The sequence below is a fragment of the Amblyomma mixtum genome, chromosome 10, assembly GCF_055824585.1.
Source record: "Amblyomma mixtum isolate Tamu chromosome 10, ASM5582458v1, whole genome shotgun sequence".
NCBI classification, from domain to species: Eukaryota; Metazoa; Arthropoda; class Arachnida; order Ixodida; family Ixodidae; genus Amblyomma; species Amblyomma mixtum.
This window is the reverse complement of record NC_143021.1, coordinates 163,861,521-163,933,170: the sequence shown is the minus strand read 5'-3', so window position 1 is coordinate 163,933,170 and position 71,650 is coordinate 163,861,521. Positions and strand designations below refer to the sequence as shown.

General features: G+C 50.0%; 1 protein-coding gene, 1 long non-coding RNA gene and 1 pseudogene across 2 annotated transcripts; 1 reads left to right on the top strand and 2 right to left on the bottom strand.

Annotated features, from left to right (window-relative positions):
* The first annotated feature begins 38,121 nt into the window (after positions 1–38,121).
* LOC149327585 (uncharacterized) lies at positions 38,122–39,269 on the top strand. The gene has a single exon (XM_089562615.1). The coding sequence runs from the start codon at positions 38,207–38,209 to the stop codon at positions 38,435–38,437; it is 231 nt and encodes a 76-aa protein (XP_089418741.1). The 5' UTR covers positions 38,122–38,206; the 3' UTR covers positions 38,438–39,269.
* An 8,910-nt stretch (positions 39,270–48,179) lies between these two features.
* On the bottom strand, positions 48,180–49,941 carry LOC149327584 (uncharacterized). Its single transcript, XR_016286118.1, has 2 exons — positions 48,777–49,941; positions 48,180–48,687 (listed from the first exon to the last, which is right to left on the bottom strand). It is a non-coding gene; the product is annotated as an uncharacterized LOC149327584 (long non-coding RNA).
* Positions 49,942–52,914: 2,973 nt separating this feature from the next.
* LOC149327583 (uncharacterized) lies at positions 52,915–58,437 on the bottom strand (annotated as a pseudogene).
* Positions 58,438–71,650: the final 13,213 nt, after the last annotated feature.

The following is a 71,650-nucleotide window of genomic DNA, read 5'->3' as shown; positions in this document are numbered from 1 at the left end:
TAGAGAAAGACCAATGCCGTAGGTGTGGGCACTCATTGACCAATTATGCTATCGCGTCATACTCTTAAGACGATGCTGAGGTGTCCCTTAAGCTTAAGTTTTTTTACGCTATGAGCGCATAAGTTAGATAGCAAAAGGACATTCTAAGCATGGTATTTTCGATCATAAGCATACGTTTTAGTATATTTATTTACTACGGATGTAATGACAGCAGTTAGCTAATACAAAGCAAGGTCAGAATCTAAAACGTGAAACTGAATGTTATAATATGCGTTAGATATACTGTGGATGTATTTATCTGTGTCGAACAGTGACTGAAATCGAGTTAAATGAAGGCTGAAGTGTGCATCACGCGAGCTTAAAAAGACAGGAAAATGATCAGCGTAATTGTAATCAATATCAATGATTATTTCCCCTGCTTCTGACGTGAACTGCTCTGTACAAACTGTGTGTACAAAAGTGTGTGCAGTTATTACATTTTCTCTTTCCTGCCACGGAGATACAGCACTAACCCTAGGCGCAATGCGTACGTAAAACAAAAACACCAACAGTTGGGGCACGATGGCCTTTGACCTTGCATGATGAAAGTTCAACCAGTCTGAGGCAAACATCACATCGTAGTTTATTTGTATGCAAACAAGCCGCGATATGAAACGGCATTTTTTTGTAGAATTACTTCGGTAATCTCAAAATTGGTGTGTTGGTCGGATGGCCACACGAAAGAAACAAATCAGGTAGGTCAAGGAACCCTGCAGTGGTTCTACTTGCAATCATGGAGAGTGCTTTTTTGCTAAGGGCAACGGCGAGGGCGCAGGCTTTCTGGCTCTCAAAGCCACTGCTGCGTCTATTGCACTTTGTTGCAATTTGTTTCCCTTGGTGCCGGCGGTTTATCCCGCTTTATTAACCGCCGTTCGTGGTGGCGAGACCTAACACAAATCGGTGTACGTGTACGATGACGGGTTAGGTTTGTTCATCGCACGTCGGGACCTGCTCGATAGTTTCTACTCGCCTAAGTACGGTTGCGTGCTTGGAGTTCTGTAAGTTGCTTCTTGAAAACAAAGTTCTGTCATTCATTACTACTTTTTCTTTCCTCTCGCATCTCTCTTCACAGCTGTCATTACAGAATAGAACTTTACCTATGAACTAAAGTACAAGAGTACACTTACAATGCATCCAAAGGGAAAGAACGTATATATATATATGTGTGTATATATATATATATATATATATATATATATATATATATATATATATATATATATATATATATATATATATATATATATATATATATATATATATACATATATATATATATATATATGCGAAATTGAGAAAAACTTCATTTAGGTAAGCATTTATTGCTAGTCGACGTTTCGGACATAGCCTGTCCTTTTTCAAGACTGAAGATACACGGTTCTTGCTTCTCTTCTTAAGGGGTTGGCATCGGACACATGAACCAAAACAACAAGCAAACGATGAGGAAGAGAACAACGGCTCAAAAGAAAAAAATAATAATAACAAAATAAAAAGTGAAAATCAAAAACGGAACTGGAAGCGGGGAGAATAAGTGTCGTGGCCGGCACCCACGCGGTGAGAAAAGAAAGACAAAAAAAAGGAAGAAAAAAAAGCGGGAGGGGAGAATGGACGGCGGCCTGAGTAGCAACACAACGGCAGCGAGTAAAGTGTATGGAAACAGACAGTGGCCGAAGCACAGAATATATATTGGAGATGAACTCATGTGTTGCGGACCTAAACGAGTAAATAAAATACAGCGAAACAAATGCGGAAAGGGCGGGGACTTCGGCCATGTGGAACTCCTTCGGCACGATGAGTCAAGACGGGCACAGTGGAATTTACTTAAAACAAACGTGGACTGTAGATGCGCACACATGCACACACCCTCAAGAAGAGAAAAAGCGGAAAGGTACGCGACTTTGGGGAAGAAAAGTCGAAAGGAAAAACTGGTAATGGCGCAAGAAACAAAGACACGGAAGGCACACAAACGACAGGACTGACGCCGGTCCTTTGTGTGCCTTCCGTGTCCTCATTTCTTGCGACATTACCAGATTTTTCTTTCAACATGAACCAACTCGCCCAAACTAAAGTTTTACTTGAAGAAAAGTCGCGTGGACCCACTATGAAAAGCGGGAGTGCATAGGCGAGGGTTCTTTGGTTGCGCCGTGCTCGTCAATATGGTCGAACTGGGGAGGGGAAAAGTGCGGTCTGGGGTGAGGACATCTGCGTAAGTGTTGTGAGGGAAGCTTTAAAAGTATTCGAAAGGGGAGGGACGACCGAGGCACGCCAAGCCGGGACTCAGGAGCTTAGCACTGGCTTTGCAAGGGGCGAATTGAAGACGAAACTCCCAGGCTTTCGTTAATGCCATGGGCAATTGTTCCAAACTTTATTTATAAATACAGTATGAAGCAAGAACCGTGTATCTTCAGTCTTGAAAAAGGACAGGCTCTGTCCGAAACGTCGACTAGGAATAAATGTTTACCTAAGTGAAGTGTCTCTCAATTTCGCATTTTACCTCTAGCAACCAGGTACAGAGGGCAAAACACATGCCTAAAACAACCAAACTGTGTGTCCGCCGCTCCCAAAGCCGCTGGGACAAAGAAAGCAAAAATTGACGATTAAATTCTATGAGTTTAACTGCACATGTTTACATCCAAACCATTTTTAACAAAATCTTATCGCTAGTTATCGCGTGTACAGCCCGAAACAGGCTCATAACGTGTTCTAGACATGCGTTTTGCCCTCGGTACGTTTATCTTCTTGTGCCATCCCTCCATATATGTATATATATATATATATATATATATATATATATATATATATATATATATATATATATATATATATATATATATATATATATATATATATATATATATATATTACTCTTGACGAAAACAGACGTAGTGCAAAAACACTACACTTTTCTTGATGTTTCGGCAGCAAGGGACCGGCCTTCGTCTTAAACTGAGCTGCGGGCAGTCTCTTAAATTTTTATGCCGACGTTATCACTATCTGCACCAATGGCGATGAATGTAAAACAGCTAAAATTGAGCGAAATGACGCAGTAGCCAAAGCCTTAAAGTTATCCATCAGGGATCATTTAAATACCCAGAAACATAAACACGGGTCGAAATTACAAGGTGCAGAATAATGCGGAGGGCACAGGTGCGAAAACAGTGCGGTGAAAAAAAAAGGGGACACGATGCGAAGCACATTCAGGACGATATGCGCATTGCCCGATATATATGCGATATGCCCGATATATACGCATTCAATAAAATGAATAAAACCACACGAAAGGGCAACATTTGAGAGTGGTATGCAATCAAAATAAAAAAAAAACTTCTACTTGAGCTTAACAATTCTCACTTTAACGGAACCTCCTATGTTCAGATTAGAGAAACTTCAATGGGCACCAAAATACTACCTAATTATGATAATATCTTCATGGCTTGCCAAGAAACAAAATTTGTAGAGATCCATTCCTTAAACCCGTTCTTTTATTGATGATATTTTTATACTACCGCTATACGGGGGAAAATAACTCCTTAAGTTTATTGCAACATTTAATAATTCTCATCCATGAAATGGATTTTTGCGCGCATACTCAGCTTCAGCTATTAACTTTCGTGATGTTACAGTGTCTATTAACGAAAACAAACTAAGAACCTGTCTTTATCGGAAATCTACGGACTGGTAACAGTGCCTTCAATTAAACTGCTGCTATGTATAACATTGCAAAGCTAGCATTGCCTACACCGCGCCCGTCCGCTTTAAAGCAATGTGCTAAGAGACATCGGCGTTTTACAGGAACTGCGCAGAAATTCGCAATGTTCTTATGGTTTGGTTTGGTTTATGGGGTTTAACGTCCCAAAGCGACGTTAAACCCCATAAACCAAACCAAACCATAAGAACATTGCGAATTTCTTATGAAATCGAAGGGTAACATGTGACCGCAAGTTGTTACTGTGCGATCCGAAAGAACCTGCCTAGAAAAAGCAAGCTGTTAGCTTACTCGGCCTTTCCTCCCAACTAACAGGTATTCTAAGAAGACACCACATTTTCATGATGCAGAGTGACCGATTGAAGGGTATCTTTAAAGGACCACCGCGAGCTGTTATCCGATGTGCTAAAGATTTGCATGACCTTTTAACTTCTTCCAAAGTCATCCGTCCAGTGTTGTCCGGCTGTGCACCATGCAACATATCTCGCTGTAAAATTTGCCTGTAGGCTACGACGTCACATATAGCTGGAAGCACTATTTCCAGCTACAGTGTAAGAATTAAAGGCAACTTCACCTGCGATAGTGAAAACGTAATTCACCTTCTAGAATGTTCCCTCCGGCAGCGGCAATGTATAGGTCAAACTGCGAAGTCTTTCAGATTGCGCTTTAACAGCTATAAGGCTCACAGTGAAAGTCTACCCAAGCTACCCTTATCTGGTTTGGTTTGGTTTATGGGGTTTAACGTCCCAAAGCGACTAAGGCTATGAGAGACGCCGTAGTGGAGGGCTCCGGAAATTTCGACCACCTGGGGTTCTTTAACGTGCACTGACATCGCACAGTACACGGGCCTCAAGAATTTCTCCTCCAAAGAAATTCTAGCCGCCGCGGCCGGAATCGAACCCCTTATCTAAGCATGTAAATGCTTCAGGTAACCTATTTCGTAAATTAAAATCCAATATTTTGGAATCTGGGTTTCGATCGCACTACGAGCGGGAAGTCAGAAAATCATTTTTAATTCACAAGTTTAAAGCCGTCTCGCCAGGTGTAAACATAAGTGTAGGTAAGCGAACTTGCCTTTCTTAATCGCCCCATTTTTCTGGCCAACTTCTTGAGAACAGCGGGGATGTGAATGGTATATTTATTTCGTTTATAAAATACGTTGCACGCGACTGGACAGTGTACCTGTATTGTGATTGCTTGCCACTCTGAATCATTGACCTTTCGTGTGGTTTTATTCGTTTTATTTAAGGTGTACATATCGGAAGCTACGCATATCATCCACAATGTAGCTTCGCATCATGTCCCTCCCTCCCTTTCTTTTTTTGCACGCACACTTTTCGCACGTGCGCTCTCCGCATTATTCTGCACCTTGTACGTTCGACACTACTCTGTTTTCTTGGGTAATTTAGATGACCCCTGACACGCAACTTTATCGCCTTGTGGTTGCTTGATTTCGCTCAATTTTGGCTCTTTTATGATCATTGTCTTTGGTGCAGATAGTGATAACATCGTCATATAAATTTAAAAGACTGCCCATGCACAGCTCAGTTTCTTCAGACAGTGTTTCTTCCCACGTCTGTTATCATCAAGTGTGTGTGTGTGTGTGCGTGTGTGTGTGTGTGTGTGTGTGTGTGTGTGTGTGTGTGTGTGTGTGTGTGTGTGTGTGCGTGCGTGCGTGCGTGCGTGCGTGCGCGCGCATGCGCATATCTTGGCATGCATAAGCGGCGCAAAAGAAGTTCTTTTAGCGAACTCTTCCATTTCCAAGAACAGATGACAGAACGTCCGAACGACACGAGTTTATCCACGTGCGTTAGCAGCAAGCGTTCAAGGACTCCACATCGCGCCGATATTGATTTGTCCTCTGTGTCTACTGTTCCTTCCTTTCCAATATACTAATGGAGTCAAACTCGGGGGTTAGCTTAGCATCGATCATCGAAATGCGCAAAACGTGTTCAGCGCCTCTCTGCAAGTGAGCACGCCACTTTAGTCATTTTGATTTGAAAGCATCGCCGTCAAAGCGTACAGTCAGCACGCTGCATGAACAAAAGGCAAATGATAACGCAACGTTTCGTTTCTTGTCGTCCCTTGAAATGCACAGGTGGGGATATTCACACTTGATAAAAAAGTAGCGAGTGTACTGATCTGCGGGCCAGTGCTTCGCCGACAATTGCAGAACACAGAACAGTTCTTGAACCGCGAAGCGCGCACTGCAGCCGCTTATTCGACGTGCGACGATGTCAAGCGCACGTCTGAATTGACGGACAGGCTTGTGGATTGTGAAGTACGTTACTGGCGAAACATCGACGCCCACTAGTTGGGATTCGGTGTTTATACCAGCACATTTTCTTGAAGGATTTCCAGCAATCTACTGAGTTCACGCGGCTGCTCTTCAGAACGATGGCGAGTTGCATTCTGCTGTTGCTGACCGCCACCGCTATCTTTGCAAAGCACTGCAACTGCTGCGCGAAACCTGAAGAGGCAGTGCGCTTTCTGATTCCGAAAAGAGATGTCGTACTTGTGTCTTTTAAGGACTACTGGGATGACCGAGATGATTTCTGGTCCCGGCAGTTAGAGACGAAAACATCTTGGTTCTTCAAAAACTTCACTAGCAGCCGTTACCTGCACGACAGTCTCAAGACCGGAAGACGAATACTTGCTGTCGTCCCAAGCCTTCGGATACCAATGCATACCTTCAGTAGTCTCGTAGAACACCACGATTTTGTCCTCAGGGACGTGCACTGGTTGCTAATGCAAGATGATGAAGCTATTTCAAATGGCAGTAAAGCTTACGAACTCACCGCGACCTCTCCCACGGTTTCATTAGTAAAGCTGTGCAAGTCGGGCTGGCGAAAAGTTCTCATTACTCCTGTAAGCTCCCCAAAGGACACAGTCTCCTTGAAGGCGAGCAGGGGGAAAGCTACTATTTCTATGCTGGCGAAAACGAAAACCAGATTGGGAGGAGAGTCCTTGAAGTTAGGCTGCCTGCTCGTTGATAGCGAGGAGAAGTTGCCCAATTACTGTGAAAGGCGCCAGTACAAGTATCTCATCAGGCTGCTCCAGTGGAAGAACGTTTCCATTACATTTGAAAACTCGTCTTCTCTTCATGGTGTGTGCGTAAATTTGATATACGGTCGCGTCGACGTGTTCCTTTTGAATACGGCTTTTACGGGTGAGTCTGACTGCTCAGTTGTATTCGCAAATGCTGAAGTTCTGTCGGAAACTTTTTATGCGATTGCCAATGGCACGCGGGTGATATCCTTTCTCGAGATCTTGTCCTGTTCTTTGCCTGGCGTTGCGCTCACGGTTTCCTGTTTCATCGTGTGTGTCATCCTGCTCGCCTACGCCAACAGCGGGCTCCTCACCCTGCGTATTTTCTTGGGACACGTGGCGGCGGAAGCCACATTCCTCCTGGCCACCCTGTTCGCGCAGTCTTCTCCTCTCCCGCGACATCGCAGGCGGAGAAACACTCGCCGAGTCCTGTATCTCCTCCTGCTTCTGGGCATATTTCCGCTGTCGGTGTACATTCGGGGCCAGTTGACCTCGTGGATAACGGTGACCCGGCCTGCCGACCACTTGGACACCCTGGACGAGCTGGAACGAGCCCTGGACGCCGGTGCCGTGGCGGCCTGCACGGCTCGGGACACGCCTCAGGCCGCCGCCATGGTCCTTCCAGACGCGGCCTCCAGTTCCATCATGGCCAAACTGCGGGACGCGTTCAGACGCCACGGGGGTTCGTCTCTGGTGATGCCGACGGCGAGCTCGTGCCTGCGTTGTACGCGTCGCAGTGACCGCGTGTGCTTCACGCCTCTGCAGCCGGCGTGCGTCGTGAACGAGGAGAGCCCGGCAGCGAGACCCTTCCGGGAGCACCTGGGCACCCGACTGACCGGCGTGCCTCTGCGCCATGGTCTCCCCCTGCAGCCGGCACTGAGGAACCTCCTGCTGCGTGCCACCGAAGGGGCTCTGGACACAGAAGCAGCGCCCGACTGCAAATACAAGCAACCGCCGGCGCCGGCCAAGCAGGAGATTGAGCTCCTCGCCTTTTTCCAGCAGTACTATGCGCTACTGGCGTTTGCAGGGCTGGTTTTCTTCGCCGAATGCGTGGTTGGCTGGTACTTTAAGGTTCGTTGAAGGAGTCTACATTAACGAGAAGGAAACAGACTTTAATGATCACTAGGGACGGTAGCTTGATAGCCTACACGGAACCCTACTCTATACTTGGTGCGTTACATTCACAGGGTTTTCACAGGGCGCGAATCATAACGATGTCGTTAAGAAACTTTAGCATAGCTTTCGCCGCATGCAACGCCTTGGCTACGTTACACCAGGGTCCCAGTCCATTCGCCAGCGGAAGGGTGGAGTCCCGACACTTCCGCAATTTAGTTTTTAATGCTTCGCGTGATGTAAACGGCATCAGCTATTAATTAAATGTTCAGGGTTGCTTCGGACATCGCATGGTGAACGCAGTGGGTTGCTGGAATGGCCAAGTGTGAGGGAATTCAGCTGGAAAGAATGGTCCACTGGTGGGTCCACTCATCACGTGATTTGTGAGGACAAGACATGTTTTTTCGGAGTGAAGCAGCGAGATGACTTTCACGAGCTGCTTCGAAGACCGCTTGTACCCCGTTGAGACCGCCTGCCGTCGGAAACTGTCACGATCGTGAGTAACCAGTGTGCACCGTTGGACGAGAGAAAACCTGTAGCGGGTAGCAGCTCTTATCCATATACCGCTGCTGCTTGTCATTTGTAGTTTGTTTTTCTCATTAATGCGCTGCTGTGTTTGTTGCTCAGGACCACATATTCAAGTTTTGGATTGACCTAAACACACTCTTTTGCTGTACTAATAAAGCTCGACTTGCATTAGCGATTTTCACCAAGATTTCTGATGTTGTGCGTCGTCTGGTGTCAACAGTGAAGTACCAAGTGAAACTTCGAAAAAAAAAACGAACTTTTAAGGCTAACAAACTTTCGCATTATCTCCGGCTGAAACACCAGTGTATCCAATCCATGTTAGTATCACCTGGATGAACTTCATCATCATCAGCCTGACTACGCCCACTGCAGGGCAAAGGCCTCTCCCATGTCTCTCCAATTAACCCTGCCCTTTGACAGCTGCGGCCACTGCGTTCCCGCAAACTTTTTGATCTCATCCGCCCACCTAACTTTCTGCCGCCCCCTGCTACACTTGCCTTCTCTTGGAATCCACTCCGTTACCCTTAAGGACCAGCGGTTATCTTGCCTCCTTTGCATTACATACCCTTCCCAAGCCCATTTCTTCTTGAATTCGACTAGTATATCATTAATCCACATTTGTTCTCCCACCTACTGTGGCCGCTTCCGGTCTCTTAACGTTACACCTATCATTTTTTTTCCGTAGCTGGCTGCGTTGTCCTTAACTTGAGCTGGACCCTGTGGAAAACCTGTTCTCCCCTCCGTTTTTGAGGCGGCTGACCATCATCTTCATCGTGCGTCAGGACATCACCGGCTGGGCGAGGAGGAAATATTCCTCATGGGGGAAGCACAAGCAGCGACAGGAGTGGCACCTCGAAGTTTACACGGAATTCCGCTGAGCCGGTGACAGTCTCTTCGGGATCCGGCCAGCGTTGCGAGCGGTTGCAGCCGCACGCTCTCGTCACTTTCCGCGGGAGGCTCGCGGAGGACCCGTCGTCTCTTGTCGCTGGACTTAAGGTTACAGGCAGCGAAGCGAGCGCAGAAAACGCGCGCTCCCGTCAGCTGTCCCATTAAATGCTCGGGCATGGCTTTGCCCCAAGAATGCGGCGCGCACAGAAAACCCGGCCGCCACTGACGGCGGATACAAACATTCGCCGTCTGTACCTCCGAAGTTGCTCCCCCTGCTCCAGCCGGTATGTCAAAAGCCCTTCTTACGAAGCCTTTTGTTTCCGAGGAATGCCTCATTGATATTCTGTAGCTAGCTGTTCCGCTCTGTGTATTATTTGCAAGTTCAATAAATAGCATATTAGTGTTCACGCTTTGTCGTCTCTCCCTTTGTTCCCTCGAGAACGAACCCCTCCGCGGTTACCGAGCGGAAACGCTGCATCCGTGGAGTGGGAGTGCGGGGGCGGAAGGCTGACAGCCATATTTCCATAACCCTTTGCGTTATCCTCCAAGGTTTTGCCCATAGGTGAGCACCGGTAAGATGCAGCTGTGATATACTTTACTCTTGAAGGATATATTGGTAAACTGCCATTCATGATCAGAGAGAACCTGCCATATGCGCTCCACCCCATTCATATCATTCTAATTATTTCTCTCTCAAGATCACGATCAGCAGCCACTACTTGCCCTAAGTAGACGTATTCCCTGACCACTTCCACTTCCAGCATATCGCTATCAATTGTGAACGGCTGTTCCCTTGAGATACCGTTGAGCATTACTTTGCTTTTCTGCATGTTAATTTTAAGACCCACCGTTCTGTTCTCTCTGTCTAACTCACTGATCATGCTTTGCTGATCATCCCCTGAGTGACTTAGCAACCAGCGAATCGTAAAGTACTTAGGTGATACCATTTACTCTTATCTGTTGCCAATTCAGCCTCTGAACACCCCCTGCAAACATGCTGTGGATAGCATTCGCGAGATCGTGTCTCCCGGCCTGACGCCCTTCCTTATCAATGCGGAAGCATTTCTAGGCTATGTCGGCGGATTCGTGTCACCAAAACGTGGCCACAAAACATGTCCGCAGCAGTTGTGAGGTTCTCGTTAGCGACAGCATCAAACGAGTGGTTATAATCGAAAGAGGATGATGCGAGGATGCTGAGCAAAAAAAATTCTCCATAGGATGGTTAGATAATTAATTAGAACCAAAAATTTGAAAAAAACGTTGAAATAGTGTCGACATCTATGTAGTCAGTGGACGGGAAAATAGCTGCGGACGGCAGAATAGTGCAAAAAGAGGCAAAGGAGTCAAAATAAAGCTTTAAATGAATTGATATGTATTTGATGAGTGATAATTAACGAAAGAAAGTTTCTTTTACATAGAATAATTTGTTAATTTAATATCAGCAAAAACCATTGGACGGTTGAATAGGCTGGAGGGGATACAGTAAGTGCATGGGAAAGCAACCACGGCGCCAAATTTGAAAAACCAAAATGGTTGATTGAGATTAAAGAAGGTGTAATTGGTGTAAATAAATTGATCTTTAATTAAAGCATACGATAATTACGCTAATTAAGTAGTTAAATTAAAACACAAAAAGAAAACGACAAAGACATGCGACGAGTGCCGAGGAAGCGTCAATACTTTCGCATTCTCTCAATGCGGGTCGCCGCAGTATCTCTAGCTTTTTTAATTTTATTGCTGACTTTATGAAGGACTAGGGTAGCTGAGCAGTCGTTATATATACCGTCCAGTATTTTCACATAAAGCTCTTCTACACCCTCATTCCTCAGTGGCTGCATGACTGCTGAGGTTTCCACTGAGTTGGACGCTTTCTCGTAATCAATCAATGCTGTGCAGGGTGTTTCATCTCAGAATTTAAAAAATAGGCTTTTTCAGTCAGAAGAGCGTTTTCAAGGCATAGTGCTGTCAGTGGTGCTGCACATCGGAATGCAGCTAAGACTTGCTAACTTGCAGGCTGGTCAACTAAAACTGAATAGTTAACTTGTAAACTATTACTTTGATGCTCCTTAAATATTGTGAGGCGTGTAGGCCACCGCAAGTAATATTAATATAAGCTTTTAGAACCTCGAGAACGCGGTTACCCTCGGCGTTGTGGCCCAACAAATTCTGCCTACATCGCACCAAAATGCATGCGCTTTCAGAAGCTTGAAAGCAAAGCAACCTCTACAGGGCACGTAACTCGTTGAAACAGCATTAATTTGTTGGGCCACAGGGCCGAGGATAACCGTGTTTCAGAAATTCTAAAAGCTGATATGCATATTACTTACGGCGTGCTACACGCCTGTAAATAATTAAGGCGCCTAACAGTAATAGTCAAAAAGTCAAATATTCAATATTATCTAACCAACCTGCTTATTAGCAAGTTTTAGCTGTGGTCTGATGTACTACACAACTCACAATGCTATGCTGAAAACAGCGCGCTTCTAACTCAAGAAGCCTATTTTTAAAAATTCTACAAAACCTTAGGTGAAACACCCTGCATATAGGGTTCGGTTATATTCTGCGCATTTATCACTTGATTGATAGCGTGAATATGGTCTATTGTCGAGTATCTTTTGCTAAAGCGCCACCGCGGTGGCTCAATGGTTGTGGCGCTCGGCTGCTGACCCTAAAGCGCGGGTTCGATCCAAGTCGCGGCGGTCGATTTTCGATGGAGGCGAAGGTCTACAGGCCCTTGTAGTGTACTATGTCAGTGCATGTGGTCAAAATTTCCAGACCCCTCCACTAAGGCGTCCCTCATAGCCTGAGTTGCTTTGGGCCGTTAAACCCCAATAAACCAAACTAACCTTTACGAAAGCCTGTCTGATCATTAGGGTTATTGAAGTCTAAGGTTGCCTTGATTCTATTTGCTGGTTTGGTTTATTGGGGTTTAACGTCCCAAAGCGACTCAGGCTGAGGGACGCCGTAGTGAAGGGCTCCGGAAATTTCGACCAGCTGGGGATCTTTAACGTGCACTGACATCGCACAGCTCACGGGCCTCCAGAATTTCGCCTCCATCGAAATTCAGCCACCGCGGCCGGGATCGAACCCGCGTCTTTCGAGTCAGCAGCCGAGCGCCGTAACCACTGAGCCACCGTGGCGGGGCGATTCTATTTGCGATTGCCTTAGTATACCTTGTAGGCAACGGACAGTAACTTGATCGGTCTGTCATTTTTTAAGTCCCTGATAAATGTGCAGCAGCTGCAAGCTGGACCGCAGTGGCGGTCTTGTGGGTGAAGTATCCGCCTCCCAAGCGAAGGTGCGGGACTCGATCCCCGGTGCCGCCGGGATCCCACCGGTGATACAGTAGGTACAAGTCTTCCCCTGACTTGGTGCTCGGCTCCTTCGGGGTGAAATTCTCGGAAAATGGGTCATCAACACCACCTTTAGCAGGCTGAAAATGCGTTGTGCCATGGGGCTCTTGATGCACTTGCACCCCTGATGCACCTCTGATGCACTTGCGTCCTAAAAGTTCATCATCATCTTCATATGAGGAAGCCCAGTTCCCGCCCTTACAAAAACGGTCTATAGACAGTCTGTAGACTTCTTATTCACTCTGTTGACATCCTATAGATATTGCTTTTTGTCTATTCATAGTCTATAGACTGTCTATAGACAAAAGTCTGATAAAAGTGTATGGCCATAAATCTATAGATTGTCTATAGACTGTCTATGCATTTCATTTGTATAGCCTATAGACTGTTTTCCAGGAGTTGTCTATAGACAGCGTATTGACTTTATAGACACAAGTCTACAGACACTCTATAGACTGTCTAAAACTTTTTTTTGTAAGAGTGGTGTGAGAGACGCTGTTGCATGGTTGTATGAACGAAGATAAAATGCAGCCATGAAATGGGTACTAAGGATGCAACGGCGAGTATTGATGTAATCTTTTCCACACTGCTCTCCTGTCTTTATCTCCCAAATTCCCCTCCCTACGCACAGTAGCATACCAGCGATTTTTAAACGCTGGCTAAATTCTCTGTATTTCATTAAAGAGTTTCTCTCTCTCTGGTAGTATGAACAGAAAATATCACTTCTAAATCAGACGGCTATGCAAAAGCGAAGAGTACCAGTAAAAAAGCACTGTCTCTAAGCGATGAACATGCACGTCAGGTCTTCTCACTCTCGTTGCTTCAGCGGCGGCTGAAACGGCGATGTTGGAACCTCGGGGCTTTTGCTTCACAAGCTTTGCTAAGCACTGACAAAGAGACGCGGAAAAGTGTGCTGTGCGATGTCACTGCGTGTTAAAGAACCCCCGGTGGTCGAAACTTCCGGAGCCCTTCACTACGGCGTCTCTCATAGCCTGAGTCGCTTTGGGACGTTAAACCCTAATAAACCAAACCAAACCAGAGGCGGGAAAACAAGCGCCTCACACTGTTATAGCGCGTGGTCGCGTTATCAGTCGCGGAAGCATTGCCCGCCTTTTCAGTGCATGACGTCACTGTCGGCGATATATATATCTGTACTGCGTCGTGAATAAACGTGCAGTTGTTTCCAGGATGCTCTTGTGATACGTTATATCATTTGGCGACGAGGGTGTCTACGTCCGGCGTAGGCATGCAGCAACAGGCGCCGGGTAGGCAGTGCAGGAACGGAAACGAACAGCAAGAGCAGCTTTCGTCTGGCACTCGGAGCCGTTAGCGAAGTACGTACTCCGGGACATCGTTCCTGACCACTGACCGACGCCTGGGATTACCGACGGGTGGCAGCGTCAAACGACCACTGAAAAAGGACGGAGAAGCGCCGACCAAAGCGGACTACGCGAAGGAAGGAGCCAAGCTGATGAGTACTGCGTTTTCTTTTCGGCTACGGAACGTCACGCGGAGGAAGGATAGCAGAGTTCGACCCCAAAATACAGAACATTGAATCATACCTCGAAAGATTTGAACAGTTCATATTGGCGAGCGACATAACCGACGAAAAGAAGTTACCAGTATTTTTAACATTAATCGGCCCGGAAGCGTACGAAGTCTTGAAGAGCTTGGTTGTGCCGGCGTCGCCAAGCGAGAAGCCTTACGCCGAGGTTTCGAAGTTTTTGAAAGACCATTACAGCCCCAAGAGCTCAGTGATAGCAGAGCGCTGTAAATTTAACCGGCGTGTTCAGAATGAGCATGAAAGCGTGGAAGACTTCATAGTCGAGTTGAAGCATTTGGCGAGGAAGTGTGAATACGGCGAATTTTTGCAAGATGCCCTGCGCGACCGGCTAGTTGCAGGCATACGCAATGAAGAGAGTCAGCGTGCCTTATTCGCCGTGGAAAACCTGACGTTTGAAGGCGCCTGCAAGGTCGCACTCGACAGAGAACTAGCGGAACGGAACACGGCGCTAATGCAAGCGAAAGACCAAAAGGCGTCGCTAAACATGGTCAGCAGACGTTCGCTAGGTCTAAAGAAGTGAAACGCGACCAAGGTAAGAAGAGAGAGAAATGCGGAAGGTGTGGCAAAGGACAATCGTCTGACGCGTGTTGGTACAAAAACTTTGTTTGCCGGAAATGCTCAAGAGAAGAACATCTGAAAAAAATGTGTCCGAACGGGGAAAGTCGTTACCGGAGAACAAATGCCCTAGAGTGTTCTGACGAAGACGATGAGCAGGAAGTCTATCATTTCATAAGCTGCAACCATTTAGGTTACGAAGTGAATGTGCAAGTTGAAGGGAAAGACTTAAGCATGCAGATTGACACCGGGGCGGCTGTCACAATTATCCCTGAGAGTGTATACGAGTCTCTTTTTCCGCATGTAAAGTGCCAACCCTCTAAAATGTCTCTCCGCACGTACACTGGAGAACAAATGCGTCTTAAGGGGCAGTGTGAAGTATCTGTTCGGTACAAGAACCAAAGAGCCAATTTACCTTTGATAATTGTCAAGAACAACGGAAGGAAACTTCCAGCGCTCCTGGGGCGAAATTGGTTGGAATACCTAAAGCTCGACTGGCCTGAAATTGGTCCAATTACGTCTGAAGATAGGGTGCGAGCACTGGAGAAGTATCATTCCGTTTTTACCGACGCCCTAGGCACCATACCGAAGTTTGAGGTGCAGGTAGTGTTGCGAACTGGCTGCGCTCCAGTTTTCTGCCGCGCAAGACCCGTTCCTTTCGCTCTTCGAGAGAAGGTAACAGACCAGCTGAACAGCATGATGGAAAAAGGAATGCTTCGCCAAGTCGCGCACAGTGACTGGGCAACGCCGTTAGTTATTGTTCCGAAACAAGACGGCAGTCTCAGATTGTGTGGCGATTACAAAATGACCGTGAACCCGGTCATGAAAACCGATCATTATCCCTTACCCAGGCCAGAGGATCTGTATTCGCAAATCGCAGGAGGCGAGGTGTTTTATGTCCTTGACCTATCTACCGTGTATCAGCAGGTTCCTCTTAAACCGGAGTCACGACCACTTTTGACCATTAATACCGGCTTGGGACTTTTCTAGTTTCAGCGCCTTCCCTATGGTGTGGCCAGTGCACCAGCGATTTTTCAATCCATGATGGACGTGGTTTTGAAAGACATTCCGCACGTCGGATGCTACATTGATGATGTAATCGTGGCGGGGTCCGACACGGCGGACTGCCAAACGACCCTTGAACGTGTCCTGGATAGGTTGCAAGAGCACGGTATCACGCTGAAAATAGCGAAGTGCCGTTTCTTTCAAAATGCCCTGACATACTTGGGCCACACGGTAAACTCAGAGGGAATTTATCCCACAGACGCAAAGAAGACGGCAATTTTGGAGGCACCGGAACCCACCACAGTGACAGAACTAAGGGCTTACTTAGGCATGCTGAACTTCTATTCTAAATTCCTAAAGAATGGTTCCACCGTCGTAGAGCTGCTGTATCGGCTATTAAGGAAAGGTCAAAAATGGTCATGGACAGAGGAATGCCGTCAGGCTTTTACCGCAACAAAAGAGCTGCTCGTTAGCAGCCAGGTACTGACGTTCTACGATGTAGATGAGCTGATAGCGATGCTTTGTGACGCATCAGCGTATGGCTTGGGGGCGGTTGTCTTCCATAAAACGGCTGCCGGCGATGAAAGGCCGATAGCATTCGCGTCCAGAACGCTCACACAGGCGAGCTAAAGTACGCGCAGTGCGAGCGCGAAGCATTAGCTTTGATCTTTGGGCTTAAAAGATTTCATCGCTACCTGTACGGTAGGATTTTCACGATCTACACAGACCACCAACCACTACTAGACATTTTAGGGCAGGAGAAGCCAACGCCTACGTCAGCCGCAGCGCGAATGCAGCGATGGGTTATGGTACTGGTAGCATACAAGTACCGCCTCCGGTACCGCCGGGGGAAATATGTACAAGTGGCCGACGCACTTTCCAGATTACCACTGTCAGTCAAAGCTGAGGAAGTTCCAAGGGAGTGTCTCGCAGTGTTCCAATGCCTGCCGATAACGGCCGCTGACATTGCTAAAGCGACAAGGCGAAACTGGGCTTTGTCTCGTGTAACAGAGTTCACCCTGAACGGTTGGCCTAGGCAGTATGCAGAACAACTTGTAGCCTATTACAGGCGTCGCGATGAACTTTCACTGGAACAGGGTTGTGTAACCTGGGGTGCTAGAGTGGCGATTCTGGGAGAAATGAGGGATCACGTGATGAACTTGCTGCATGAGGAGCATCCAGGCGCCAGTCGCATGAAGGTGCTGGCTAGGAGTTTCGTTTGGTGGCCTGGCATTGATCTGGCCATCGAGCAGCACGTAGCAAGGTGTAAAATCTGCCAGGCGGTTCAACCCGCCGCTCAGACTGTACCACTGCAGCCGTGGAACTATCCGGCAAAGTGTTGGGGCCGCGTGCATGTAGATTTTGCCTCCAAAGGCTCTCACGTGTTTCTTGTCTTAGTGGATGCATTTTCCAAGTGGGTCGAAGCGTGCCTGATGTCCTCAACATCCACCTCGAAAGCTATTGACAAACTCCGCAGTATCTTTGCAGCGTACGGCTTGCCTTACGTCCTAGTCAGCGATGACGGTCTCCAGTTTATGTCCTAGGAGTTTGCCGAATTCTTGTCTCGAAATAGAATCAAACACATCCATTCTCCTCCTTACCATGCTGCGTCAAACGGCACTGCGGAACGCACAGTGCAAACGCTAAAGAAAGCATTTCTCAAGCAGCTGCTCGAATGTGTGGTTTCTGGTGTGTCCTGTTCGCTTCAGGAGGGACTTGACAGTTTCCTAATGAGCTACCGCAACACTCCAAGCAGCGTGACTGGCCGCACACCCGCCGAGCTGTTCTTGAAGCGCCATCCCCGCACAACGCAGTCGCTACTCAAACCAGACTTTCACAATGCTATGCAAAATAAGCAGGCACATTTGAAGGAACAGCGTGATGTGACGCGAGGGGCTGAGCTAGTGTTTGATGTGGGGGACCCTGTGTTCGTAAAATCAGTGCGTGGTGAGCGTGTATCGTGGGAAGAAGGCATCGTGTGTCAAGTGGTGAGTGCGGTGACCTACATGGTGAAAGTGTGGAACCAGCTTCGCTTTGTGCACGCCGACCACTTGCGTCCTCGGCATGCAGATCCCATCTCGAGTCCTGCGCGCCCAGTGCTGCCGGAGCAACGACCATCGCCATGCACTGACGTCCCCGCGGAAGTGCACTTAACCGCGACTGTCCCGGAAGAGCTTGTGACTACACCGCCAAACACAGAGCCAGTACAAGACGCGACGGGTGCAACGCCTGACATAGAATCGGCGGTTCCTGCGGCAGACCTGAGTTTCAAGTCTCCACGAGCTGCCGAGACGGCACTTCCGCCACCCACAACTGCGGAAAAACAACCACTTCGGCGAAGCTCTCGTGCGCGAAAACCTCCAGATCGTTTCAAGCATGAGGACTTCCTGAAATAAACTTTTCTGGTTGTGGGAAGGAGGGAAATGTTATAGCGCGTGATCGCCTTATCAGTCGCGGAAGCATTGCCCGCCTTTTGAGTGCATGACGTCACTGTCGGCGATATATATATATGTACTGCGTCGTGAATAAACTTTCAGTTGTTTCCAGGATGCCCTTGTGATAAAGTTATATCACACACAAAACTACAACGACAAAACTGTATACTACAAAAGCGCTGCCGTCCAGCCATGCCATTTTCGCAAATGCTTTCGCGCTACCGCAGAATACCGGAGATGGCGAAGCGAAAACTATCGGAAACAGTGGCGTGGCACTAAACACAATTCTTATCTTGCAAAAGTACGCTGCCACAAAAAATACGCACTCTGATGGAAACGAAATATTTGCGCAGTCAGCCGTTGAAATATTGAGGTGATAATAAAGAGCATTCGAGCTTCATTGCTCAGAGAGTATTTTTGGCTGGACTAGCTGGGTTTTCTTTGCGTAGCAACAAATCGCACCGTAATTGGCCAAACACGAGTCGACATTGTATACTACTCAACGCTTGTTAGATTTAAGATTGAAAAATGCGTTGAAATAGCTTAAAATGGGAGTTTAATAACCTTCTGGTAGACTATCATCGGGAATTATCAAAATATGACTAAAGTGATTGAAAGAAAGTGTTTTATTTTGGGTGAGATTTGAAATGTTACTGAAATAACCCAACAGCGCTTTCAGTGACAAACTGTGCACGAGCATTACTTTTTGCTCTACCGAAAAGCAATGCAATACCGAATACGTCGCAGCACGGCAGGTTCCCAGGCGCGGGTCGACTTTAGGCGGCCAACTACTAAAAGCGACCAACGTCATCATCATCATATCTGTCCTAACTACACCCACTGCTGGAGAAAGACCACTCCCATATCTCTCCTATTAAGCCTGTCTTTTGCCAGCCGTGGCTACCTTATCGTCGTAAACATCTTGATCTCAACCTCCTACCTAACTTTCTCTCGGCCCGCGCTACGAGCGCCTTTTCTTACAACCCAGTCCTTTAAAGCGATCGTACCGTTTCGCAGCAGCATTTGTACTGGAACGATCACGCACAGCTTAGGTCGACTGCATTTGCAAATGCATCGCCCTTGTTACCTCGCGGTTATGATACTGGGTTTTAAAGAGTTTCACAAGTGCAGAATAATTATCATATCATTATCTGCTGCGCAAACGCAACGAAGTAATCGCTGAGGCAGCCGCTGCTATCTTCTGAAGTCCCACGCAGCCGCATTATACGAAGGCAGTTTGAAATCGCAGTGTACAAAATAGGGAAAGCGTTCGCTGGTTCGGAGCGCTAAACAAGGAAACGAACGCGTTAAGTTAATTTTTACACAGCGCACAGCGGAAGTAGAGAACTGCTGCTCTGATCTCTCATTTATGGCATGCTGTCACTCCATGCTTAGTCATGGTGATATGAAATCGTACCTCAGCAGGCACGTGCGGGTATTAACAAACCATGGTTACCAAAAATAGAAGCACATGGCCCAGCCACCCACTGTTATGACTCAGCTTGCGACCCGCCGTTTGACCAGCCGACGACCACAAAGAAGGATGCCGCGCTGAGAAAGCGCCTGCGGGATTTTCTCACGCTTCGCGTGGTGGGTATGGCCTTCCCGGAGAAGAACGCCTGGGGACAGCGACAAAAGACGGATGGAGCCAAGGCCGCCCGTTCGGGGGATTAAAGGACGGAGCCATCAAGCAATTACGGGCGCCGACCCGAGCCACCCCACCGTAGAAAGCTCGCCGCAGTAAAGGGACGCGGTGACCCAAGGAACACGTGTGTTTTCGGTGACATGGAGTCGCTTGCACCACTGTGTCTTCACTACAGGAATTAGCAGCGGGCCAGCAGTTTCTCCTCTCCCGTTCCCACGGGTTAATAATAATAATTGCGATTATCTTTGGTGGAAGAGCGCTGGGGTATGGGGAAAGGAAGGGGGGAAAAGCTCAGCCTGGTAATTGCCTCCACCGAGGGACTCTGCAACGAGTGACTCCGCCTGCTACCGTGCTGTGCAACTTTGACTGTGCCCATCTTGGGGAAATGTGACTCATGTTGCACTGGCTCCGCCTGATGGAGGGGCGGAACGATAGGGAATTGAAGGACGGTGCTGAGTGCGAAAGGACGCTCTGGGCCTTGTCAAAAAGGCTCATCCAGTCGCTCGACGCTATGAACAAATACTTACTCTTATTGGGTAGGTAGCTCTGTTTTATCGAAATCTGCTTGTGTCCCCCTGATGTAAAGGTGTTGGCCCCCACTAAATCGTCATTAGCATAACCAGAGAAGCTACCTTTGTGTGAAAAGGATCGTGCGGCTTTGATTCGAGACTTTCGCTAATGCTTTGTCAGACTTAGGGGTCAGACTCCTAGGAGTCTGACAACACATTAGCGGAAGTCTCGAATCAAAGCCGCACGATCCTTTTCACACAAAGGTAGCCTCACTGGTCAGACTCCTAGGAGTCAGACTCCTAGGAGTCAAATAAATCAAATGAATCAAATAAATATCCAAGGCTGGGGTTCGAACCCGCGGCAGAGCGAACAGATTAGGTTCGCTGGCCACTGCACCAGAGCACTAGGCTATCGCCGCAGTCGAACACGCTTCGTATTAAACTGCGACACACCCTCGCGCTGTGCATTGCACATTTTGTTCTTCATCAACTAATACTGGTTTCAGACTAATATTCGCGCTTTGAGCTGTGTGGTGGTAGTGAAAGAGGGATGTTCTCTGCATGCGCTGGCGTAGACAATGTTGTCGCAGAAACACGTCACTAGAGCAATACGCGTTGCCGTTGACAGCATAGCTGCAGAAACGCGGTCGCCAGTGTACATTGGGCAAATTGGCATTGGCGATGAAAAAGTTTAGGACGCGCATAACAAGCTTTACACACAAGTATTATTTTTGCTGTGTTCAAGTTGTGTTCTCCATTTATTCAGATCTGCAAGTTGCAGGGGATAATAAACATCCCTAATTCATGAACTCTAGCAATCAGTTTTTATGCTCAAGAGCAAGTTCTTTTGCGGCTGGTTGTCTACATGCTAGTGACTAAAAACTCATATGGTCGCATTGGTTCGAACAGCCGTTTGGCATATAACCTTTTTTTTTGTTCTGCGTCGTTTGTTGCATCAGCGTTGATAGACTTCCTAATGAGAATGGAAAATGTGCATCTCAGTGTGACTGCTGAAATCCGAGGTCGGCTTAATTTGCTGCCTGAATAACATCTAATAGTTTGTCAAAAATTATTATACTAGGCTCTTAGATTAGTTAATTTTAGCATCACGTGACAGCAGTAGTGATTGCTCGCAAAAAAGCACTGGCCGAGGGTAAGCTGTCTTTACTCCACCGCTCAGGATGGCACGTGCTCGGTCAAGGCGCCGGTCCGATATCCCTGGCCGAGCGCCTGCCTTTCATTGACCTATGAATGACCCCGCACAAAAACCAAGCAAGACGTACAGCCGCCGGCAAAGGCCGGCCAGTCATTTCCTGCTTGGCATCCGACGCGGGGCCAGTTTTCTGCCAGGTACGTTCTATGAATTTGGTTTATTTTTGGTTTTTTGGGGTTTAACGTCCCAACGCGACTAAGGCTATGAGAGACGCCGTAGTGGAGGGCTCCGGAAATTTCGACCACCTGGGGTTCTTTAACGTGCACTGACATCGCACAGTACACGGGCCTCAAATTTCTTCTCCAAAGAAATTCAACCGCCGCGGCCGGGATCGAACCCGCGTCTTTCGGGCCAGCAGCCGAGCACCATAGCCACTGAGCCACCGCGGCGGCTTGAATTTGGTTTATACTGACCTGTTTGATTTGGAGGGAGGCTTAATTAGTGCGACAGAAACAAGGGTATAAAAAGGACTCACGACAAGCGTTAGCTTGCATCTGAAATAATTGGAAGCGGAATGACGTGCTCTCGGAATGAAACGCTTATGCCCAGCTATCCACTAATTTGAGGAGGCGGATAGATATTAGGGTCATCTGAGCTAAATAATTTAGAAATTATCTTTGGTCACTTTACCTTGATGTTTAGCCACCTCCTCAAATTAGTGCATAGCTGGGAATGAGCGTTTCATTCCTAGAACACGTCATTCCGCTTTTATTATTTCAGATGCAAGCTAGCGCTTGTCCTGGGTCCCTCTTATGTCCTCGTTTCTCTTACGCTAAGCCTCCCTCGAAATCATGGCTTAACACCTAACCAAAACTTTCACTTTGCTCAGGCTCATTACCAACTGGAGCGCCCCCGATACATTTTAGTGGCGTCGGTGAGGCACTTTTTCTCATTCATTTAAAGCAGCTCAAACTCTGTCTTGTGCAGTTATAGCAACTATATTCCAATTGGAAGCGACATTTGTCCAATGGCTACCTTTTGGACTTTCTATTGCAACACCATTCCAACTGAAACCAGTTGAAAACCCAATTTTTTCTACTCGAACACTATTGAAATTGAAAATAAATGTATACACGATTTGTGGTCAGTTGGAACCATATAGAAACCAGATTCTTACGGCTTGTGCGTTCTTTTACTAGGACACCACCCCGACACACCTTCCCTCCGTGCACCACCCTACAACCAAACTCTACCTTTCATAAGCGTGCCCCACCGCCAACACAACCACCTGCAACTTCCAGAATACATCCTCCCGCTAGAAGCCCACGCAGGAGCGGAAGGAAAACGCTACGACGAAATCGAATCTAAAGATGCTGTGGAAAGCCGGCTGCCCTCCAGAAGCACCACCCTCCAGTACCCTCTCCACCCCCCTTAAAGTGCTGCCCACTCACCTCCGCCGCCTCCACTGTCCAGAAAAATTGTCTCGTTTGTGAAGTCTCGGCTTAGAGTAAAAGCATCAAAGTAATAATCATCATCATCATACTGACTACGCCCACTGCAAGGCAAAGGCCTCTCCCAATGTCTCTCCTATTAAACCTGTCCTCTACCATCGCATCCGTACACCTAACTTTCTGCCGCCCCATGCTACGCTTGCCTTCTCTTGGAATATATTCCGTTACTCTTAAGTGCCATCGGTTATCATGCCTTCTTATTACATGCCCAAGCTCATTTATTCCTCTTGATTTCGACTAGGATGTCATTAACCCGCGTTTGCTCCCTTACCTACTCTGCGCGCTTCCGGTCTCTTAACGTTACACCTATCATTTTCTTTTCCATAGCTTGCTGTGTCTTTAACTTTAGCTGAACCCTCTTTGTTAACCCCCACGTTTCTGCCCCATAGGTGAGTACCGGTAAGATCCAGCTGTTGTATACTTTCCTCTTGAGGGACATTGGTAAATTGCCATTCATGATCTGAGAGAACCTGCGCGCTTCACCAAGTAGTGATAGAGAGTAAAATCAACTGCTTTCGCAAAGCTATCGAATCAGGTGTCTGATGGTTTGTAATTTTTTGTTTGGCGCTCCCTCTCCCATTGGGGCACAATAGGAGGAAGTTAAAGAGAGCCACGCGCCGCCATCGTCAGGCTGCAGCGCCTCCACGTCCTTCACTGAATTCTTCTGTGAACGCGGTTGTGGATTTTGGCGAGCCACTGAGAGCCCTCGTGACTGTCACGCAAGCCTCATGACGTCGCAAGGCAAGATTCCCGTGAGGGACTGGCAGAAGACGTCGCCGCGAAGCCCAAATGGGAGTTTTGAAGAATTATCTGCAATTTGCGGCGCGCTTTTGAGGCCTTGTACAGGGCATGACCGCTAAATAGAGTTTAGGCAATATAACGCGTAAATTTTACAGCAACTTTCACAACCGTATCATGGGCCCTTCAAAAGGGTCATGACAAGCTCATCCGACATATTGTAGTTTTGTACTGAAATATACAATAGTGGCGCTTATTGCATAATTTCCAAAGTTTGAGCACCCCGGACGCATTCTTAATTTTGAAATAAGCGACTAAAACTGAGAACGCAAACTGGTTCCACCAACAGCGACCACCATGTTGAAATGCTTCTTGCGAAATCATGAACCGATGCCTGCCGCTGCGTCGTCTGATTGCCGGCTCCAATAGAGTGCGCACATTGCAAGAGCACTGCTTGCAGTCTCTCCAGTATATGTGGCCTTGCCTGAAAGCCATCATGGCTCCTAATGGCAATGCGCAGATTCCTCAAAAGAGCTCACAGACTGCCGTGCAACAGAGGTCTAGTAATTGCCCCACATCCACTTTCGGCCGGACCGCCGGAATCTTCAACGACGATGACTGGAGCACGGGCGGAACATAGTCGAGCTCGCAACGACGGTGGCCCACTGGAAATATTCTGAGGAACGGTCACCCGGCCGACAAGACTGCATATGACGGCCTTCTACTCATCGGTCTTTCACTCATCGCTCAGCTGGCGCTGCTTTTGTTGTTCTTAGCTCAACACAAAATAGTGTATACGTTCGTCTCTCTTTAGAACCACTATCTAGTGCCTTTGCCGCAGAGCTTGTAGCCTTTCATTTTGCTGTTGCTACGCTATTCATAACCATCCCACTACGCCCGCTCATTTTGCCCTGATTCTCTAACTCTGCTTTCCGCCCTGTCATCACTTACGTCTTACAACCCGACAATTATTCAAGCGAAAGCTTCACTACGGGACCTCGTACTTCGATCGCCGGGTGCCTAGTTCTCACACTCAACTGAGTTCGAGGTGAAAGCATGAAAGGAGAAAAAGAAATTCGAAGAAAAGAATTGAAGTCCTTCTTAATTGTTCTTTGTAATATGTCCCGGAAGAACACAGCATCAATGCACAGAATAAAACGATGGTCAATTGCCTCAGGTGTACTGCACAAGCGGCAATTCACCGTCCATGGCGCAAGCGTCTCCTTAGCATGAAGCCATGCCTTCAAAGGCAGCGTAGATGTTTGCAGTTTAAAGAAGAACGTCTTTGCAGCAGAAGAAATGCACATTCACCTAACATGTTTTAAAACACTTCCATTCCTCATGCAGGAATTTTCGCAGCTGTGATCCAAAGGATATACGAGATCGGTGCCGTCAGCTTTCAGAATGCAACCGGAATAAGTCAAGACAGGTTCATTAGCCTACTTGAGTTTTACCTGCAGTCCACAGTAGTGTCCTACATTGACCAGCTCTTGATACAAATATCGGGATTTTGTATTGGTTCGTCCGTTGCCCCAGTGCTCTCAGACATTTTCTTGTCCACCATGGACAGGGCAGTTCAAGAACATCTACAGGATAAGCACATCGCCAAGATATATCGTTACGTGGACGATTTCCTCATCGTGTTAGACAGTGCAGCGGCCGTTGACAGCCTCGAGCCGTCAAGCCGTCAAGGACATCGTCGGAGTGTTCAAGGCCTCTTCTGGTGGAATGAACTTCACGTGGGAAGTGCCAAAAAAGAACAGGATCCAATTTCAAGATGTACTGCGGGTTCTAGTGGTGAGCGAGTGTGTTGGTCCTATAACGTTAGATTGAAGAAAGGTTTGTTCCCCTTCGACAGTGCGCATTCTAAACTTGCCAAGCGAGCAGTCGCAACTAGTGCACTTCATGCGTCACTAACAAAAAGTTGCGAACACATGCATGGCTGATTAGAGCTTCGATTACCAGGTTCATAGCCTTCTTTTGGCTCGCTACTCACCTTTCCTCATAGCAGGCCTGGGCGAAGCCTTGCTCCAGAAAGTGGAGCTAAGCAAAGGAGGGAAAGAGTTAAGGGAAAAGAAACGTTTGGCGGTAATTCCATACATGCACAAACTGTCGCACAGTGTCAGAAAGGTTACGATGTGAACGTTGTGTGTTTCTGCCCCATGTAAGTTGGCTAAAATATGCCCCATGGCAATCTTGTAGAAACGGCCGACCTGCACAGTAAAATATTCAAGTCAGTACACAGAATGTCGGGCAGCAGTTGTCTACCAGATTCCCCTCACGTGCGGTAAAGTATACATCGGCCAGACCGGACGCTGTTTCGATGAAACAGCAACCAACACTTCCTCAACGCAAAAAAACAAGTCTGGGAGCCACATAGCACTACATTGCAACCAACCCCGCCACGATTGTCGGCCTATGTTATCGGACACTTAGTTTCTGGCGCCCTCAAAGAGTAAAACAGAAAGGGAAGGGATTGAAGTTTTTTTATTGAAAAGGCTGAAGACGCGTGCATCACCAGCCATTCTGTCTGCCTAGAGGAGAAAGAAAGATCCTTCCTAAAACGGGCTCGATTCTTGCGTTTTATAGCCATGTCTAGGTGGTGGTGTAAAACATTTATTTATACTATGTACAAGAGAGGTATTGCTTGGACCGTGCCTGAAGGGCCCGGCCCTCACAATCACAAGGTGGGATCTCTAGTCCGGGACCCCTGTGGCCTCCGCGGCGGCCCGGGCTCTTGTCGCCAGGGCTCGTTGGTCCTGGAGAGTTGAGCAGCCGAGCAGGGCAGCCTCCCAGTTCTCTCGGGTGGGGTGGGGGTGGGGTGGGAAAGCAGGATTGGCAGGGCATGCCCACACCATGTGATACGTGTCCGCAAACACTTCCCCACAGTGTGGACACTCGCCCGAAAAGGCCGAATTGAAATGGTTGAGCACTGCCGGGCACAGTACCGTGTTAGTGTAGAGGCGAAGAAGCCAACGCTCCTCTGCCTTCTTGAGGCCTTTACAGGGGGGTGGGTATCGGCCGTGAGCGTTTTGATACAGGAGAGAGATCTTCCGAAAAGTAATAGCCGGAATAAAATCAGCAGCCGGATCAGGCGGCGAGAGAGGCGATGCCCGGTGGTTAAGCGCGCGGGCGGTAGTGTCCGCTACCTTATTTCCCTCTATCCCCGCATGTGCTGGGGCTCAGATGATGGTGCGCCGGATAGGGAAATCCCGTCTAGGCTTGCTAAGAAGCGGTTCATCCTCGCACCTCACCTCATTGTCTTTTATTTGTTTTTTAGTCGCTTTGCCTCGTTGTTTGTTGGCCTTGTGAGGATCGTTCTCCTCCGTCTTTTAAAGGTATCTAATGGTTTTTAGCCTCTTAACTGTTCGGGCGGTGATGGTTCTTGTTTTTTTCTTTATTCTCTCTTTTATACGGTTTCAGCTTTTTGCCGTGTTATTTGCTGGTGTCAGTTTTTTTTGTTTTCCCTTTTAGACTACTGACTGTGCCTATTACCTAGCAAGTTTTATTTTTTTTTTCCTACTCTATTTTACACCCCTGTCATGGTCGCGTTTCATCCACTCGATACTGTCCCTGACACCTCCGGTGATACAGGTAGATGCACATGCGCGATTCTCATGCACTTGCTCCTTCTCGCCTTCTTAAGTGATTTATATAGCTCTAAGAATTCGTTTGCTTTCCTGCGCTCTTTTGTTGCGGAAGCAACACCACGCCAGGCGTGATAGATTTCACGGAGCCCCGGAGAGCCCAACTGCGCATGCGCGAGGAGTGAGTGACGAAAGAGCAGCGCGCAGCCGCCGCCGACTCCTCCGCTGCGCACGTGACTCAGAGGTGCCGTCGCCGCTGCGCCAGCAGTGCATTCTCCAGGAGGAGTGACGTCACATGGCACACAGCTGCGGCGCTGGGGCCACCGCCATTTCCTCCGCTACACGGGTGACTCGGAGGTGGCGCCGCCGCTGCGATTGCCGCGCCGTTGCTTCCGCAATTCTACTCGGGATGGCCATTGGCCAAACCACAGCCAATTTTTATGCGTAGCATATTGCAATCACTCAGTTCAGCCCTTGGGCGCGGCCTGGCAGCCACCAAACCACGTGACGTGACGTCACGTGGTTCGGTGACGTCCCGTCACGTGGTGGCGTGACGTCACCAAACGACATGAAAAGAAAAAACAAAGAACAAAAAAGAAGAAATAAAGGAAAAACAAAAAAAACACAAAAAAAAGAAAAAAAAGGACGGCTGAGCATGGTGGCGGTTGCCACCGCCCCGTTTCAAAGGGGGCGCTCCTATCCATCCATCCATCCATCCATCCATCCATCCATCCATCCATCCATCCATCCATCCATCCATCCATCCATCCATCCATCCATCCATCCATCCATCCATCCACCCGTCCGTCCGTCCGTCCGTCCGTCCGTCCGTCCGTCCGTCCGTCCATCCATCCATCCATCCATCCATCCATCCATCCATCCATCCATCCATCCGTCCATCCGTCCATCCATCCATCCGTCCATCCGTCCATCCGTCACGGAGGAACAGCTGCTGAGAAAATCGAGTGCCGCCAAGCAATACCTCGCGCAAAAAGACCGCGCAATATGCAACGCATTCTTGGCTTAACCAAGCTAAGCCTGGGCATCATTTCTTTCTCGTTTTTCAGAGCTGTAGTTCTCGAAGGCTGTAGATGTATCAAGCACACCTTTTATGTGTGGTCCATTTATCATTATTTTAGTAATGCTATCGCATGTTAGTTCATGCACTTCTCATGAGTTCTTTTGAGCTGTGTAGGGATCGCCAAGCGTGTGAGACGTTCCTTCGCTAAGTCCACTGGCTGACAGTGCATCACGTGCTCCAGGAAAAATGGTATAAATTGTGCTGGTTTTTATGACGCGATGAAGAGTTGGTAGTCGGCGCCCGTTCTGTGTTTCGTGTTCCTTCTTGCCCTCGTTCCGTCGCGCTGTGCTAATCTGTTTCTTAAAGTATGAACCAACAAGCCAACACCAGAATCCTCTTAAAACAGTCGTGTGAAGGAACCCAGCAAAGGTTGCCGTTACAACGGTACAGGAAACAAATACTCCGCAAGTGCCTGAGTGATCTGCATTCTGGAAAGGCTATACAGGTAGTCTAAAGAAAAGCGCACAGTGTGGAAATTGAAGGTGTCTGCAACTTCCTTCACGAATCTCTATAAAAGCCCCTCAACAGTGTGTCCAGTAGGTGCGAACAGGAAAGGCAAATGAGCCCTGAGTCGCCTGATAAGCACAGCTACTAAAGAAGGGTCTTTTACCAATTTGAGCAAGAAAAAACGCGAAACAAGCTGATGCACGAATAAGTGAACACAGCCTATTCCACCATACTCTAGGGAAAGAAATAGGTTATCGCGACGCATGGATTCCCATTGGGAACGCCATACGAAGATAGCAAATATTATGTGCATCAACTGCACTTTCTTCCCCGCACAGTGGAGAACCTGCAGCACATAGGCTTGTTTTGAAAATAAAAAAAAAATGTTGCAGATCTGAGCCCCAGCAAACACTGACAGTTCCCTACCCATCAAAGCCTGGGTTTTTCGCCTCATGGAGAGGATCTGTAAACCCAGTAGGCTCCACTGTTGCGGATTTGGTGAAGAGGAACCCCTAGGTAGTGAAAGGTCCCGCAGTCCCAGCTTATGCCGCCATAATGACTTGGCGTTGTACCCCAATGGCGCAACCTAAAAACCCCTTGGATCTATCTAAAATATGAGGCGTATTTGATACGTCGCAAAACAGTTCAGGTAAATGTAATGCCTCAATCACACTCGTTTTTTCAGAACAAAACAGGGCGACATCCCCTGCATAGGCTGAAATGTTAATTTCATATTGCGCCAGGGACAAAGCATGGATAGTTGCGCTGTTAATAATACTGAGGCAAAGGGGTTCAAGATACAGGGCAAACAACAAAGGCGATAATGGACGGCCTTGACGAACAGATGATTTCAGTGGAATAGATTTATGGTTAGCTCTTGGTTAACAATTAGCCTTGTATATGACTCCTTATAGCCTACTCTTATGCCCGTAAGCAAAACATCTCCAATACTTGCATGCTCTAAGACCGCAAACAAGAAATCGTGACGAACTTCATCAAAGGACTTGGCAAGGACAATCTGAATAAGACCTACTTGTCCGGTCTCATCTGATACAGTCTCCAATACTGCACGTGCAATGAGAATATTGGTCTCGATTCTGCGGCCTTTGTTACCGCAGCTCTGATGCGTGCCTATTAAGTGAGCAACAACTAGCTGCGGACGATTGCAAAGAACCTGTAGCGCCCCTCGCGCTGTGCTCGACTCGCAGGCCATGGCACGCGGCGCCGGACAAGGAGGAGGAAGTTCGGCTGGACCGCCGCAGCGCGAGCAGCGCAATTAAAAAGCAGTCCGAACCACAACGCTGTCACAGCTGGTTCTTCCTCGCCTTAGCTCCGACAAACATTTGCAAAAAGTTTGCAATCTACATTATACAGAGAAATTGGACGATATCGCTCAACTGTTTTCAACCGATTTGTATCCGTGCTTTTTGTAATTAATACAGCATTCCCAGGATAGAAAGTGTGGGGCAAAAAAACCAACATTGTAAGAAGCCTGGAAAACCTCCATCAACACAGGCGCTAGGCAAGCGGAAAATGTTTTATAGAACTCACCAGTATTGCCATCTGGTCCAGGAGATTTCTGAGCCGTCAGGTCAGAAATGGCAGATTGTTTCGTCCAAAGTGATAGGCCCCTCCACTACAGCACGATGCTCATCGTCAAGTCAACGAAAGGCTTCGAATAAACGACTGTAATCTGATCTCGCATTTATGCCCGCAAAACCCCCAAACAGCTTCCGATAATAGTCATATAAAGCATCAAGAATACCAGGAACATCGTTGTATGTACAACCACCGCACAGAATTTCCAATGTTTCTTCAGCAAGAGCAGTCTGCCTTTCGTCACTCAGGGCCTGTCGAGATGGTTGCTCATCCAGAAACCTACGGGACCGAGACCTTATCAAGGCCCCTTTGTATCTTTCGGTTTCAAACCACTGAAGCTCTGCCTTTACGACAGTGATATCTTCTACATAGGCACCTGGGCATATCCTCTCTAACTGATGCTGCTCAACCAAAGTACCGCCAAGCTCTCGAAGGTGATGTCTCTTCAAAAACACGATTACTGCTGAGGCTTCAATAGCATTTTTTTTTGTTTTTTGTTTGAATAAGTCTCATTTTTGCAAAACTGAGAGACGACCGCCTGACCGTGTGTGTCCTTCAAGCAAGTAGATACAGCACATTTGAAGATTTCATCCGGGAACAGACAGCCATTCAGCTTCCAGAGCTCCCATCGAAGATGAAGTATGCGCCTACTGTACCTGCCTCTCGGAAGAGACACAATGCAGTGATCACTGAAGAATATGGGCCGCACCCGGTAACCAAAAACGCTGGCTGACATGATCTGCTGAAACGTAAATTCTGTCAAGCCGAGCACTAGAGCAGCACTGAAAATGAGTGAAATGAATGCGATGTCTCCTATCTTGTCCGACACCCACCAGGCTGCATTCTCATGCTAAGCAGCACTAGAGTCATAACGCGTACTTAACACTGCTCGGTGGTCATCCCTACAAACAATTTAAATCACCGAACAGCATAATTTTACGATCCGTGCACAAATGGTGGACTAATGACAGGAAAAATAGCCTTCTATCACGCTGTTTTACAGGGGCATAGAAACAAATAATTCGCCACTGTACACGCGAAATTGCGAGGTCACAGCAAATAAGTCGCCCGTCATCATCTGTGCGATACGACACGGCAGTAGTCCCCAGTGTGTTGGCCAGGAATAGCATGCACCCTCCTGATAAGCCTCTGGAATGACTTACGATAACATTGAACTCTGAAAAAAAAAAGGCTCGAAAGCAGCTTCAGTCTCCTCATCACAGGACAGCTTGCTTTCCTTGGTGGCTGCCACACTCACATCCCATTTCTTTAAAAGATGCCTTAACTGGTATTTCCTTCAACGGTTACGTAAACCCCTAATGTTAAGGGTAGCGACCTGAAATGCTGCGATGCCCGCCAATTTTGGTGCTTGTCTTATTGAACGCCATCCCCTGTACTGGGGTGGCCGGCCTGCAAATCGGCGGCCTGGAGGGCAGACATCGCCCTTCGTTTTGAGGTTACCCTTCCTAATGCCACCACTACAAGTGCCTTCTGCCCATAGTTATCGACACACCTTATCATCTGCAGGACGCTTCAAAGGTGCGCTTTTGTCCATCGCCTCTTCTGAGACAGCCAAGGCTTCTGCCCATCAAGCCGAGGGGACCACGTCGCTCGCAAGCACGCTGACAGCCTACGGGGCACCGAACACACTAGAGGCTGACACTTAAGGCGACACATTGCTGCACTCTGGCAACCAAGGAGTATCGCCGGCGTAGAAGGCATGTAGCGCATTCACTGACTGTAGCGCCTCCACTGACTCTACAGAAGGGGCTAAGTAGGGGAACACTAGGCTACCGCCGCAGCTAACACGCCTTGTGTTAAATTGTTGTTGTTGTTGTTGTTCACCTCGGAAAATGGCGCATACTCACACAGGGGGATCGGCCTAGAAGAGTGGTGCGTGGGGAGTTTTTGTGATGATTTTTTTTTCTTGAGAAAATAAGTAAATAAATAAAGTAATAAATCGAAATAAAAGAATGCTGGGGAAGAAAGAAGTCAACAGAAAGCAAAAAGACCGAAAAGAAACGGGAAATGCATAACGCACGCAGGAGATGGACTCCGTGAGATTGGTAGCAGAGGGATTTAAAAAAAATAGTAATAGTAATAGGAAAAAATGATAATGACGATTTAAAAAAGTTAGCAGGGTAACCGATTAGATTCCAGTAAAAAAATTTGAATGGCGGTAAAAACAGACCTTTGGCTGTATTCAACAGTGGCGCCAAATGACAATATGATTGGGCTGCTCAAACTGCCCCACACTGTAACGCTGTGCATTGGGGAGCGTCGTCTTCATCAACTTCCATCTGCTCCGTCGCGTGGCACTGCATACTCACCGTCGTCTTCTAAGCAGCACAAATCGGTGCTTTCGCTCCGATTCGAATGCAGTAAACATTCTCTGTAGCTTTTTTCTATTAAGAAATACCTGTAGCTTGGTTTGGGCTAGTTGGTAAAAGTTCTTCGAAAACATGGCGCAAAAAGGACACGGACGACACAGAAGTGGACAGGACAAATAAAGTTGCAAGTTAGCACCTGTCCTGTCCACTATCCACTCTATCGCTTGTCTTCTCTCGCCCCATTTCTTTTATTTCATATCCGGGGTCATTCCGGAATTTTCGGTAACGAGTTGGCCGACCAAGCTGCTGGTAGAGCCAGGCAGTTTGGCAGTTTACATACATGTATTTCTACCCTTTTACGTCGTTGCGTGCGTTCCCGTTTAATCGTTCTTCACTTCTTTTGTGGCGCATTTTTTGGCGCGAGAACAATGGCGTCACTGAATTATTCAATTTGGATCCATGATATACTTAATATTCCCACCATTTGTCTAACCAGGAATCCTATTATTACTTTACCTACTGGGCGTGGTAGATTTTCGTTCTATGTTAAAAAATTTGGTCTGTCTTCATCTTCAACTTGTTCCTGGGGAATGTTACTTGAAGACCTCTATCTCTACTTCCGCTGTTCCCTTACTGCTTCTTCAGTTTCTTGTCTAAAATCTCTTTCCTCATCAGACATCGCGCCATCTATATACCCCTTCCTTCTCCGAGACCCTGCTGCTTGTGATCTTCTCCTTCGAATGGTTCACCTCATAAGTAGCGCAATTCCTAGTTATCCACGCTTATTTATATTTTTCCTCTCGGTTCTCCTCCCCAAGCTGTGCCCAGCGGAGGGCTCCGTGCTCTTTTGTTGGGCATAGGCGCTTTAGTCGTGGCCTGTTTACTGGACTTTGATTGCGTGACTGCGACCTTGAATGCGTTGTGGCTTTGGTTTTATCTTGTTTTGATTATGCTTTCACTTCCCTGATTTTCGTTGAGGCCCGGGCTCTGTGCTTTGTCTTGATTGTTACTTAGCCCATGACTGTACTGTGACTTTGTTTTTTTCTTTTTTAATTTTTATTTCGCGGACTGCACGCTGTGCTTTATCTGTCAGTCTGTGAATGTGATGTGCCTTTTGTTTCCTCTTCTTTTCACTTTTTTATTTTTACAGTTCTGATTTTCCATTCAAACTCTTTTTGTTGTTGTTGCAGCCTTTAACTCTTTTTTCATTTCTCTTGATTTGGAGTTAAGCCCGGTAATGCGTTGCTGGTCCGGGCACCCTCCCTCTTTCTTTTAATTTTTTTTCACCCTTTCTGAGGGAAGCAATAAAATGGTAAAGGGCCTACTACTCGAGGAACTAGTATACATTTCACGAGACGCTACTAGCCATGAAAATACGGCTAGCTTTGAATGCAATGTGAAGCTTGCTGCATTCTGCAGCTCAGCCTGCTGTCGTGTACAGTCCTGTAGTGCAACTCCAGCAAGGCGCATTCGCCCCGGCGAAATGTCAGGCTAGGCGAACCTTGCCAGTTTCTTCTTTATAAGTGAACAAGTTTAGGAAGGATTCTGTGCGTAGGCCTTCGATTAGCGCATCTGTTTGATAAGTTGCTCATCTTTGAACAGGGTATGTGTGAGCAGAGCATGCAAGTTCACCTGCTGATGCTAAAAACAAGGCTCACAATACCAGAAGCTGCTGGCTTTTTGTGATGAGCTGGCCGCAGGCATCGCTTCACTCATAATTCAAAAAGTTGTTCACTGTCCTGACCACGATATTCTCCAGGGTGACCAGTGGCTGCGGTCGTGGCGAGTTTCTTGAGTGACAAGCACACCTTTCACCACCGCCTCGGAAGGCAATAAAAAAAAGTTGTAAATGCCTGCTTGTTTTACTTTTTCGGACCCGGTGGTAGCGAGTTGGACTCAATGCTGGGCCGGCCAGAATTTATTTCACTGCAGATTTTTTCTGAAGCCAAGCCCAAGCAAAATTGGCTGTGGTTTGACCAATGGCCATCCCGAGTAGAACTGCGGAAGCAACGGCGCGGCAATCGCAGGGGCGGCGGCACCCCTGAGTCACCCACGTAGCGGAGGAGCGGCGGTGGCCCCAGCGCCGCAGCTGTGCGCCGTGTGACGTCACTCCTCTTGAAGTATGCACAGCTGGCGCAGCGGCGATGGCACCTCTAAGTCACGCGCGCAAGCGGAGGAGTCGGCGGCGGCTCCGCGCTGCTCTCCAGATGTGCGCCATGTGACGTCACTCGCTCCTCGCGCATGCGCAGTTGGAGCCCTCCGGGGCTCCGCGAAATCGCTCACACCTAACGTAGTGTTGCTTCCGCAACAAAAACCAAGGAGGGGATACGTCTCAACCGTGCTATGTGCTGCCTGAGTTCAGTAAATCAAAATAAACTGTTAACAAAAGCGCAATCGCTAGACTAAAGCATGCTCTCGGAAAGAATCGCATTGATCGTATTTGATTTTTAGAGCGGAAGCTCTACTCCGCCCACGTAAAACCTCAAGGTCAAGTCGCTCCGAAGAATGGGCTTCTTCGATTAACAGCGCTCGGGCAGCCCGCTGGCGGCCCGCAAGTTCGTCTCTGACAGGAAAACGCATCATGGTCACGTGGGCTGGCGGCCACCGGAACCAGCCGGTCGGCAATCACGGCGGCAAGCAAGTCGCGGATCACGGAGGGCAGATGCTCTCTCTAGCTTCGCGTTCTGCGTCTCATTGCTACGCACGCGTACGATAGAAATAGGCTGCTTGGTATCGAAAACAACGACTTGCAGTTATTGAGGGCTGCGTGCCGCAGACTGCAGAACATGCAGCTGATCAAGCTCGCAAATCGGCAACGACAACGCGAGCGTGTGCCTTCGGTGCACTGTGTAAGCTTCAAGAAATCATCAAAAGCATGCGATGAGCAATCGCAATCTAACGTGTTTCAGTCGACACCACATAGGACGGAAAAACTGCCCGTGCGTTGTTTATAAAACGTACGTTGCGATTTCTACGCTAGTAACCTGCTTCCTGTAAGCTGTAAGCAGAAAAGAATCGGGATACGTTCGTTCAACTGTAGTCTGTCGGCCGCCGGCTTTTGCTGCGGGCAAGGAACATATAATCTCGGCAAAATTTGCGCATATCAGCTTGTTGAACGCCCACCTAGAACAAGCGGGTGCGCTGCATAAATTTAGCTGCGTATCGTTTCTGTAATAATACAGCTTTATAGCAGAGAACTGGCACTGAAATGAAAGGCGCTACAATAAAGCCCTGCGTGTCGGCGCCTCACGTTGCGCGTGTGTTTGCATGACGATCAGCGCTAGAGCTCATTTTTATCTATTTTTTTAAAATGAGCCACACGCGAGGAGGTGCATGCCTGCGGTACTTCTCAGATATTTTGAGCATATGTAGCAGAAGGCTGTAGCTGAAGTGTACAACACCTGGCCGTGACGACAGAATCAGCACTTGGTCGGCGCGACAGTTCTGTATGGCCACATATATATGCTCGCAGAGATGTCTCGAGCAATGTGCTCGTGAGGGCTTTTAATAAAGGACATGTTTCAGTCAAGCGTTTTTCAAAGCATATCCACTTTTGCACTGCGCCAAACGCAGTGCAAAAGTATATATGCGCGCGTCTGAACGCGTACTCGGAACAGGAATCCGGCTGCTCTCGTGAAAGGCCTCGAACACCATCGCAATATCCGCCGGGCGCACGAAATTAACAGCCGAAATATTTTGTGAATCAGAAGTATGCGATCGTAATATGAAGTGAGCAATTGTGCTTTCGAGGTGGTGAGACAATCGAAATATGATCGCGCATACGCACGCAAAACGTATCAATAAACAGCGAGAACTACCGCAAAAGGTATCATTGCAGGCGACACAGTCGATATGCACCGTGGCCTAGTCGAAACAAGCGCCTGCATCGCGCAAAACATCGCATGAAGAAGCGCGGTCCTTCTAGTCCTTATAAAAATGGCCGCGCGAGCTTCCCGCGACCATACACCTCTCTGTCGTCTGCTAGCTGCCCGAGAGCTGCCAGCACAAAATCGTCCTGGCGAGTCTGGCCGCCGGCTGGCAGCCCGAAACCGCCCAGCCAGAGAAAAACGAACGCGTTCCGGGCAGCCACCGGAAGTGGGCGGAGCAACCCGAGAAAATCGAGCGCGCTCGGGCAGCCCGCAAGCAACCCGCGGGCTGCCAGAGGCGGATAATCGAAGAAGCCCAATGACCTTCAAGCGGCCGAGCGGGGGTGTGGTTGTGACGTCATACCACGTGACTCGCCGCGCCAGAGCGCAGCTGCGGCGGCGCTCGGAGCCGGCTGCGTTCCCTCACCTCCGTAATGAACAACGTGGTTCAACGTTCACCTCGCAGTTGCGCTGAACCGCGTGACTGGCCGTTCATTTGATAATATAATATAAAGCGTGAAGCGCTGCTTGACGTTCGAAGATAGCCATGGCGTATTCGCTCGTGTAACCAGTGCTTAGGCTATGGATCGTAGACCAGCAAACCGTGTCTGACGTGCTTAATCGAGCTTCCGCTCTGTAAACTGGGCTCAGCCAGGTTAAACCACAGCTAATTTTTTTTTGCTTTCTGTTTCAACCAGAACATTTACCACACGTGCAGTCCTTTTTTCTCTTCGCAAGGTCACAGTCATAGAAATTGCAAAAGAACACAGACAAGTGTTTTTTTGTGCCTTCTTTGTAATTTGAGTATAATTTTTTACAAGTAGCGCTTTTAAAGTTTTTCTTTTTTAAGGTCGTGCTCTCTTCGGCTATGCGCATGGGCAGGATTGGAAACTTGGTGTAAAAATGTTAACCACGAAAGATTTACCTTTATTTGCATTTGCTTATTTGCTTAAAAACGTACTGTTCTGCCTTAGCTGCAGCCAAAAATAAATATTTCTCCACAGATTTACCTTCTCTCTTAAATTCGAATCCGAAAAAGTTTTGGCGAGTTATATCACCTGACCGTGACTCTAACCAGATAGCCTTGCATAGCGATACAAATACTCCCCTCCCTGACAATGAGTGCCCCTCTGCGTTCAATACGTTTTTTTCACCGATTTTCAGCCGCGAGGATCATACCAATGTACCTGATTTTGCTGATTATGACTGGCCATTCATGGAAAGTATTGAAATCTCGGTGGAGGGAATTGCATGTCTTATTAATAATTTGAAGATTTCTACTTCGTCTGGTATTGACAATATGCTCTTTGACCTTGCTGTGCCTTCCCTTGTGTTCTCTCCATGTGGAAACTCTCATAAATCGTTTTCTGTTCTCGTTGGGCCTCCAAAAACGTAGGCATGCTCGCGAAAGGGCGGCGGCCCGTCAGAGGAAGAAGAGGGCGACAGCGCTCGCTCGAGCACCGCGTTCTCCCAGAGCGGTTCCGTGAGGGAAGCCCAGCGAGCGCCATGTCATCGGTCGACCGGGTCCTCACACTGTTCGGCTACAAGCTGGACAGGAAGCTGGGCGACTTCAAGGCACGTCTGCGCGAGGACCGCGGAACGACCAACACGGGCGCCAACCCCTGGAACCCCGCCACCGTGATCCTGGACTCGCTGAGGCGCCGAAAGTGCGGATTCGGCCGGCTCAGCGCCAAGACCGGTTCCTCCGGTCTTCGGAGGCAGCGCTCCCGATCTTAGTATAGCCAAGGGCACCGACCCCGTCCGCCGCCGCTGCTGCTAGGCCTAACACAAAGTCATCTCGTCTGCCGGCCAAGCTACACCCCTGAAGTTCGATCGCCACCCAAAGCTTGCCCAGACGACCGCGCTCCGGCGAGGACTGACACATTGTCTTCATCCATGACAGCAGCGTGTTCGAGCCCTGTTCTCTGGCCGCTACAAAAGCGTCTCAAAGACCGCGTCTCAGCAGCGAGCTACCGCCGCCTTCCGACGCAATGACAGACGCTGATTTTACCATCTCCGAAGTCAACAACCGTTGCTGCTTTCGCTGTCCACACGAACTCGTCGTTCAGCCGTGCTATCCGCGACGATGACCTCGTTTGCGGACAGGGTGTCGTTCCTGCGCTACTTACCAACGTGTGAACAACAACTGCGGGACCATTTTGAAGACGACTGCGACTTCGTAACATGGGCTTGTTCGAAGCGAAAGGGAGCTGGCCGGTCCTGGCCGTCCAAGTGCGTGATTCTTTGTGTTAGACACAGCAGCGGGGGTTCGGGGCGTGTGTGCCTTGTGCAAGAGAACGTAACGCTTCTTCGCTGTCATCGCCTCCTGGAGTCTGATAGGTGTTCTCGCGGCTGGTAGTGTGGCAAACCGTCAGAAAGCCCCTTAAGAGCAGTGAACTGGACGGCTTGATGTGTGGTTCATGACCTCACTTTAAGAGAACCTGTGTCACCACGCCTCTTTCTTTGCGTATTTACGTGTTCGTGAGAACATGATTGTCACGTAGCCTGCCGACAGCTCAGCGTCATTTCGTCTAAAGCGAGTCTATATCCACAATGGTAAATGAGGGAGTTAGCTAGGTGACGGTCGTGTCTGACATCAGAGCTGCGTCTTAATTATCCACACATGCGACCACTTCCGCAAATGTGTGGGGGGTTCGGTTACTGTCACATCGACCGAATTTCGGTGGATGCGGTATGTGAAAACAGATCGTAACCTGCAGTGTACATCTCACACATTAAAATCAGTGGTAATATTGCGCACCTGTCATGCGGTAACCTTGGGGATTAGCCACTAGTGACGCGTTAAGCATCCGTCCTGTGCGCGACAAAAATTTTACCACCCTCCGATAATTAACGGTTCTTATGCACTTGCGTAGCTTCTCTGAAGTGAAACGAAGAGAGGCTCATTTTCAAGCACTGTTGCATTTACAAGTGGCATAAACCTCATTTGCAGAAAAAGATCCCATCCCCAGACAAAGATCCCCTGCGCAGATCCCATCGGGGCAGTGTCCCGTAACAGTGAGTCTGGTCGCGTATACGGATTAGGTACCTGCCTTTTGTACTATTGATGGTAGAGTCTCATGGGCAGGAGAGCATGAGCGAAGGCGTTTGAATGCCTTATCATCAAACTCCTCGAGACAGGAGTTTTGAATTTGGAAGTCAAGCCCTCCTGCTTACATGTGCGACAGTACAATCAGTCTTTGACACAATTCTCACCTATGCGCCTTGCTGACGTTTAGCGTGCAATGGATTACGTCCGCAATCCTATTTCATGCTAATATGCGCAGATGAACTGTGCATCGCTGGACGCTTGAGCAACTTCGACAAGGTGCGTCCACTTTGGACTACTTGCCTTTTCGAGAAATAAGCTATCACGTAAGTTTAAGGGCATGCACATAGATGACAATGTGAAGAGAGCACTCGTCGGGAAAGCTCCAGCTAGGCGCAGTTTAATAGCATCAGCAGTGAACAAAAGTAAGCCGCCCTAATACAGGCCATGGTAATCCAACACCTAAATACACCGCTGAAAGCTAAACTCAAAATATAATGCACATTGTATACATGGTTCAATTCACATTTCTTTCGTTCCTCACTGAGTTTAAAAGCGCGCCTCGACAATATAAAAGCGTATGCTACCTTGAAAAAATTGTTGACGATTACGTTACTTCCTAACGCGAAATTTGAGCGCCGCTCATCAGCTGATTCAGCTTCTGGATAGATTAAGGAAAATGATTAGAGCAAGACACGTATGTACAATTACAAACAACTTGTTATTTTTCACAGATTTACCTTCTACAAGAAACACTCCACTAACAGTTCTTGATCGTCATGAAGGAAGCTTTGCGGTCGGAGAAATAGATGCATATATGCTTGACTTGCTGCACCAATGCCTGCTTCTCAAAGACGAGCTCTGTGCAAGTATTTCGCGAGGTTGTCACAGCTGTGGGAGTCGTTACGAGCGAGAGGAACGGGATGTTCTCCCGCATAAGTGGTGGGGAAGTATCCGATACCTTCCACATGGTTAGGGCCTGTCAGAAGAATCCTTCTCTTCCCCCCAATCCTTCCCCTTCCTGAGAGGCATGGGAGGCAGCCCTGCTCAACTGCTCGGGACTAGAGTCTCATAGGGCTCTAGTCCAACGGGCGCGAGTAGCGGCCTCGTCCAGCGGGGTCCCGGACTAAGGACTCCATTTATGTAAAGGGCCATTTTTGGCCTTCAAACTCTCCTTTGGTTGATTAAAAAGTTGTGACAACCACCGCCATTCTGGTGCTGTTAATTGTTGATCGCGAGTGTGGCCTGACCGAATCAACAATGCGGCTTATTGCTGCAGCGCCGCGTGTCTGCCACAACGCTGTCAGCGCTAACGTATGCAGCCCACATATCCCACAGCTCATCACTGTTGGCCGACATGCCAACAGTGATGAGCTCGGCGACGGGCAGGGCGGCGGAGGCAGGCTTACGGCTGGCACCAATGGTGCTCCAGCCGGCTTCCGGGGTTAGAGTAATATGGTCGTCGTTCGCCTGAATGGTCGTCTACAGGGAATGGCGTGAGATCCATGTCTGTCGACGAGTCGTCAGCCTGAGGCCCAGAGGGAAGAGAGGTAGAGACGGGTTGACCATAGCTCGGGAGATTGGGAAAATCCTCGGCGGACATAGAATTAGCACTGGAAGGCACGGGAGAAGTCCTTTATTCGGTACGAGCGGCAGCATCAAAGGCTGCCAGCTGCGACGCGCGTGTCGGGCCACAGGTCATGGCGTCGACGGGAACTGCGGTTGGAGTAGGCGTGGCGGCACCCGCAGCTGCGATGAACGCAGCTGGCTGCGACGCGTGTACGGCCCCGAAGCTCTTGGCGTCGCTTACAGCGGGGAGTTTGGAAGGAGTGGATGCTGCGCCGGCGACGAACGCAGCGGGCTAGAGGGCAGCTGTCGACCCGGAGCTCTTTCATCGTCGCCCACAGCGTTGAAAGTGACATGCAAGTGCGGGGTGGCGTAGTTACACGAAGTAGGCCAGGGCCAAACCACTTCCCAAGTGCAAGTCCCTCTAATTGGTGGAGCCCCACCAGAGACTGCTGCTGTACCAATTTAGGTTCGGCCATCCTCGGGCTCGAAAGCCCGCCCAGCGAGCGTGGCGGACTGGTCCACTACTTCAATGTAGTCGGTCGTGTGTGAGTGCAACCCACGAGCTTCGAATAGGCGGGTCGCTACTCCTCGTGGTGCGCTTCCGTGCTGCACACCCCTGCCAGACGCCGAGGCGCCCTCGACTTCGGGTAGTCTCTTCGTGCCGCACTTCAAGTCACAGCCTGATTCTTCCAACTCTTATTAAAGGCCTTGGATTTTGAAATTATTAAGGCGGAAGCCTTTAATGCCTCATCGTTGTAAGCAGGAGTTGTCGACAGAAATGTCAAGCTTTTCAGTTGGTCGAAATGGCCGTGACGTCACAGTGCGCGAATTTCAAACGGGGCCAAATTTACTTCGGCTAGTAACATTGCAAACAATTAAAGGGATGGTATAGTGATACTCCAAGTAAAAGGGACCTATGTAATGAGTTAATTAACCAATTAGCCTAATTAACCTTTCTAGTCAGACCAGAAGAATTGTGGTGACGTCCCACTGAGACCGAGAGCCATCATCCGGGCACTGAATTCCACTCATCCGGGCTCTGAAACGAGAACATCCGGGCACCGTACGAGGCTCAACGAGATTCAACGAGACTCTCTAAGCCCTCCTACGGGACCGGCATACAAGCGCCGGTTGCTCTCCAAACGAGTCACAAAAAAATTCAGGGGGCACTTTGGCTGTCTAAAGTGCGTAGAGGCGAAAGCGTTTTACGCACCACTTACACTGCTTCTGTGGCACTGGTGGCGTCACATGTAATTGGGTACTAATTACTAAGTGATGACAAATCACTAATTAATGGTTAATTACTGATTAATGCCTGAATACTAATTAACTGCTAATTAATGACGCTTAAGCTTCGCCTTTAGGAGTGGAACGCGACAGCGTGTTGTAGCGCTGCCAGGGAGTCCACGGAACGCCACCACCCGTTCGGCGCGATGCCTTGCCGTTTGAACGCAACGGTTTTTGAGGAAAGGAAATGGCGCAGTAATTCTCTGTCATCTCGGTGGAGACCTGAACCGCACCGTAGAGGAAGGGAGGAAGTGGGAGTGAAGGAAGAAAGACAAAGATGACCCGTAATGAAGAAAATGAAAATTGTATTTGAGGAAAGAAAATTACGCAGTAACTGTCTCACATATCTCGGTGGACACCCGTCAAAACTCAGGGGGTGGGGGGTGCACTTTTTTTACCTACTCCCTCTCACAAGATGTTTGCAGCACTACGAAAGGTACAGCTCTCTCGTCCAATCAGGATGGCGCGCACTACATTAGTGTGTTCCTACGCGCCTGTGGCTCGATCCACCTGATGTCCAGGTGGCTTCTTTCTACCTCTAGCAGGTGGCGCGTGATGTCTTTTTATTCTTTTTTTGGTTTGTTTTTGGACAGGCGGACGCCCGTTCCAAAGGGACTAGCCCCACTTTTTTTTTGTCGCAACCTGTTATCATCAGTTCCTCTGTTGTCGCGTCGCAGTAAATTTCAGTAATCGTGTCATGTGCATATAAATTTATTTACTCCAGCGTGCCGAGGCAGCCGTGTCGATGGTGGCGAAATGCAAAACAAGCCCATGTGCTGCGCGAGAGGCAACGCACGTTAAACACTCGACTGCGCGTGTGGCCGGCGTTAACCCACGTTTCGTCGGTGAAGAAAATATGCCTACCCTGGCGTCGCAGCTCCGCTATCTGGCGCAGCTACCGGCGGCGACACTGCACAATGTGCGTCGCTTCGATTAACATCGCATTCCGAGAGCGCTTCTTGTATCGGAAGCCAAGTTTCTTCAACATCCTCTGCATTGTCGCTGCGGACACGGTCGGTAGCGTTTCGTCGTCTTCGAAATGCGCAACCACCTTCGCGATAGTTGGAATTTCCCCTCTCTGGAGAAAGGTGTGTACCACCCTTCGCAACACGCTCAGGTCAAAATCGTCCAGCTTCTTCGTCCGCTCGCGGCCTCTTCCGCCAGAACGCTTCTTCGGTGACAACACTCGGCCCGCGTTCAACGTCTCCGTTGTCCACTTGTAAAGCGTTCGCTCGCTCACCTGCGTGAGTTTTGCCGTCCTCTTGATGAGCGCATTTGTACTCCAACTGCCCCCGCACTCGACGCGAAGCGCTTCAAGAACATTTAAAGCCACCTGCTTCGCCTGCTTGGGGAAACAGCGCACTGTCGGTGTAGAGCACACAGGAGACAACAGACTCGACCGACGCCATGTTGGAAAGTGGCGACGCGTCACTTACCTCGCAGCAGGCCTCCGCAGAGCTGTGTCCGTACGGGCTTTGTCTGGTAATTTCACCAGTGATTGAAACACTCCCTACCATTTAAATATACCTGTCCAAATCATGTTTTTAGTTGCAATGCTTATTGTTTTGATTAATAGTCATACACTCCTCAAATATTCGAGGGACTATTTTCTGCGTTTCTGCAGCCCTGATTGGACGAGAGAGCTCTACCTTCTGTAGTGCTGCAAACATCTTGTGAGACGAGGTATAAAGTGCGGTCACTGATGTAGAGTATGTTCTCGCTTCGGCGAGCGCGGCTTCGGCCGCTTATCTGTGTTTTGAGCAGCGTCCGCTCCGGCGGACGCAGTTGTTGCTGCGACGCGCGTCTTTCCTTTCCTCTCTCTCCTTCCTCTGATCTTTTAACTCTCCTCTATCTGCACGTGGCAGCGGTGGTGGCTTGGCTCGAGCAGCGCCATCTTTGGCTCGAGCCAGTAGCAGGCCCGTGCAATTTCCTTTTCATACTTCTCTCAGTCACAACAACAACAGCTAAGATGTTAAGCTTCGCCTCTAAGAGTGGAACGCGAGAGCGTCTTGCAGCGCTGCCGGGGAGTCTATAGAACGCCATCGCCCATTCGGTTCTACGCCTCGCTCGTCGGTAGATTGGTTTTTGAGGAAAGAAAATGTATTTCTCTCTCATATCTCGGTGGACAGCTAAACCTCGCCGGAAGGGAAGGGAGGAGGATGGCAGTGAGCGAAGACACCGTATTCACTAGACGCGCCTTTGTTCATACCAAACCATCGAGCTGGCATGGCGGAGTGGATAGCATGCTCGACTCGCACTCCGAAGACCGGGGTTCGATTCCCGAGCTCGACCAATTTCTTACTTGGTTTTATTTATTTATATGGCCTGACTAGAAAAGTTAACTAGGCTAATTGGGTAATTAAGCAATTAACTAAGCTCAGTCCCACTTCGAGCATCATTATATGATCCCTTCAATTGGTTGCATGGTTACTAGCCAAAGTACAATTGGCCCCGTTTGAAATTGGCGCACTGTGACGTCACGACCGTTTCGACCAACTGAAAAGCGTGACATTTCTGTCGACAACTGCTGCTTACAACGATGAGAGATTAAAGGCTTTCGCCTTAAAATAACTGCTGCCAGTGTCTTCTCAATGTTTATGAAGATATCAGTCGAGCTGTGCATTTGATAATGCACGGAATTATAATTTCCGATTTCGAATAACGCGTGGAAAAAGCACATACATGCCACAATACACTTCGTTGTCATACGTGCTCTGTTAGGGGCTTTGAGAGAAGGCCGCTTAGAGAAAGAGGGCGAGAAGGGCTTTCGGCGGAAAACTTTCGTTCCCTCCCCAAGGATGGCGCTGCTGTCCCACACTCACGCATGTAAAAGACCGGCCGCTTGGCCTTCAAGCCCTTTCCCCCTCTGGCAGGCAGATGTATACACGCTCGCGGAGTATTCGAACGCGCTGCATATACATTCTTGTCAGGCCTGCGTCTCGTCGTGTCCGCGTACGCTTCTGCATCGTCCTGGATTTCAATGCCGCCACCGTCACAGCTGCTTAAGCCGAGCAATGGAGCCTGTGTTAGGCCCGTAAACATTTCATGCTTACTCTACTCTCGGCGACGGGAGAGGCGCAATTTTTTGTCTTTATTGCATCCGCCATGCCAGCTCGATGGTTTGGAATGAACAAAGGCGCGTCTAGTGAATGCGGTGTCTTCGTTCACTCCCATCTTCCTCCCTTCCCTTACGGCCAGGTTCAGGTACCACCGAGATATGCGAGACAGATACATTTCCTTTCCTCAAAAAACAATTTACCGACGAGCAAGGCGTAGAGCTGAACGGGCGATGGCGTTCTGTGGACTGGCTGGCAGCGTTGCAAGACGCTGTCGCGTTCCACTCTTAGAGGCAAAGCTTAACATCTTAACTACACATCAGTGACACAAGGAGCAACACCGCGCTTAAGGCTTTCGCCTCACCGCACTGTAGGTAAACTAAGTGCCCCCTGAATATTTGAATAATTGTTGACAATTATTTCAAGTACATCGGGCTTACATGTTCCTCATCAATGCGCTTTGTCCGTCTGTGTTCGCGCCTTTCTGTACCACTTAGCGCGATTTCATAATTATGAAACACCAACTAGCCCCCGCTCGTGCCTTGGTGGAGGACACCCTGCGCTGCACCATACAGGAGGTCTACGTCGAGCTCCGCCTCGACAACCGTCTTTATCTTCCCTCTCATCCATCACTCTGCGTGCCCGCGACTCACCTTCTTTGGTACAACCAAATGAACACAGTCATCATCCCCTCACACCTCTTTATCGCTATCGATCGGATCCTTCCTGCCCGAACTGCCCCTTTTCCTATGCGGGCCTGGCCCATTGCCTCTTCTATTGCCCGGCTTCTCAGCAGTCCGGTTCTTATCTCCCACCTTCTCTATCCATCACCACCTGGCTCGACTGGTTTGGCGCTGAAGAGGAGGATGAACAGCGACGTCTGGTCGCCCAGGCGGTCCACATGCATGGCTTGTAAATTATGGCCGAATCAATGTCTAATACTACTACGGTGCACGCAGTGCGTAACGAGTGCACACGTGGTGACAGAGCCAGAGCCTTACAGGCTATGTTTGAAGGTAGGCAGGACGTATTCTACACACTGTAGCGGTCCTAAGGGAGGCGGGGGGGGGGGGGGGGGGGCTTCGTGTTGGGCTAGTTGGTAGGACATAGTGGAAACTTGGTACAGCTCAAAAGACGAACACACAGAGAGCGCTCCATGTGTGTCGTTTTGTTTCTCTGTGTTAGTCTTTTGCGCTCAACCAAGATTGCAACGCGCCGTCGATATCTGCGCCAGCAGTAAAAACTCTCCCAGTCGGCCGAGTTCCTCTGATATTTTAACTCTATCTGCACGTGGCAGCGGTGGTGGCTCGGCTGGATACAGTAGGCTGGCCCGCGCAATTTCCTTTCATCCTTCTCTCAGTCGCAACAACAACAAGCTCCGGCAGAGCAGGTCGCGTTGGCTTGGACGCCGGCGCATCAAGGGTTACGAGGCAACGAGAACGCGCACACGCTGGCACGAGGTCCGGGATCGCAGTCGCGTCTTGTGCCAGGAGCACCTACATTTCGGTGAAGAGCTTAATCGTATGAGGAAATCATTTCAGGCTGGAACCTCACTCGTGCCCAAGTGTACATAACAAAATTTCTGAGAGAGGAGAGGTAGCGTGCAGGAAACTGAAAAGAGGAATATTTCCGAATCAGAGGCTTTTAAGCAAATGGCGCCCCGAGGTGTTTAGCCCTAGATGCAAGAATAGCGATGTAATTGCGGACTTGATCCATATGTTGTGGACTTGCCTTACCTTTGGAAAGCCGAACAGAAGTACAGATTCCTGGGAGGCACTGCTACTCAACCGAGAAGAACAAGACCAGCGTCGTCATCGGTCTGGCCATGGCTGTCGCCGCGATCCACAAAAATGTGTACTTTCTAGCGACTCAGGTTATGAGGGACGCCGTAGTCTAGGGCTGGACGGAAATTTCAACCACCTGGGGCTCTTTTAACATGCGCTGACAACGCACAGTTCCCGGGCCAGAAGACATCCCAGCGAATGGTTAGAGCGAATGACTGGTAATTAGAGCGACTCCTCGTCAATTTCTTTTACGGGTTGCCAAAACTCGGGCCGAAATCTACGAAAACACTTTAAATGCACTCTGGCGCCTCGGGCCATTTCTGCGTTCTTACTCAGTTGCATAATTGGCCAGAACTTTTCCGAAGTGCACAGCTAATTTTCAGGTAGGTATATCATTAAGAATCCTTATTCTGCTTTAATTTATAATTTCAGACCGAAACAATATGAAACACGTCATGGACCTTGGGAACATAAACACTCGAATGCACAGGTGGTCGTGCGGGGACCCTGGGGCGTGCCACGAATTCCTTTCTTATAATAAATTTTTCTCTCTCTCTCTCATCTTCAAAGCAGAATATGCTTTGTTTATGCTTTTCTGAGCGCCTGGGGAAGCAGAATTCTTTACATCCCACCACAGAATATGCAAAACATGGCGGAGAAGATGGCTGGAGACTGCAGAACGCTCGTCTAACGCACGCCTTTTTCCAGAAGTTGCTATCAGACATAGCTTGAAGTTCGTGCCTTCTAATCATTCGTTTATTTAGAAACATATATTTTTGTACATAATTTCACTAACGTACATTTAGAGTAGCAGTTCGTCCTTGGCACAAGCCATGGCGGGACAAAACGGACGCAGCATTAGCACTGACAGCGACTACGTTCCCGAAGGCTGCAGAGCATTGCACCTGTCACGACACCGCTGAGGCAGCCCGGCAGTTACATAAACGGAGTTCCCCAGTTGGTCCCGTGGGCGGCCGGACTTTACTCGGTCTCCAGTGAGGCGAGACCTGCCGCGGACAGTCGCCGGGCGATGAACATCAGCCGCGTGCAGACGACGCATGACGTGGCCACGATCACCACCAGTACGGCGTAAGCAACGCAGGACCGCTAGATGCGCACCGCGTCCGAATTGACCGTTGGAAGGACACCGTCAAGCGCGGAAGGCTGCGGCCTGCCGGGCTCGTCTCCACTGCTAGGCGTGTGTCGTTGAAGCACAGATGCTCACCGCGTCCCGCCTCACGGCTGGAAAGACACCGTCAGGCGCGGAAGGCTGCGGCCTGCCGGCCTCGTCTCCACTGCTAGGCCGGTGTCGTTGAAGCACAGATGCTCACCGCGTCCCGCCTCACGGCTGGAAAGACACCGTCGGGCACGGAAGGCTGCGGCCTGCCGGGCTCGTCTCCACTGCTAGGCGGGTGTCGTTGAAGCACAGATGCTCACCGCGTCCCGCCTCACGACTGGAAAGACACCGTCAGGCGCGGAAGGCTGCGGCCTGCCGGGCTCGTCTCCACTGCTAGGCGGGTGTCGTTGAAGCACAGATGCTCACCGCGTCCCGCCTCACGGCTGGAAAGACACCGTCAGGCGCGGAAAGCTGCGGCCTGCCGGGCTCGTGCACTGCTAGGCCGGTGTCGTTGAAGCACAGATGCTCACCGCGTCCCGCCTCACGGCTGAAAAGACACCGTCAGGCGCGGAAAGCTGCGGCCTGCCGGGCTCGTCTCCACTGCTAGGCGGGTGTCGTTGAAGCACAGATGCTCACCGCGTCCTGCCTCACGGCTGGAAAGACACCGTCAGGCGCGGAAGGCTGCGGCCTGCCGGGCTCGTCTCCACTGCTAGGCGGGTGTCGTTGAAGCACAGATGCTCACCGCGTCCCGCCTCACGGCTGGAAAGACACCGTCAGGCGCGGAAGGCTGCGGCCTGCCGGGCTCGTCTCCACTGCCAGGCGGGTGTCGTCGAAGCGCCGTTTCATGCGCAGGCACCTGCGTTCCTGTAGCGTTCGCAGCGTCGGGGTGGCCATCTTCCAACGAACGACTGCAGCCGTTCCACGTACGCGACGACATCTGCGGATGGTCCCGTGGGCGGCCGGACTTCGCGCGGTCTCCAATGAGGCGAGGCCGTCCGCGGACAGTCGTCAGGCGATGAACATCAACCGCGTGCCGACGATCACCACCAGGAAGGCGGTAGCAAGGCAGGCCCACCAGATGCTCACCGCGTCCCACCTCACGGTTGGAAAGACACCGTCCGGCGCGGAAGGCTGCGGTCTGCCGGGCTCGTCTCCACTGCCAGGCGGGTGTCGTCGAAGCGCCGTTTCATCCGCAGGTGCCCGCGTTCCTGTAGTGTTCGCAGCGTCGGGGTGGCCATCTTCCACGGAACGACGACTGTAGCCATTGAACGTAGGCGATGACATCTGCGTTGACGTGTCTGCAGAGGGCAGCTGTGCCTGTGCGCTCGTTGGCTGGTTGTCCTCAAATAAAATGGCGCATACCCACAATGGGGGAGTCGCCAAGACATACGCTCTCTTTATCGTGGCTCGCGCGTATCGCGCATCATTTTTGGTTTTTGAGGAAAGCAAATGACGCATCATCCGGCTCGCTTGTCTCGGTGGACACCCGAACCGCATCGTAAGGGAAGGAAGGAAGGAAGGTGGGAGAGAAAGAAGAAAGAGAGAAAGAGGTGCCACAGTGGAGGGCTCGGGAGAGAGAGAGAGAAGACTTTATTGTCAGCAATACGTTGGTGAAGTTCTTGGGTACTTCAGCCGCTTCAGGTCACCGGCAGTTTGAGTCTGTCGGCGACCTCCTGCGCCCTTGCCGTGGCCCTGGACTGAACGCCCGGGTCCGGGCTAGCGAGAACAGCTTCCCATTTTTCAAGTGTGGGAGATGTGACTAGATCCGCCGGAGGCGGATCATCCGTGCAGTCCCAGATTATGTGGTCTAAGGTGGCACGCTCGCCGCAAAGCTGACAGTACGGATTTACCAAATCTGGGAAGATATTGGAATATGTCCGCGGGTTTGGCTGCGACCGCGTTTGCAGCCGCCTCCACGTGGTTGCCTGTTCGCGGCTGAGCGAAACGTGCGGAGGAGGCGGGCTCGCTCTAAGCTCCCTGCAATAATTTGTTATGGCCTGATATGTAATTAGCGTTTCACCCCTTGGGGCATCAGGGTCCGAGACCCCGTCACCGGCTCGGCTGACAAAACCTCGAGCATACTGGTGAGCGGCCTCGTTCCCTGGAACACCCGCGTGGGCTGGGACCCACACCAGATCCACTTCCTTCTTATAATTTGGCATCGTACGAAGAATTTTGTACGCAGTGGCGGATATACGTCCCCTCGCGAAGTTGCGAAGGGCCGTTTTGGAATCACTGAGAACTGTGCTGGTGCCTTCTTGAACGATCCCTAGTGCTATTGCACGCTCTTCGGCGTCTTCCACTCGGTCCGTGATCACCGTAGCCGCTACCCTGCGGGAAATCTTCACCGCGCTCACAGCGAAAGCGTCTTTGCCTGTAATGTTATAATGTGCCGCATCAACATACACGGCACTATCGTCCCCTAGATACTTTTTGCTTAACGTCTTCGCCCTGGCCCTCCTCCGGTTGTCGTGACGGTCCGCTTGCATGTACTTGGGAATAGGTTTGACCCGCATGCGTTCGCGCATCTCTGCTGGTAAAATTACCTGGCCGGAAGGGTCCTCGCCCTCTATGCCCAATCTTCTCAAAATGCAGAGCCCCGTATCGGTCTGCCTGAGCCGCTGCTCTTGCGATGTAAGTTGCGCCTCAATTAGCTCTTCGAGGGTTTTATGAACCCCAAGAGACAGAAGTCTCGCGGTGGACGTGTTTCTGGGGAGGCCGAGAGCCGCCTTGTACGCCTGCCTTATCAGGCAGTTCAGCTTTTCACTCTCTGCTCTCTTGAGATCCAGGTAAGAGGTAGCGTACACGGGCCGACTGACGACGAAAGCCTGAATGAGCCGACATGTGTCGCGCTCTCTCATGCCATGTCGCCGAGTCACCACGCGCTTAATGAGTGGTATCGTCTGCTGGACCGAGGTCGTCAACCTGTCCAGCGTTACTTTGTTGCATCTGTTGGATTGTATATGAATTCCAAGCACCCTTATCGTTTCCACTTCTGGAATTTCGTTTCCGCGGATTGTCAGTTGTATCCTATTCGGCTCCGTTTTGCAGGCACATCCGTTATTAAGGCGGAAGTAAGCAGGGATTGTCGACAGAAATGTCACGCCTTCCAATAGGTCGAAACGGTCGCGACGTCACAGTGCGCGAATTTCAAACGGGGCCAATTGTACTTTGGCTAGTAAGCATGCAACCAATTAAAGAGATCGTATAGTGATGCTCCAAGTAAGTGGGACTGAGTTTAGTTAATTGCTTACTTCAACAATTAGCCTAATTAACCTTTCTAGTCAGACCAGATAAATAAATAAAACCCAGTAGGAAATTGACCGAGCTCGGGAATCGAACCCCGGTCTCCGGAGTGCGAGACGAGCACGCTACCACTCCGCCATGTCAGCTCAATGGTTTGGAATGAACAAAGGCGCGTCTAGTGAATACGGTGTCTTCGTTCATTCCCATCTTCCTCCCTTCCCGTTACGACGAGGTTTAGGTGTCCACCGAGATATGAGAGACAGATACATTTCCTTTCCTCAAAAAAGAAATTTACCGACGAGCTAGGCATAGAGCCGAACGGGCGGTGGCGTTCAATGGACTCCCTGGCACCGTTGCAAGACGCTGCCGCATTCCGCTCTTAGAGGCGAAGCTTAACACCTTAACCGCACATCAGTCACATAAGTAGCAACACCACGCTTAAGGCTTTCGCCTCAAAGCACTTTAAGTCAATAAAGTGCCCCCTGATTTTTACGAACGACCAGCAGCTCCGACTTTTGTGGGGAGCATTCCAGTCCTGCCCAACGGGCGTGGGCGTCTACGACGTCCGCCGCCTCTTGTAGGGCCGTCTCAATCTGCCCGTACGATCCACGATTTATCCAAATCGTGACGTCATCAGCATACAGGGCATGTCTAACACCCTCTATGGCGCCAAGCTTCATAGGAAGTGTGATCAGCGCGGTGTTGAATAAAAATGGCGATAATACCGACCCCTGCGGGGTACCCTTATTTCCCAATGGTATGTTTTCCGACTTGAGTTCCCCTATATCCAGCTGCGCTGTCCTGTTAGAGAAAAAATCTCTTATATACTCGTAAGTGTGTCGCCCTACGTTGAGCTTTGAGAGGTTGGCGAGTACTGCCTCGTGCGAAACGTTATCAAACGCTTTCTTCACATCTAAACCCAGGATGGCCCGCGTACCATGGCCGTTCCCTGGGTCTACTATTTCCCGAGAGAGTTGTAGCATTACGTCCTGCGTGGACAGGTGCGGCCTAAATCCGATCACCGTGTGCGGCATGAGGCGATGGATCTCTACATAGTTCTGCAAACACGTGAGAAACACGTGCTCCATGAGCTTACCCATTGGATTGGATTGGAATAAACTTTATTTGTGCCTGCAGTTGGGCGCTCGCGCGCCCCGACGAGGGCCTACGTCGTCTACGAGGCTGCCGTTACTCGGCGCGGGTCTCCGCTCGCCGTTGCCGGCTCGCTGGGTCCCTGCCTTTCGAGCGCCCCGAGGACCTGCTGGACGGCCCATAGCTGTTGGTCATGGTCGTTGCTCTTCGCTGCTGCCTCCAGCCGCGGCGGGATTGTTCCTGATCTTGCTTCCCTTGGATTTCTGATGCAGTCCCACAAGATGTGCGTCTGATCTGCCGGCTCCCTCCGGCAGACTCTACACGTATCGGTCGGGTAGGTCTCGGGGTACATGCGATGCATCAGTCCCGGGCTCGGTAGCGATCCGGTCTGGAGCTGTCTCAGTAGTACCGCCTCCGCTCGACTCAGCCTCGGGTGCGGGGGTGGGAGAGTCCTGCGAGCCAGGCGGTAGGCCTTCGTGATTTCGCTGTAGTCGGTCATGCGGTCCTTGGCTCCGAACCACGTCGGACGGTGTGTTGCCGGGGCGCGGTTGGTTAGCGCTCGCGCCGCTGCGTGTGCCGTCTCATTGTGGTTCGCACTGCGTTCCGACGCGTCGCCCGCGTGCGCCGGAAACCACTTGATTCTTACTCTTCGGTCTTGCAGTTTAGTCGCTCGTAGTACGCGCTCGGCCTCCCTGCAGACTTGGCCTTTGGCGAAGTTTCGCACCGCCTGTCTCGAGTCACTCAGCACCGTGTAGCAGTCTGCGTCGGCGATGGCCAGGGCGATGGCCACCTCCTCCGCTTGTTCCGCTCCGGCGCCTCTCACGCTCGCTGCCGTCCTCGTGGCGCCGGTCGACGCCTCTATGACGACCGCTGCGAAGGCGTTCCGTTGGTATTCGGCCGCGTCCACGTACCGCGCGTGCTCGTCGTTGGCGTGCAGGTCGATGAGAGCCTTGGCCCTCGCCGCTCTTCTTTCCTTGTTATACTCGGGGTTCATGTTCTTGGGTATGGGGTCGATTCTGGTCTGGCGTCGGACCTCTTCGGGGACGGGGAGCTTTGTCTCCGCGTCGTTCGAGTGTCCTATTCCCAGGTCGTCCAGTATCTTCCTCCCGGCTTTGGTCGTGGACAGCCGCTCCAGTTGAGAGGTCCGTTGCGCTTCGGCTATTTCTTCGAGCGTGTTGTGGATCCCGAGTTGTAAGAGGCGGGTCGTGCTCGTGGACTCGAACAGGCCCAGCGCCGCCTTGTACGCTCTCCTGATGATTACATTAATTTTGTTGCGTTCGTGTTGCAGCCATCTATGGTAGGCTGCAACGTACGCGACGTGGCTGATGACGAAGGATTGGACGAGCCTGATTAGGTTCTCCTCTCTCATGCCAGCCTTCCGGGAAGTGACTCTTTTGAGGAGTCGCATAGCGTTGGCCGCTTTTGCCGTGAGACGGGCGATGGTTTCGCCGTTTCTTCCATGCTTTTCGATGACCATGCCTAGGATCCTGATTTTGCTGACCTCGGGGATCACGTTGCCGGATTTGGTTACGATTCTGATTTTTTCGCATTCGCGTTGTCTGGTCTTGCATCTGCCATTGTTGGTAGGTGGGAGTATGAGGAGCTCCGATTTGCTCGGCGAACATCTCAAGCCGGTGCCTTCCAGGTGGTCTTCTATCGCGTCGACGGCGGCTTGCAGAGCGCCCTCGATGTGGGCGTCGCTGCCGCCAGTCACCCACAGTGTGATATCGTCCGCGTAGATGGTGTGCCTGACGTCTTCGATGTCCGCGAGCTTCTCGGCCACTCCGATCATTACCAGGTTGAACAGCATCGGCGAAATGACCGATCCCTGCGGTGTGCCGGTGCTCCCGAGCTTCTTCTCTTGCGTTTGTAGGTCGCCTGCTCGTAGCTGGGCGGTCCTGTCCGTGAGGAAGTCCTTGATGTAGTTGTAGGATCTTTCGCCCATGTTGAGCTTAGAGACTTGGGACAGAATCGCCGAGTGTTTCACATTATCAAAGGCGCTCTTTAGGTCGAGACCCAGGATTGCCTTGTTGTCGCGGGCGCTGCCGCCATTGTCTATGATTTGGTATTTGAGCTGCAGCATCGCGTCCTGCGTGCTGAGGTGCTGTCTAAAGCCGATCACCGTGGCCGGATACAGCCCTTCTCGTTCCAGGTAGTCTTGCCACCTGTTGAGCAGGACGTGCTCCAGCACCTTGCCCACGCAGGACGTGAGCGAGATGGGCCGAAGGTTGTCCGTGTCCGGTGGCTTCCCCGGCTTGGGTATCAGGATAGTCTTGGCTGTCTTCCACTGCTTTGGTAGAGCGGCCGCCCTCCAGCACTTGTTGAAGTATTTTGCGAGGTTCTCAATCGAGCTGTCGTCGAGGTTCTTGAGCGCCTTGTTCGTGACGAGGTCCGGGCCAGCTGCCGACCGGCTGTTGAGGGCGTGCAGGGCCGCGCGGACCTCCTCGACGTCGATATCACGATCGAGCTTCGCGTTGGGTAGGCCGCCGTACGGCGCGTGTTGTTCGGTGGGCGTAGTGGGCAGGTATTTGTCATTTATGCGCCTGGTGACTGCATCGGCGCCCTGTACCGAGACAGCCCGATGTATGAGCTTGGCGAGTCTGTCCCTTTGGTGCGACTTGGTCTTGGTTTCGTCGAGCAGGTGCCGCAGCAGGTTCCACGTCTTCCCGCTATGCATCTGCCCGTCTGCCGCGTTGCAGATCTCGATCCACTGTTGCGTGCATAGAGCGCGGCAGTGCTCCTCGATCGCTCGGTTGACCTCCGCCACCTTCTTTCTGAGTCTGCGGTTGAGCCGTTGGTTCTTCCAGCGACTGAGTATTGACTGCTTGGCTTCGATGAGATGCGCTAGCCGGCTGTCTACTTTATCAATCGCAGCGTCCGTTTCAATTTCTTTGGTCGCGTCGCGTACGCTCTTGGTGATTTCGGCCGTCCACGTCTCTATGTCTTCGATCTCGCCGTCAGCGTCTGTCTTCTGGCTTCTGGCGTCTCGGAAGGCATCCCAGTCTACCCATCTGTGTGTTTTGATGCTGGTGTCGTTGTGTTCCGGTATGCTGATTTCCACGATGGTGTGGTCGCTGCCGAGGTCGGTTCCCGTGTTTCGCCAGGTGATCGCTCCCCGGACGTCGTTCTTGACGAACGTGAGGTCCGGAGTGGTGTCCCGGGACACAGAGTTACCGATTCTCGTCGGGTGCGCCGGGTCCGTGATGAGGGTGAAGTCGAGTTCCATGGCGTCTTGGTACAGGTCGCGGCCCTTTGCTGTGTACTTGTTGTAGCCCCAGGCTGGGTTCATCGCGTTGAAGTCGCCGCAGACGACTAGCGTGTTGCGGCCTGCCGCGGTGCTGGCTCTGTGTAGTATTGTTTTGAATCTCTGCTTTCTCTGCGATGGGTTGCTGTATATGTTGAGCAGAAAAATGCTTCCTTTTCTCTTCTTGCCCGGGATAATTTCGGTGAGTGTGTGCTCGATCTTGATATTGCTTTGCAGCTCGTGCTCAACGAACGTGAGTCCTTTCCTGACCAGGGTGCACAGGCCTCTCCCGTCGGGCTGGCCCTTGTGCACTCTGTAGCCGGGCAGGGACGGTGCGTCGGTGAGTGTTTCTTGTAATAGGATCACGTCTGGTTTGCGCGCGGCATGTGCGATGTGCTGTTGGATGACTGCCTTCTTCCTTCCGAGGCCGCGACAGTTCCACTGCCACGCTGTTACGGCTGCTGCTGTTGTTGCGTTGGCAGCCATGGTTGCGTTGGTGTGTACGCGGTTCCCTGGTTGGGTGGATGTTGCGCGAAGAGGGGCGCAAACGTCGGGTGGCTCACTATCGGCTGTAGGGTCCTTTCGATGTAGGCGAATCTGTTCGTGTTCTAGGCTTGGTAGGTCTCCATTGTTTGTTTCATTGCTGTCACTGCTGCGATGTTCGCCGTGATTAATTGTTCGAGTTTGGTGAACGTCGCTTCGAATTTGGCCTCGGGGTTGTCGATTCGATTGTTCTCTGTTTGCTTGCGCGTGGCCTCGACGGCTCGCTTCTTAGGTGCCGGTTCCTCTACGGCTGTCTCCTGGGTGTTCATGCTTGTTTCGTCGGTCGTGCTTGTGCTTGGCGTGAGTCTCTGTGGAGGCTCGTTGTTGCATAGCAGCAACTTACGGATCTCGGCGATCTCTCTCGTGAGGCTGTTGATGGTCGTGCGCAGCGCCGCGTTCTCTTGTCTTAATGTCTCGTTGGCTTCTCGCATCTTGTTTATATCGTCTTTCTTCGTGGCTTCGGTGATTTTATGCGCGTTCCTTATATTGTTCCCTTTAGCTGCGTCAGCCCAGCTGACTCGCTCACGTGATGGTGACCTTTTCCTACTGAGGCTTCTCTTGCAGCTGCTGTCTCTGGAATTTGGCGCGCGGTTCTCTGATGGAGTCCTTGACTTTCCCGCAGCTGGCGGCTTGTCGAGTGGCGGGAAATCGCTCTCCGACAGCAGCTGGCGTTCGGCCTGTCGGCGCTCCCATTGTCGCTTGCGCACTACGTAGGGGATCTTGTATTTCGCCTTGTATGTTCGGTCTCCGGTCGGGTGTTCGTCCCCGCACAGCTTACATTTAGGGGTACGGCGATGGTCTTCTTTGGGGTTGGCGAGTCCGCAGGCCAGGCACGTCTTGATATTGGGGGTCGGGCACACGTCCTTTCGGTGTCCCACTCGGCCGCACTGCTTGCAAACGTCGATCTGTTTCCTGTAGAGGCGGCACGGTATCAGGGTGACTCCGTATCGGACGAAGTTCGGTACCTTGGGTCCCTGGAACACCACGATCGCGGTGGTCGTGCTGCCGATCCTCTTTGCGCCCACTGCTAGCGGGTTTCTCTCGTTGACGATGTTCCTATCTATCTCGTCGGCGCTCGCATCGATGGGGATGCCTCTGATGACGCCCTTTACGGTGTCGTGAGGAGCCGTGCGATATGCGCTGACTTCGTAGGAGTTGTCTTGAATATAGATTTCCTGGATTTTAGCGTACCTAGCCGCGTTGTCTTCGTTCGGTGTACTGACGACCATGATGTTCTGTTGCGTGTTGGGGCAGATGGTGTCCGCGGCGCTTTCCTCGCTCGTGATCTTGGCCGCGGCGAGTATGGCCGCAGCGACGGTGGTGGTGCCGGTCTTGGCGATGTCCAGTCCCCCTCTGGGTCTAACGACTATCTTGCTCTCTTCCAGTGGCATGGCTGGCATGCGTGCTGCCTTGATGGCCGAGGCTCTGACGTTCTTGTGGAATTTCGATTTCGGGCTTGTTTGACTCCCGCCGGGTCCGTCAGGCTTGCCGCCGTCGGGGGTACGCTGGCGCAGCCTCGACATGCGTTCCCCCGCGAGCGTCCATCCGGCGTCGTTGTGGTATTCCTCTGGTGATATCTCTTTGCCTTGAACTTGAACGCACATTTGGTTGTCCACGATCATTGTAGACGTAGCGGACGCCTCCCTCGTCGTAACGGACGCCTCCATCTCGGACGCCGCCGATGAGTACGGTTGAACTTGAACGCACATTTGGTTGTCCACGATCATTGTAGACGTAGCGGACGCCTCCCTCGTCGTGACGGACGCCTCCATCTCGGCCGCCGCCGAGGAGTGCGGCAGGCGGCGACCGGTGCGACGGTGCTGCGCCTAGCGTCCGCGGGACAAGCTTAGGCCTAGCACTCTATCCCACGGCAGCGGTAGAACAAGTCACAAAATTTGGCAAAGAAAAACGCACCTCTAGGGTCAGCTGGTATCGGTCGATGCCGCTCGCCTTCACGGACACATTGGTGCAAGGAAAACTTTGTTTCGAGGCAATTAGCACTGCGTAATTGGTTACCAGTGACAGAGCCGATGTGAACACGTCTGCTCCGGCGGCATGGAGCCAGCGTTCCCCTGAGCTTACCCAAGCATGACGTGAGGGAGATAGGTCGAAGGTTCTCGATGTTCAGCTTCTTGCCGGGTTTCGGTATGAAAGTAATTTTTGCATGTTTCCATGCCGGCGGGAGGCTCCCTCCTTTCCAGCACTCGTTCATGTAGTCTGTTAGAGCCTGGACCGAATCATCATCCAGAAGTCTGAGGATTTTGTTAGCTGCTCCGTCCGGCCCCGCTGCCGAGGACGTCCGAAGTCTCCCCCTCAAAAGAAAAGGACGAAGAACGAATAGAAAGAACCCACCACCATCAGAATAAAAAATCCAGAAAGAAAGAACTTAAAACTTCTTAAAACTTAACTTCTTAAGACTTAAGACAAGAACTTAAAAACAAAAAATTTGGCAGAGGCTGAGCTTGGTTAAGCCCGGTAAGTTGCGAAAGCAATAGCCCTGGATGTGCCTGGTTTCCCTGGTGGTGTGTCTTGGTAGCGCTCTTAGTAAAGCTGATTTATGAAAGTTTTGCCCATTTGTTTTACATGGCATTATACTCACCACACGAGGGCCAACACATGCTGGGAGATTTATGTGTGCCTCGGTCGCCAAAACGAGCGGCTGACGCTAACGGATGATTGTCTAGAACCTTCCCTCTTCTTTCACTCTTACTTCCTCCCTCCCTGTACGGTGCGGTTCGGGGGTCCACCGAGATGACAGAGAATTTCCTTTCCTCAAAAAGCGTGGCGTTCAAAGGGCAAGGCATCGCGCCGTACGGGTGGTGGCGTTCCTCCCTTCCTGTGGTTCGGGTGTCCACCGAGATGACAGAAAATTACTGCGCCATGCCTTGCCCTTTGAATGCACCGCTTTTTGAGGAAAGAAAATGGCGCAGTAATTCTCTGTCATCTCGGTGGACAACCGAACCGAGCGCTAAGCGCGCCGCGCGTGGCAGAAGCGGGAGTTAGGCCGCGCTTCATAGCTGCGGCCTCGCTACGCGACGGCGCAAGTTGGAGCCCCGCTCTTGCAGCTGTGACGTCAGACCGCTAAGCGCGCCGCGCGTGGCAGGAGCAGGAGTTAGGCCGCTCTTGATAGCTACTGGCCTCGCTACGCGACGGGCTGGAAGCGCAAGCAGTATTGCTGTCGCAATAAAACCTGTGAAATGTCAACAAGTGCATGCATGTTAACCTACGAGCAAAGTTGGATGGAATAGTATGTGTTAATTATAAAAAAACTAAAATTATCCTTCCTCAGTGTTTCTAGTTTTCTGCATGACAATAAAATATGGTTTACTGTTAGCTCGTTTTGGCATAGTTCACATTGTGGCTTGTCTTCTTTTGTTAGTAGGAAATTATGTGTGAGGTGCGTGTGCCCTATACGAAGACGACAGATAACCATTTTTTTGAAACGCTATTGGTGGGTGCAGGACTGCCGCTCACCTAAAACTGGCTTTATTAAGTGTAGCTTGTTATTTACCTCATGGTACCAAGATGACTGCCATTTTGCTCTCAATTTACGCTGTATTAAGTTCATGCAATCCATAAAGGGCATATTTACTTTATTTCCTTGAAACGAGCTTGAGCATCGCAGAAGTCTGCTCTCTCGTTTCCTTTTATTCCGACATGACTCGGGACCCCGCAGAGTTTAATGTTCTGTCCATGACCTGTGGCTATTACTGTTATGTATGATGTCACCAAGTAATGGAGTGATTGTATTTCTAGAGTGGAGAGCAGTTAGTAAACTTAGTGAATGTGTGTAAATTATAGTGTTCGTGAGCTTCTTGTTTACTATTTGCTGAGTGGCTACACAGACGGCGTAACAAGTACCCTAGTGGTATGAAAGCACGCACGTGACGAAAATACGATGCGTATTTTCCGCACAAGTTCTGCTGTGAAATAATTTGTGTTGTATTTATCGATCTGGCTTTCTGTTTATGAACTGTACAGCACATTCGTTTATTCATAGGCCTTCAAACTATTATTCATCAAGCTGTACAGCACATCAGAACTTTCATAGAGATAAACGGGACCAACTGTTTCGAATTCCTTTCGAATTCGGAATGTTTCGAATTCCTTTAGCTTCACGAACCTCATGCCCAGTTGAGAATATACTTTGCAGCAACTCTGTCTTTGACTATTCAAAGAGGCCGCCAACTGTCACGTGGGTGGATGAGATTAGAAAGTTTGCTTGGATAAGGTGGCCGCAACTGCCACAAGGCAAAGGTCAGAGGTGAACGGAAGGAAACCCTGTCTTGCAGTGGTCGTAGCTAGGCTGCTACTACTGCGACTGATTATGACGATTATGAATAGAATGATGATTAACCATTAAGAATTACTGGGCTGAAATTGGTAGTGACTATTACCTCATCACTTGTCCCGTTCGAACGCATACAAAAGTTGAGGCGCGAGGGTACACTCTTAGAAAAAAAGTTAGTAAAAAGGTAATAAGTGCAGCAGTTACTAACTCTGACTTCGTTTTACTATTTTTATCAGCTATTAACTGCCCTCTTCAAGGTATAGTTAGAAAAAGTAGCCCTTACTACCTTTTTACTAACTATGGTCGCTAGTTACTACCTAGTTAGTAAATGTTCCTTTAACCTTAAAATATAGTCAAAGAATATAAACTGACACAGATTGTCTTGCTAAAGAATTGGCTTTTTAATTAAACATTTGTGCAGGGGCATATGGTTAGGTAGACTAAGCTGTTTCTACAATCTCAACTTCATAATTAATACTGGTATCTTAGCTCAACCGGTAAGAGCCACTAGCCCATAAATTAGAATCTGATTTACGGAGTATAAAAGACTGAGAAAGATTTCCCTACACGTGCACGCGCAGTGCGCGAGTGTGACTCTTCCTGATTTGTGCCTTTCCTGCATTCTGAGCCTTTGTGTGCGCACGGTAAGGTTGTTGATGCCATCACCTCGCATAATTTGTACATGTAATGCGGGATAAGCTTAAACCTAAGTGTGTGACTTACGGTCAGCACGCTCTGATAGCTTTGTCTGGATTCCGGAATTATTCAAATTGACTGTGAAGCTGTTTTATTTTTCGAGTACGCATAAATTTGACAAGCCAAGCCAGCACACCGTACGATGAATCTAGGAACATATGGGAGTTTCTATTCATTTTCTTAGTAAATACTACTAGCTTCCCGTTACTAACTGCAGGTAGCAGCCCTTACTAACTCAGTGGGTTAGTAACTGTTACTAACCTTCCTGATTCTAAGTGCAGTTACTAACAGGGTAGTAACATATGTGACAACCAGTTACTACCCCAAAAGTTAGTAAGTACTATTACCTTTTTTCTAAGAGTGTATAGCATTCGTCGCAAGGAAGAAATGGACACAAACCCTTTCTGCAGCCAGTGTTATATTCTGACGAATAGAAGGCGCCGACCAAAAGAAAGGATTAGAATACGCTTCGGCTCCCCCACGGGAGCCTTGCTCAGAATGAGGCACAACGTAGCTGCGTCGTTTATTTATACACGCCGCATGAGCGAACCCAGGCACCTGGCGTAGATTGGGGGAAGTTTCCGTCATTCCGATTAAGTGTACGCTCTGTCGTTTGGATAATCAGCTATTCCATATATAGCCGTGATTTCTTGTCCCTTTATTTTGCGATCACACGTGCTTCTGCCAGTTTATGTTGTGTGCGGCGGACACCGAATGCTCGGCAAGCGCATTTTGATCTGCACGCCGGTGTTTGAAGTCACTCTGGTGTTAACGTATTATTCGCTGAAAATCACCTGACTCGCCGATGTCCAGAGATGGCCAATCTGCATATGGGATCAAATACACAACACCAGAGAACTTTTCATTCTTCAGCTTGTCTTTGACTTGCACAAGCTGACTGCTCAGTTTTCGAGCTGGAACATGCGCGGTCTTTACATCTTAGGGCCATAATATGCGCGCAAAAGGTTCGCTGTTGCCAGGAACAGGGAAGCGCGGCTCGTTTCTCTGTAGCGGGAATACATTGGAGCCTGGGACGTCCCATTTGGTGCTGTACAGAGTCCATGACGTGTACAGGACAGCCACGGGTGGATAAGTCACGTTGTACATAGACATCTTCAGCAACCCGATCTTCTCGTCTGGGACACATTTCTTTTCGTCGGAAGAACGATGACACCACAGAACGTTTCTGGCAACGAGGGTGGGCTGATTTAAAATGGAGGTAAAGGCCGGTATGCGTGGGTGTTCTGTAAGCAGTGAAATTTAGACGTGAGGACTATCTGAAAACGAGAATATCTAAAAACGGGAGGCGGCCGTCCATCTCCTCTTCAACGGTGAACTGTGTGCTAGGCTCCAAACTGTTAATGTGAGTAGAAAAGTCATGTAATGCCTCTTTCTTCAGGATGCAAAAGCATTCGTCCACGTATTTCAGGAACACTTTTGGGGCAGGCGTGAAGGACACAAGAGCGCGGCCTTCGATTTCTTTGATGGCCAAGTTAGCGGCAGTCATGGAAATCGGTGCACCCATGGCGGCTCCGTGAATATGCCTGAACGGGACATCCTCAAAAGTAAAGTGCGTGTTTGATGTTTGACATGAAGAATCTGAGAAGGCACACTTGTGAAGAGTGACTTTACGCCGAATGAGACCACGATTTCCCCGGCGTTGATTTCAAGGTTTTGCACATTTTCGAAGAAGTGGTGAGTGTTGCGTAAGTGTGGACGCAACACTCACTCTCGTGTGCATATTACGGTCCTACGATGTAAAGACGACCGCGCATGTTCCGGATCGTAAACTGAGGAGTCAGCTTGTACAAGTCAAAGACAAGCTGAAGAATGAAAAGTTCCCTGGTGTTGTGTATTCGATCCCATGTGCCGACTGCCCATCTGTGTACATCGGCGAGTCAGGTGACTTTCAGCGACGAATACGTGATCACCAGAGTGGCGTCCGAAACCGGTGGGAGGTCAAAATGCGCTTGCCGAGCACTCGGTGTCCGCCGCGCACAACATAAGCTGGGCAGAAGCTCGTGTGATCGCAAAAGAAAGCGACAAGAAATCAGGGCTCTATCTGGAATCGCTGATTATTCAAACGAGAGCGCATACGCTTAATCGGAATGACTTGCCCCCAATCCACGACAGGTGCCTAGGTGGTTCGCTCATGCGCCGTGTATAAATAAACGACGCAGCTACGTTCTGCCTCATTGTGAACAAGGCTCCCGTGGGGGAGCCGTAACGTCATCCCATCCTTTCTTTGGGTCGGCGCCTCCTATTTTCGTCATGTACCATCCCGACGAGACGGGTTTCCGTCAGAAACAAGACTTCAAGTGTTATATTCTTTCACGGGTTAGCTAAGTGTGATGATAATATCAGCCACTAGCGCTGCTTGGCTTCTTGAGCACGTTTGGACGATGTTGATAATTTAGTTTGGTGGAGATAATTCGCTCGACGCGTATTTTCCTGAGTCAAGTGTTGCGCATTTTTTCTGAGCTTTTTAGTACGCAAATTCGATTCCGCTATCTCCCGCGTTGGTATCTGTGAAACGGCGTTCAGCTGCTAAGCAACGAGTGCTCTCCTTACCTCTACAGGGGAAATTTTATCGAAAGAAACGCATAAATCTCGGGTATGCTTAATGCACGTTCAATAGTACCATGTGAACAAAACTGAAGATCTCCACTACGGCGGTTTATAAGAGAAATTGTTGGCTCTATGCGGAAATACCATTTATTTATTCATAATGCGTTGGCAATATGCCATAAGAGGAGATGATTTTGGTTTCATGCTTTAACGTCCCCCAGCGGCACAGGCTATGAGGGACACCGCAGTGAGTTGCTCCAGAAATTTTGACCGCCTGGTGTTCTTTGACCTGCACTGACATCGCACAGTACACCCTAGCCTCTAGAATTTCGCGTCCATCGAAATTCGAGCGGCGCGGCCGGGATCGAACCCGCGTCTTCCGGGTCCGCGATAAGAGTAGGCAGCATGAAGAAATGTAGCTGCACGGCTTTGTCTCCGAAACAGGAACGCGTAGACACGAGGTGAGGACGGCAGGCAGGGGCACCGGCGAACAGAACAGCAGGCGGGCTGGCATGGCATTCGATCTCTTCAGGGAGGAACATTTGCCCACAAATAGAAAACTCGTAAGTGGCAACACCTGCCGCTGCACTGAGCTGTCAATGAACGCACAAACCCTTGCTTCGTGTGGTTACACTGAACAAATGATTGCGAACGTTTTGGACAGGAAGCGAATAATGATGCGAATAGTTCCATGCATCTTCCGAACTGTCACGTGTGATGGCACTCCTCCTGAGCTATCAGATTTACAATTACAACGCGTTTCGCATGGTTACGGAAAGTTATAAGTCGTTGTCCCAGCAGTGTTGAACAGTGGCGTTTTCAAAATACAAAGATATCTAGCGTGACGCAGTGAATACAGAAAGCTACCGATAGCGCAGTGCGCAGCGTGCTATCAGCTAGCCCGTGCAGAGCTAGAAAAAGGAGAGGGCTGCGATCATGAAAGGACTTGCACTTTGATTCCTCGACAGCAGAAGTACAACGCCACACACTGCGGGGCGATTCATTTTTATTTGCTTTTTGCTGGCTGCCGCTTGCCCTGACTTTTTTTGCGGCCGGTTTTTCACTGTTCTTAGCCTGCTGTTCTGTCGGTAGTTCATTTCACTAAAGGTCTGTAATTTACTTGATCATGCGTGTCGCAAGCCAAACTAAGGCGCATTTTTGTGAATGATCAGGTTATAAAATTTGTAGAGCAGTGGATATTTACAACAAAGTAATGGTATTGACTCCCCGTTATACTTGTGAAAATATTTTTTAAATTATGAAGAAATGAATGACTAGGAGCCAATAATAAGTTTTCATGAATAGCAGCCAAACTATCAGAAGGGGTGTGGTGTCTCTATTTATTTTAGTCATTTTAGATATTTCAGTTAGTTATTTTTCTGAATGCACTTCCCTAAGAACACTAAGTGCAAGAGGCTACACTTTTTTATTGCTGTTAAGGGGATAGTGCGCACTAAACAAGCCCATTTATTTTTGTTTGTACCCTTGTAACGAACGGATGGAAAATTTGTTGTCGTAGGAGCATTTTCTAACGGGAGATAAAAAGCTCGTGAAAAGCTCATGAAAACAGTTTGTGGATGTAGCCTCCTTGCAGCCGCGGCCAGAAAGTTGCAATTCTTTCATTACGGCCGCCAGTGCATAATAAACTTGTTATTACATGCTATGAGGCAGATTACATACTCATGGGTCCCATAGTATCTAAACTTTTTCTCCTGATTCTAAAGCTGTTCTTGCTTGCTTCGATGAAATGCGTGAGTGGTCGTTTACGCATGTACCTCACGGAATAAAAATGGGAACGCGAAGTTCACAAAAGAGGATTATTTTTATTGGAGCACAATCCACACCTCCAGAGAGTACTCATGTTGATATTTTGTTTCCTTTATAACTGTTAATATCAAGCGGCCGAAAAACAATTGGAATATTCCTCCGAGAAAATCTTATCCTGGTACAAATATGTAGCCGCTTCTTTGCGAAGAACTGTTGCGCGCTCTTGGATCACATGAAGTCCTCATCGCTCAAGAGGTTACGAGGTTTTTCTGTAGAGATAGCTGATGTTTTCTGCAACATCGCAAGCTAGATTGTTTCTTGCGTTCAGCACTGCATTGATAAGTTTGTGGTCGTATCCCTCCAGAAAGCGTTGGCTTCGTCTTGGTTTAGTATTTTACAGTTTCTTGGTTTTTACCAACGGTAATTTTATAATCAGTGGTTCGGACACAAATTTCTTAGAAAAGGGGGAAATGTATAGGCTCCTGTAGCGCCCCTATGCCTGGTGATTTATACTTGCTATAATTTGGCGGAGTCCTTAGCCACCGCTTTGCGCACTTCAGCTTTAATAAAGCCTGTCGATATTGTTACGGGACGGCGGGCCCGCGCAGAGAAAGGCACACAGGTACGCAGGAGACCCAGACACAATCGGCCGCGGCGATTCTCTTTCGTTCTCTTTGTCTCGCGCTCGCCCCGCGCCTCTTTATTCGTATCGCGCAGCGCGCTCTTGGTCAGCGTAGGTCGTATGCAGTAACATCTATGCCGTAACATCTTTCCAATAAGGGAGTAATTACTCATCGACGTCCAGGTCCGGTGACCTGAACGTCAGGTCCGGGTCACGTGGCGTCAGGTCCGGGGACCTGACGCCACGTGTTTCTTGACGTCTGTGGACATATTCGGCCACCAAAAGCACTCCGACACTCGTGCGTAGGTATTGCCGCGACCAAGGTGACCAGCCGTGGGAGCGTCGTGTAGGCCGCGCAAGATTTGCGACTGCAGTGTTGCCGGCACCACTGCAAACCACACGGGTGGTCGACCACGGAACCGCTTCACGTGACACAAGAGGTTTTCGTGCATTCGATAGACCCGGCGCAGTTTGCGGAGGCCGGCGCCGACGGCGGTGCGAAGGGAGTGGATTATGGCAGCAACGTCGGGATCTTGCGTTTGCGCAGTCCTGAGGTCTGTCAAAGCCGTCACGGAACAAGGGTGGCGAGAAAGGAAATCGGCATCTTGATGTGCAGAGCCGCGCCGATGCACTATGGTGAAATCATACTCTTGAAGTTGCAGAGACCAGCGTGCAATCTCGGCATTTAAGTGTTTGGCAGAATGCAGCCAAGTGAAAGCGCTATTGTCCGTGACGATGGCAAAGTGACGGCCGTACAATTAGGGACCGAACTTCCTGACGGCCCAGACAATGGCGAGGCACTCGAGTTCTGATGAGTGGCGGTGGCGTTCAACGTCGGAAAGCTGGCGGCTGGCATAAGCGAGGACTTTGTTGTCACCAGACTTGTCTTCCTGCATGAGGACAGCGCCGAGCCCATCTTGGCTAGCATCCGTGTGGAGGATGATGGGGGCCGATTCGTTGTAATGGGCCAACGTAGGAGGCTCGAGGAGCGCGTGCTTGACGTCAAGGAACGCGAGTTGTTGGCCTGTGTCCATATCCACGCTGCATTCTTCTTCAGCAGGGCGGTCAACGGAGCGCTTCGCTTGGCAAAGTCGGGTATAAAACAACGAAAATACGAAGGAAATCCAAGGAAACTTTTGAGCTTTTTGGCAGTGTTGGGAGCTGTGTAAGCCGTAAGCGCTTTTAGCTTCTCAGGGTCGGGACGGATGCCATGCCGGCTCACAACGTGACCCAAGTACGTGACCTCTGCGAAACCGAAGAAACATTTTTTTGGTTTTAAGCGAAGCCCAGCAGAGGTAAGGGCTTCGAGGACGAGTTTGAGTCGCCTTTGGTGTTCTTCAAACGTGGCCGCATAGACAATGATGTCGTACAGGCAGACCAGCGCCGTAGTCCTCTTCATATGGCCTAAGACATGGTCCGTGAGGCGCTGAAAGGTGGCTGGAGCATTCGAGAGACCGAAGGGCATACGATTGAATTGGTAGAGGCCGTCGGGAGTCACGAAAGCCGTTTTTTCCGCATCATCGGGGTGAACAGACACCTGCCAGTGAACCGAGAGCCGATCTAGGGTAGAAAAATAACGGGCCCCCTTCAGGCGGTCAAGTGCACCGTCGAGGCGGGGCAGCGGGTACACGTCAAGACGAGTAATAGCATTTAACTTGCGATAATCAACGCAGAAGGGGAGTGTTCCATCCTTCTTGCGCACAAGGACGACAGGAGAGGACCAAGGGGCACAAGAAGGGGCAATGAATCCCTGGTCAAGCATGTCTCATACATGCTGCTGGATTACTCTCCGTTCGGCTCGCGCGACACGGCGAGGTTGGTGATGAATGGGCCCACGATTTTCGGTGCTGATCCGGTGTTGGGCCCAGGAAGTGCACCCGAGTTCACCGGCGCTTAGAGCAAGGCAAATATGATACTCGAGCAGCAAGGCCTCCAGAGAGACGAGCTCTGCGCAGGTCAGGGTGGGCCAAAAGTTAAATGCTTCCCATGATAGGAATGCCGGCGCTCGAGTGTGGTGAGATGGTTCTTCAGGTTGCAAAGGCGCAGCCGGTGATCCGGAGTTCAGGACTGACGCTGTATCCAATTGCGTCCCGGGAGTCAGCATGAGCGGTGCGCGGCTGATGCTAAGAATCCTTTGAGCACAGACAGAAGGCTTCGAGGGGAGGTCATCTCTCGGGCTGGAGCTGAACACCGCATGGGTTCGAAAAACACGTCCGCTGTAATCGGACTGTCAAATTTGGCATACACCAAAGTTGTCGCACCCGGTGGCAGAGTCACGGCGGACACCACATTCACGGTACTGACGTCGACTGGCTTGACTAGACGTGGCCACTTCGTTGCGATGTAACGCACAGATCCTGAAGCACACTTGGTCGCCGACACCAGGTACTGCCACAGGGTGACACTGAGACTGGAAATCCGGCTAAGCAAACCCGGCCCACACAGAGTTCGGCTCGCCAGTAGTTCTGTTGTGGTAAAATTAAGGACGACTCCGGCTTGCTGGCATCACCCGCACCCGAGGGACCATGGCCAAATAGGGCAGTCTGGGACAACAAACTCGGTAGAGATGGCCTTTCAGAGTGCTGTCAGGTTGACGATGACAGGTCCGACTTGCTCCACCGGGGCGCCGTTAAAAGGTAAGAGCTGGGTTTTGGCGGCTGGAAGAATCAGGTGAGGCGCGTTAACAATAAACGATTTGTCCAGTTCATTGTTCGAGTATTTTTTACACTACACCTAACCTTTTTTTTCTGTGATTTGTTTAACTAATTCTTCTTTCTTTCACCATCATTGTAAGTTTTCTTTCCAGCCAGGACAATGCTGTTGATTTTATGCTGACTACTGTAACCTGATAAGAGCTCTTCTATGTGTATTTTTTTGCCTTTGTTACCTGTATTTCCTGTATTTTCTTTTTTTTTTCTTTTCGTGTGTGTGAAACCAGACCACTGCATTGCTGTCAAAGTGGGGGCCCGTGGCCTTGTCAAGCTGTCAAACGGCAGCTTTTACTACGGGTCCCCGCCATCATCTGTACCATGGTGGCAAAATAAAATTTGAATTTGAATTTGAATTTGAATTGACAGCTGCTCCGGGGTCGACCAAGGCCGCTATGTGCCGGTCAAGCAGGGCGACGTCAACGAGCCGTAGGGAGCTTCAGTTGTCATCGAAGCCGACAAAACAAGGGGACGCGGTGAACTAAGGAGTGCGGGGACGCAGTTTATCCGGGGACACCGTTCCACGAAATCGTTTTCCGACGTCGGAGGGCCAGCACAGTCCCTCTCGTAGTGTCCCCTCAGGCCGCAGTGGAAGCAGGTCATGCGGGTGTCGTTACGGACGCGTCGGGTAGAGGCCGCTGTAGGGACTGCGAATCGAGGAGCCTGGACCGGGATGCTGCGCTTGGCAGACGGTGGCGACCTCCACGTGGCCGGCAAAGTCAATTGCGCCTCTACGGCGAGCGCCATAGCGGAAAAGGATTAAAAGACGAAAAGGAGTACTCGTGCAGGATACCACGAGACTCACGAGCTCGGTGGCACGAGAGCTGCGATGGTCCGACGCTGGCACTGTTCGTGAGGGATTGGCCTGCTGTCCCGTAAAGCTACGCAATTCAACAGCTAAGATACCCCTTCGAGGCATCGGCCAGATCCCTTCATCTGCCGCCCCGGGTCAGAAGGAGGTAGGAGCCCTGAAAGGCGCAGCGTGGATTCCTCCTCATCCGTCCCAGGTCCAGAACAAGACACGGATATCACTGGAATGCCTCGTCCAGATCCCTCAATAGGCACCCCGGAGTCGGAACCAGGTAATGGCTCGGACATCTCGGCAGGGCCTCAGCTAGATTCCTCCATGTCCACCCCTGGGCCGGAAGGAGGCAACAGCTCGGGCGCCTCAGGAAAGCGTCGGCTGGACCCCATCATATACCGTCCCGGGTCAGAACGAGCTCCGCAGCCAGCCCGCCCGGCGGGGGGCAGACGTTCATGCGTGCCCGAGCCTTCTACCGGGACACGGCCAGGTGGGGACCAAGGAGAAGACGTGCTCGTACCCTGCTTCACTCTGTTCCCGCCGCCCCTGGTGGCTTCCGTACTAACTTTCTGCTTGGCGGAGCAGCGCATTCACCAGCCCGAAGACGACGAGAGCAGCCTCTTCCCAGCCACGCCACCCGAGGAAGAAGTATGGCCTCATCGCGCTCTGTTCTTCAGCCCACCAATCCCCCTGCCAGGTCCGCCGGAAGACGCAGAGGAGCCGAGTTCCGCGCCTGGGACTTCGGGTGAAGCAGACTCGGTGAGTCCAGAGAACGAGAACCCAGCTGCTGGAGCAACTTCTCAATCGCCATGCTCGCGGGTGATCAAGAAGAGACTTCTGCCGAACAATGTGGGGAAGACTGTCAAGATGAAGATGACACTGCTAGCCGGCGTCAAGAGCTGCTAGAAGAGCCAAACCCAGTTGCAAAGCTGGAACGCTATGCTTACAGTGACATTGTCCTCAAACGACAGCTGGTGGCTCGGAACATTGTGGACACCTTGCGTGCTGTTGTTGAGTCACAAGAAGCCGTTGATGCTGTGCTTACAGCATTTAGCTCACTCTCCCTGGACTGTGAGCCAAGTGTACGAACGGAATTGGTGGAACAACTTCCCAACATCGCCAGTTTTTGTGCCAGTGAAGGTGGGCTTCTTGAAAATGTGGTTCGAGAACATGTCGTGCCCATCCTGGTGCAGTACCTTACAGATGTTGCCAATCAGGTCAGGAAGAGGACACAGGTGTCCCTGCTGTTTATATATCGGTGTCACAACTTTGCGGAAATGTGCACCGTGTTGCAGCGGATAAATATAATGTTGTTTCGTGAACTTCGTTTCACTGTGAATTTTGTTCCTTTGGGTGGATGAATAAACAATCTTCTTATCGCAGTACACGCGCATTGCTTTTGCACCAGGAAAATCAGTTCACCGTCAAGAGGCATATTTAAGATTCCATGGCACCCGTGTAATGGGAGTAATATTACGCACTCGGGGCCGTAAAGAAAGCACTAAGCTG

What these genes read in the sequence shown, in the direction of transcription:
- LOC149327585 (XM_089562615.1), top strand. Translation starts at nt 38,207, where the DNA reads ATGTCATCGGTCGACCGGGTCCTCACACTGTTCGGCTACAAGCTGGAC.